General features: G+C 42.9%; 2 protein-coding genes across 4 annotated transcripts in view; both read left to right on the top strand.

Annotated features, from left to right (window-relative positions):
- Positions 1-6812, top strand: part of LOC138625019 (mothers against decapentaplegic homolog 6-like) — a 19883-nt gene extending 13071 nt beyond the window's left edge. Inside the window, exon 4 of the mRNA XM_069705668.1 lies at positions 5845-6812. Coding sequence (XP_069561769.1) covers positions 5845-6485 — 641 coding nt within the window. The 3' untranslated portion in view covers positions 6486-6812. The remainder of the gene's footprint in view (positions 1-5844) is intronic.
- A 26067-nt stretch (positions 6813-32879) lies between these two features.
- On the top strand, positions 32880-58783 carry smad3a (SMAD family member 3a). 3 transcript variants are annotated; one of them, XM_069705683.1, is made up of 8 exons: positions 32880-33181; positions 52515-52708; positions 52985-53119; positions 54017-54142; positions 55204-55416; positions 55610-55747; positions 56629-56773; positions 58660-58783. In XM_069705683.1, exons 1-8 carry the CDS (start codon positions 32979-32981, stop codon positions 58781-58783), a joined length of 1278 nt encoding a protein of 425 aa, XP_069561784.1. In that variant the 5' UTR covers positions 32880-32978. The 3 variants fall into 3 exon arrangements, with proteins under 3 accessions (XP_069561784.1, XP_069561786.1, XP_069561785.1); XM_069705685.1 differs by having other exon boundaries at positions 55610-55773; positions 56490-56773; XM_069705684.1 differs by lacking the exon at positions 32880-33181 and adding an exon at positions 33867-33991.
- Positions 58784-72089: the final 13306 nt, after the last annotated feature.

Raw genomic sequence — 72089 nt, 5'->3', positions numbered from 1 at the left:
ATTATTTTTACAGCTCACTGTTACTTAAAACGTATGAACAAACATGACCGTGACTACATGGACACCCTCTATCTACTCTTATCTATTGAGCGAACTGAAGACGTCTCAGGAACAGAGAACAACAGACTTTATTAGAAGTTTTACAGTGGAAAAAAAACCTAAAAAACCTCAATATCCTCTGACTGTGGATTTCCACTGTCTTTACGTCAACAATGACAACATGAATTCTACATCTTGGTGGATGATATTCAACGTGACATCAGAGTCGTCCAGGATGCACTGATGTATGCTAAAACCTGAGACATTCCTTGGCTCGAGTTGTCTGGCTCTTATAAGAAGTGGCAGAAAAGCAGGAAACTGGTGACTTTCTTCCTTTTGGAGGAGCTTTCTGAACTGCCTCCAAATACATCTTCCCAGGAATTTTACCAGCTCACGCAGTAACTTTCCTGCGCCTCAGTTGCCCTGCGGGTTCAAGGAACGTGTCCGGCTGGCGGTCGGGATTTGTATTTGTTGTCTTGTTGAAGGCGAAACATCTCTAGTTGCACGCTGCTCCATCACAAGACCCGCTTTACAATGGAAAAAGAAGGAGTGTTTGTGTGTGTGTGTGTGTGTGTGTGTGTGTGTGTGTGCGCGCGCGCGCACGCAAGAATGTGTGTTTGCAAGCGAGAGCCCTGTTGTGTTGGACTGTAAAGGCCATGTCTGGCGATAAGGCAGCTCACTGATGGCAGAGATAGTCGAGACGCCAGCTTAAATGTGGCTTGCTGGATTGAAGTTTCCCTGTAATGATAGTTGTCTCAAACAACATAGAATCTACCATTTGTAGCAGGGGGGGGGTGGAGGGGGAGAAGGGTGTCTTTTTTTTTCTCCTTGTTTGATTTTATTTCTGCTTTTTCAGGGTTTTTTTTGGCAGGAAATGTGAGGAAGTTGAATCAAAACAAAGCACCTTAGAGGGTGACCGACAATGGTCAGTAGCTGAATCCTATCTTCCCTTCTAGTCCCTATGCCCCCCCCCCCCCCACACACACACACACACACACACACTCCCCAACCCACCCACTTCTTTCAGCACAGTGGAAGAGTCTAATAACTGGAGGGGAATCTAATCCTTGGCACTGGATGAAAGACAAGGGTCTCCCTCCCTCCCCTCTCTTTCTCACAGTCTCTTTCTCTCTCTTCATTTTTTCCGTGGATGCTGGTTATGCTTGGCAGGTTTTCTCCCTCTCATTCTCCCACTGCCTCTTTCACCCAGTCTCTCTCTTTTTTTTTAACTCCTGTACTTCCCCTGCTTTTCCTCCCCAACTTTCCTCCTCTCCACGCAGGTTCAGGTTAACAGGAGGAAGCCTCTGCAGCTCAGGCTGAAGTGAGAGAGGAAAAGCAGGAAGTTTGAAGGAATAGTAGAAATTCAGCGAAATGTATTTATATACATTTTTAGCTCATTTAGATGAAGCTCAAGAGAAGCACCACTTTCATCTTTATCCATCACAAATAAACTTACAGCTGGTTAGCTTAGCTTAGCATCAAGCCTGGAAACTGGGGTAAACAGCGAGCCTGATTCAGTCTGAAGGTAATCTTCCACCTACTCACAACTTTAAAGCTCCCCTAATTAACATGTTGCTACACATGTGTTTAATATGTACAAAACTGACGTGTAAAACTAACCGGTTTCGATTGTGTGGAGGCGCTTGTCATCACAGTGAGGCTGTCAGACTCCAGGAAGTCTTTGCTCCCGGCCAATAAATAATCCGGCGCATAAAACGGCCGTCATAAAACCCCAAATTGTTGTTTCTACATTTTGACTTCTGTATAGATGAAACAAAAGAGATATGTCATGTTAATTAGTGAGCTTTAGAAGTGGTGGTGGACAGATGTTTTTGTGTTTGGTCTGAGCCACGGGTAACAAAATCCTCCTTTTTCCAGTCACAATGCAAAGTAAGCAGATGTAGACTCATAATATAGTCACAAAATGTCGAACTATTCCTTTAATATGTATTCGGTTGTGACAGGAGGAGAAAAAAAAGGAAGATGAGGAAATGAAAGAGGAAAGATGAGTGTTGGTGTCATTGTTTGAAGTCCAGGTTCAACAGTCTGTGGGGAGCCGGCAGGAAACTGACTGTCTGACCCATGAACTTTGATTGCCACTGGTTTAGAAAAAAAAAAATAAAAAAAGAATTCATACATTTAAGTGGTACACTATTGAGATGTAATTGCAGCAAGATATTTGGATTATATTCCAGTTATCTTCCCACCTTTGTTCAGGCCTCGGATGAAAGCAGCTGTGAAGTTTTAGCGGGGCGTCGTTCGATGAGATTGGCACTAAGAGACAGTGATTTTGAAATGAAATAACAAAGGCTACTTATCTAATTGGTAAACAGAGCTGTTAAATGGCGGTTGGCTTAAACGCTTGCAGGACGTTGTAATTGCTGCCAGCCCTCACATACAGATGCAGGCACATTCACAAAGTCGCACACACACACACAAACACACACACACACACACACACACACAGCTTTTCAGCTTCCTCCGCTTGAACATAAACATGCTGATAACCTCCTGTCTGAACCCCTTTTTAAAAATTCCATTGAAGAAGTCGGATGCCCTCCCTCCTCCTCCTCCTCACTCCTTCCTCCCTCACTGCTCTCCTTCGTTCGTTCTCACACAAGCTCGTTATACCTTTAGTTGGATGATAGCCAGGCTGAACATGATGACACTGAGGGCTGTGCCAGAAACATTAAACAAGACTTGCTGTTCCGGTGGCTGAGAATTTTAAACTTCACCGCATATCAGCCAATTTTCAGGTCTGAAAAAAAAAAATCAACTGAAAGACTTCAGTGCTGCAGCTTAACATGAACTTTAATTGTCATTCCTTTTGCCTGTTTTTAAGCTTTTTTTTAAATGACCGTTTTAGACTTTTACAGAAACAAATGCAAAGTAAGTGAACAGTGAAACTTTTAACCTAGTCACTAAAATCCCAGTCTACAAGAATACTATACATTAAATCAGAAGTAGATAAGCATCTGCATAAGCACATTTACACAAATATGAAATAATAACCTAAAAATATGATGTATGAAGTGTTTAAAAAAAAGTAAGACAAGATTAAAGAAACTCAATAAAATATAAAAAGATTTTAAAAAATTGAAATGATATGGATGATAAAAATAAGCTAAAATTCAGTAGGTCTGGTGTATAAATATAAAAATGTTTGCCTTGCTTTTAAAGGGTTGAAGAAAACTCAAGTTTTCTGGCAGTTTTTTGTTGTTATATTCTTGAGTTTCTGTAGATCCTGTCTGTTTACAATAGACCGTCTGCTATGAATGCTTAATGCATCAGAAACTTAAAAGCCAGGATTCTACACTATGTAATTTGTTGCATCATTCATTATATGATGACCGATGAAATTAAAGTGCGCTGCGTCTCAAAAACCCTAAAAAGTCCCAGTTTGTTTTATGTCTTCTTTGGGAATTAATTTGATCGCGACCTTGTAAAGTCTCCCTGTGTTTCCCCAGACTTGTTTGTGTTGCCTTATTACAGGGAAGAGCATGGCTTGTAAAAGTGTGTGTGTGTGTGTGTGTGTGTGTGTGTGTGTGTGTGTGTGTGTGTGTGTGTGTGTGTGTGTGTGTGTGTGAGAGAGAGAGAGAGAGAGAGAGAGAGAGAGAGAGAGAGAGAGAGATCCTGCTCTCTTATTGGCGAGCTGTAAAAACTCCAGACCGCAGGAGTTGCCAGCCTGGAATTCACTAATGACACACGTGGGCCTCAGATGAGAAGTGCAATTTTGTGTGCGAGTGTATGTGTGTGTATGTGTGTGTGTGTTATGGTCTTACTGTTTGGATCAGAAGCCTCAGTTTGTGTGTGTGTGTGTGTGTGTGTGTGTGTGTGTGTGTGTGTGTGTGTGTGTGTGTGTGTGTGTGTGTGTGTGTGTGTGTGTGTGTGTGTGTGTGTGTGTGTGTGTGTGTGTGCACGTGTGAGGCCCTATCTCATCATTTATTGCGTGTGTGTGTGTGTGTATGTGTGTGCTTGTAGCTGTGTACAAACACTCACAACCCCCCCCCCCCCCCCCCACCCCCGCTCTCCCTCCCTTCAAATAAAAATGGCCGCTGCACAAACGTAACACACCTAGCCCAGTCTTGGTCCTGGTTTCACCCAGAAGTGGCTTGTTAACGGGAGAAGGGCTGCCACCACTCTGGCCCCTGGTGGATGAAGAGGGGGCTTGAATATGAAAGGAATGGGGCCACAGGCACATGGGTCTTTAAATCCTCTGTGTCAATAGAGTCTCTGGAGCAAAATAATGGCATCACTCTGTGTGGGAGTTAATGTGAGCTGATAGCATGAGGGCTGGGGGGTCAAGGGTTCACGGGCTTGCGCTAGGTTGACAGAGAGCTGAATGCTTTCCACCCCCCAACTCCCCTCTCTGCCGCTCCAAACCTCCTCTTTAACTCCGGACCTGAAGGAGAGCCGCAGAGGGTGACGGTGAGGGATGTCAGAGGAGGAAGTGGGGCGATCGGCGTCGACAGTTTTAGCCCCCTTTTCAAAATATGACAGATGAGTGACAAATTAAAGAGGAAAACATGAATAAGTGGAAACAAAGTAACTGCAGATGCCTCCATGCACAATGTAACGGAGGAGTTGTCATGAAAACCATTTGAAGTGGACACACACAGGTACATTTATATATTTATTGTTATTAATTCACATATATTACATGAGGATAAGCAATGCAATTATCTTATAGCCCCTTGTATCTAATTGTACACCTGTTGAAGACTTTACAGTGTTTATTAGATAATGTCCTCCATCAACACGTTATATACATTAAAATATGGCAATATGTTTTTGTTAGAATGGTGTTTGATCCCTCCAGTAGAGTTTAGACACTCTGAGAATAGATGGTTAGGAGTTCTGAAACTGTATCAGTGACCTCAAACCTTACAAAGTCAAAATATGAAAGATTTCTGCTTTATTTTGTCACTCATTCTCTCGCCCAGAAGGAACAAACCAAACACTCTAAAGGGGGACTTTTGCTTTTTTTTCTCCACCCACCGTAGATTCTCCTACACACCGGGGAAAAGGGGAGTCTGAGGCGAGGGGTGCTCAGTTGGTGGAAATCTGACACCTCACCGCAAAATGCTACAAAATCCTACAGACTGCCCCTTTTCAAATAAAAGTAATTTATAAATAACTGAGGTGGACACAAATTTGGATGAAATAAGAGGAGCTGTAGGAAAAGAGAGACTTAAGTAAACACAGAACGGCTTTACCTGAAAAACAGGTGAACTAGATCGTCTGATGACTCTCATGTCAGCATCTTACTGGATGAATTTGGCCAGGACCGCCTCCCAAACAGTGACAGACGTATGAAGAGCGCTTCATCTCGTTCTCGGCATGTGAACACACTTCTTAGTGCCCACGCTCATTGTCCTTCTGCTGCTGTTGTGTACATGTGCGCAGCAATCTCCATGTACAGTTAATATTTGTTACGGTCTTTTAACATGCTTTTGGTGAAGTCATTTACATACAACATTCCCCGTATAAATCATAACACGTGGTTCTGTACATGATGGTACATTAGCTATTTCAATATTTTAAAAAGTGTTTGTAATGGCATGATGGTTCTTGCCGTGATACTACATGGTATTGGATCAAAACAAAATGTTGTGGTGTCGCCACCGCGAGTGAAAACAGAAAGCATCCAAACATTTGGCTCATACTTTCTTTAAGAACTTCCTCTCCCATCCTCAACATAACGTCATTGTCTATCCTTCCTTCAAGAGGAGCTACTGATGTAAAGAATGAGCGCACTTTCCAACGGCAAACATTAATTCTTCCACCTCTCTTCCTTCCCCTCAGACACTGGTACCTCCCTCGGCTCCTCGACCTCCAGCGGACATCGCTCTCACTGGTGCAGTGTTGCCTACTGGGAGCATCGTACACGCGTGGGTCGCCTTTATCCCGCCTACGAGCCCTCACTCAGCATCTTCTATGACCTACCTCAGGGCACCGGCCTCTGTCTCAGCCAGCTCCAAGCCAACGCCTACCACACCCGCCGCGACGACCCGGGCAGCCACGGCTCGTCGGGTGTCCACGGACATCACAGCCACGGAGGGGGAGGGAACAGCAGCAGCAGCAGTGTGCAACAGATACGCAGTAAAATTGGTTTCGGCATCGTGCTGAGTCGCGAGCCGGACGGAGTGTGGGTTTACAATCGCAGCCAGCACCCGGTGTTTGTCCACTCGCCCACTCTGGACCCGCCCAGTGCTCGAGGGCTGAGTGTGAAGCGGGTGATGCCGGGCTTCTCCCTCAAGGTGTTCGATTACGAGTGCTCCAGTTGGATGGCGGAGCACGGCGTGAAGCCTGAGAGCCAGGAGGGGCCCTGGGACCCCCACAGTGTTCGCATCAGTTTTGCTAAAGGATGGGGCCCCTGCTACTCCAGACAGTTCATCACCTCCTGCCCCTGCTGGCTGGAGGTGCTACTCAATAACCACAGATAGCATACAGACACTCACAGACTCACAGGCGCTGTCCTGACCCAGTATCCTAATTGTAATCTACCTAGATTTAATATAAAATTTATATATTATATAAAATATATTATACATGTAAATACTTGAGTCATTTTTACAATGCAATTATTTATGTATAGTGTAATGTGTATATGGACAAAATAAAAAGGAACAAGAATAATGCACTTTTGATTCTATATATGCATTACAGATTCTCAGTGTCATTTTAAACTGTCAAAATAAGAGACCTGGTTTATGTTCTCATGATTTAGCAATTCCATCAAAACGTATGCCACACACACATTGTCAATAAAGTATTTGTATTAAATGAAGGTTTCTGTAGTGGTCTTGAGTGCTTTTACCTGAGCTATGGCTCTGTTGACTCGTCTACGGCATCTACGGTTATAACGTGGCACCTCCCTACTAATAGCACCAATTCATTAAATTCTCAAGCAAACAGACATATTCTGTTCTTAGTTTTTATGCTAAGATATAAAGTAATCATCTCTTGGCTGTAGCTTCATATTTAATGGAAGAATTAATATTTCCAAAAACGTTGGAACTATTTCTTTTAAAATGGAGCCAAATGTGAATGTCATGAGCGGCTTTGAAGTTCTGGTCTGGAAGCAGTTTGGAAAGAAAACACTGCAAAATGACGGGTGAAGTTGTGCTGATGGTCATTAAGTTAACACCATGGGGTTTTTAAAAAAACAGGTGATTTTATATCCGATTTCCACTCCACTTCTTGTTAAGTTGTTGTTGAGCCAAGTTCTGGCTGTGGAACAATATAGATCTAAGGGCAAAGGTCAATTGTTTTGTTTTTTTGGCACTTTCATCTTCACTTACTCAGCTAATAGAGTGTTGAAATCATTGACCGAATATAAATGGTTGAACTCCAGTCATGTGATCGCAGATTGTGGTTTACTTAGAGGCGATAATAACCTGACTAATGTCTGAGTACAAGGATGATAGGTTTTTTTGGGACATTGATGGCATCTTAGATCTTTCTCCACTAACTACGCTGTAGTTGATGTGCAGCTCTTCAAAAATGTAACTTCACATTGCAAAGATACTGACTGGGACTTCTTAGCTGTGGCTGCTTGTGTTTTCTCGTAAAAATTCCTAATTCCAGTGAGGATTGTTGAAAAGTGAAGACAAGACATTTAGAGAGTTGAAGAAACGTTCAGTTCTCTGCTGCTTTTTAGGATCATACTGTGCCTCAAACAAAGACATATTTACTGCAACACCGGTCAATGAAATGACAAAACACTGACTGCATGGCATTAGTATTCTTTTGGTAATGAGACAGGGCACAATATAAGTTATCTAGTGTAACTCCAGTTTAACTGCTCCAGAGCTCACCGTCACGCAAAGTAAATGAAAGAATGTAAATACAATGCTTGATATATTTCGTGCTACAGTGGTACGAAGAAATATCAAAATATTACATACCTTCTCTCACGTACGTCTTTAGCTCACACAGTGACATTTTCCTCAGCTCTACTTGTTGAGGAAGACCGTGAGATGCAGTTGAAAGCTCTGAAAAGCTGGTAAGTGAACCTTTGAGCTTAGTTTCTATTTGCTCCGAACATTTCGCTGAGTCTCTATGCAAGCAAAAAGTTTAATTGCGCACACACTACATACTCTTTGAAAATGTGTTCAATCTTTATAAATCATAAATCAAGATTTAACTATCTTCTTGGTATCAAAAGCACCAGCGGCAATGGAAAACAGTGAAAGGCGTCACGATGGCACTGGTGAGAAAATAAAGTGCATAACTGAGAGATTACACAACAAACCACAGCAGGGTACTCAGGCCCAAACCGACTCTGGTAGGAGAAAGTTCTGTGTTTATAGGGTAACGGCATCCTGTTTGAGTCTTTTTCGACAACACGATTATTTATGGTAACTCATAATTGAGCTAGAGGTCGAAGAGCAGGAACGGTGAGATGAAAAAGAAAGCAGTCGAAGGCAGAAAAAGTTAAAAAAAAAGAACCGTTTTAGAGACGCGTGTTTAAGAAGAAGCACCAGTACCAAGGCCTCGCTCAGCTCAGGCATTTTTGTTTTGACCCTGAACCTCTGCAGGCTGCTTGCTGAAACCTGTAATTAACTGTAGCCTGAAAAGTAAAGAGAGGTTGATTACAAAGTGGCAGTACTCCTGAGGAAAAAAAAAAAAGCATTACAACATTCAGAAATCTTTCAGTGTTACAGTACGCTTACTGTCTGAGCTTAAAATAGATGTCACAGCATTACGGACACAAAAACAGAGATATTTGTGTGTTGGGAGTATGCTATTTTAGTTTATACTCTTATTTATAAAACTGAATAAAAGCTTTTGTAGAAGTTCTGGGCATTCCCATACACCCCCCAAAAATTCCAGTGTATATTTCAGTCAAGTCCCAGCTCTGCTTTTCCAGGCAAAGTGTGGGATTTGTGGGTAGGATACAATGGAAGGACTCAGAGGAGGGGTTGGGGTGGGAGAGTCGCTGCTGGGAGAGCTCGTCCAAAAACCTACCATGTTTCTCTTCCATCATCTTTTTTTGGTTTTCTCATCTGAAAACACACGGGCCGAGTCTCCTGTCTTAATTGTTTTCCTTTGTCAGGATTGAGAGTCATGAAGACGATGACATGGAGCCCAGGCAGCGAGCGGTGGAGGAGGGTTTCTGGCCCTCGTCTTCGGGGCTGCGGTGGCTGCTGACCTCACTGTGAACTGAAGGAAAAGGAGCTAATTCTGCCACTGGCTCTGCAGCTCCACCCCTTCACTGTATAATTATCCCTGTACAGATTATGATGGTATAATTATGTTAATGAATACATCAGGGATGTGTAATTAATGGAAGACATTTTCTGTTTTCGCTACAAACAAGATGAGTGATTGCTTAAAGGACTGTACCAGTGTGTTTGCAGGTTTTGGCTCCTTAACTGCAAATCATGACTACTTTGTGTTTAATTGATCATTTTCAAATGCAGGGTCTAGAGTGGTGGTTTCCATCCTGTGGGTTGAGGCTCCCATTAAGGGCTGCAAGTTAAAACTGAGAGGTCACAAGATTTATGAAGGCAGGACAGAAGGAATAAATATTTTTCAGAAATCCCTTGAAATTGTCACAACTGGCAGTCAAACAGTGAGATGTCACGTGTAGACAAACATCTTTTTTAGGAAGACACAAGCCAACAAATTTAGAAATCACTGGGCTAATCTTCTCCTTAGTCTCCTTTCATTTCCATATGCCATTTGAAACTCAATTATCAGATTCTTGTAACCTGCTAGAGGTAAAGATTCAATCTGAGATTGCATCAGTTTTTGTCAATTATTGTTTCATGGAAAGCAGTATAACAGCAGATTAATCTGTAATGTAATTTTAAAATATGAAACGCAATTTGATAATCTTTTTAAATTGGAATCTAATAAATACACAGCTTGGTGGAAAAGTGAATTTAAATTTAGGCACAATCAAGTCTATTTAACTGCAGACAACACTGTAACATCTGACCATTTTCAGATAAAACCATATAACAATCCATGTATTCTTAAATAGTAAAAGCAGTTGTTCTTGAGATTTTTACCTTCTGACTTCTTACAGAAAAGCAGATATCAGATATCTGAGTTGTTAGCTGTTCCAGCCAAGAGACTTGTCCCTTCTCAGCTCCTCATGTGTCATACAGCTAACTGTTTGAGACCCATTGAAGTATCCAATATTTCGCAGGAAAAAAAAACACTAAGATTTAAGGAAAACCCCAAATATTTAAACAAATTTGTGTTGTTATGGCAGAACTTTGTTTTTCTTCATTTCTACCACATTAATCATCTCACAACACCCTGATTTATCATGTAATTCCAAGGGTGGGAACCAGAAACTAAAAAGAAGCTGAAATTCTATCATGAAAAGTACAAAAGTAAAATGTTACACACTCAGTAATCTGTACATCTATGTGAACAGTGAGTACGAGAATAACAGTGCATATTAAATGACAATTTGTCTCTCAAAAATTAGTATATTTACTTTTGATGTGTCAAGTACATTTAGTACATTTGTGTCCTTGGGATTCAAAATGCAGAACCAGGACCTTTAAAGAAGTATTTTCTAAATCGATGATGGTACCGTTTGTCAGGTGACAGTCAACTCTAAATGATCCCAGAGTGCAGAAATCTGAGTATGAATGACAACCAGAGAAACACTTCAACCTCCAATCCACACTCTTCTCTCTTCGTCACATCATCATCATCATCATCATCATCTTGACAGTGTTTTGTCACTTTGCTGCTCAGAGTGCACTTGGATCGATACGTCCGCTGTTAGCGGGCCCCCCTTGTGTGTGAAACCGCAGACAACTCAGACATCTCCTCAGTGTTTTATTCGCTGAGTTCATGTCAGCATTTATTACTGTCCTCCTCACAACAAAAGAATGATGACAGATGAGTCCGAAGAGGTCTCTAACTTTAAACCAGGAAATATGCAACTGTTTATATCGTACACAGACATATTTCTCGTGTTTTTTAGCCACATACAGTGTAATCCAGGATCATCGGTGTGCCAACTGGAAAGAGCTCAAATTCAGACAGGTCTCAACCACAAACCTCACAGTGAAGAGTAAACATCCAAAGACACCGAGGTCAGAGCTGTTTAAAGACGACTCTGCTGCTTAAAGCACTGAGTCACTTTTAGTTATCCGATAATTTTAATAATAAGAGACAACTCAAAATAAATATGTCCTTCAGTCAGAGTGAAATGTGTACAAACTAAGCTCAGTTGCCCTCATCTTATTGTTCCCAGTTACTTCACCCATAAAATATAAGAGAAGCATTCAGTTTGCGACCAGTTTAAACGTCAAAATATTTTCCATGAAACACCGCCAAACTGCAACCAATGTGCCTGCGTGGTCTGTATGGTGGACAGAGTCAGTTGTTTAGTTTGTGTCAGGCTTTATTGCTGGGCCCCTTCAGAAGTGGCAAACTTTCCTTGATTTTGTGGCAGAAAAAGCAGACTGCGGCTCATTATATTTAATTAATTCTTATTGCACAAAAAGGCTGCAGTAATGCCACTGAGGTCAGCCAGGAGTATTGTTAGGTGCGGTCCTATGGGTGTGTTTCAGATCAATAATAATAAGGGAGATGACAAAAATGTAGATTTCATATTTTAATCCAAGTCTAATTAGATTTTTTTTTTTTTTTTTTGTCACAGCAGGCGTTTAATATATTATTGTACGAAATGCGCGTGTTGCCAACATTAACAATCACTATGTGTTTTTACCAGTCAGCCCTGACAGTGCGACACTGAGAGCCAGGAAAAATTTAATTCAGCCATCATCATTTGTGTTTGTCCTACTGTGACGTGTCAAAAAGTCTTCTGAGAAAAAGTGCAACACTTTAAAGAGATCTGGACCTACAGCTCACCAACATCTGTATGCAGCGCTGCTGTCAGGCAGTAAGTAGTGTCCACTGTGTCACCAGGTGGTGGCATGGAGGCTTTGGTTATGGAAACTAAATGTACATAGGTGATAAAGAAAACAACAAAAATATTTAAATCGCTTTGATGATTATAACAATAATAATTTATTTTTGAGCGGTAGCGGCAAGTCTCGCGAGATTGTGTCAGCGGTCAGGCGTGCTGGTTGGCTCTAATGGCCTCTGGAAGGAAGGTGAACTACGAAGAACAGGCGCACGCTCGTAGTCCTGGCGGGACAAGCTGGCTCTCCACCCCGCGCAGCAGAGGAAGTAGCTGCGTCAGTCCGCACCACGTCTGACGTCAGCCAGTGACGGACCAAGGAAAACACCTAGCCAAGAAATACGGACGGTACGAACAATATACTCAGTGGCTATGGACTTTTTTGTTGTTGGTTTTTGTTTGTTTTACAAGCTGACATTTTGGTCGCAGGAGCTCCCAGCTCATCAAGTTAACCGTGTTTACCTGCGACATGTTGAGCACCTGGGTTACTGCTATTTTCGTGTTTTATTAGTTTTGAAAATTGGCTCACAATTAATGCCATAAAGCAATTATTAAGTGGAAAAAAAAAAAAAATCCCGAGATATGTTAGATATACTGTAATCCCATATTAGGACTAACCTTGATTGCTTTCTCTAGAATGTCTTGCAGGCAAAAGTGATTAAATAACGGTATACATTTTCAAGTAAATGGCAGTGAGTCTCCTTTTAGTGTCAGGTAAATATTTTATTTCAGTGTGCAGTATGTTAGTGTTAAATTATACTCCGTCCATCGCTCTATAAATCTCATCCTTTTTTTCCTGCCCTTTTTCTCCAGCAGAAATTAACACGCCCACACAAACACAAACACACACACGCACACGCACACACACACACACACACACACACACACACACACACACACACACACACACACACACACACACACACACACATCCAGAGTTTTTGTCAGTTTTATTTCTTAAATTTAATGCATGAAATCATTGTCAACCATTAGGGGCTGAAAAGAACATGACTCACTCGTGTCATTGGAAATAAAACAATAATAACAGATGTGGCGGAGCTTCTCGTTACCTCATTAATACATGGAAATGAGTAATAACATGACTGACTGTCACCTTTATGGTTTCCAAGGACGTAGCTTTGCTTTCACTGTTAAATATTTCCCGTCTCCACTAAACTATTAGTATAAAACTCCGCAATGTACACATCGCAGGCTCGCCCTTTCAATGAATGAGTTGAGGTGCTGTTTATTTTCCAGGCTGCCTTTGTTTTGTTACTTTAAGCACCATGTCTGTCAGCCATAGTGCAATTATATGGAGACAGAGACACAGGAGGAGGGGGGGGCGTTGGAGACAGCCTTCTCTTTCAGCTGCTGTGAGCTGCGACCAATACTGCCTGAAGCTGCTCGCCTCTTGAATAGCAGCCAAGAGACTCTTCAACTCCCGTTTAACCCCTTAGATCACCCAAACATTTTTTTTTTTCCAGTTCACCTGATGGTTTCTTCAAAATAGCTCTGATCTGAGAGGCAGAAGCAAACTGGGAAAAGGTCATGGAAAGTGACTGACGTACAATTTGTGAAACGGTTTTAATGAAAGCAATCATATATTTACCGATCGTTTCTATAACTGTCATGGCTCAAAATTTCCATCCCTCAAATTTTTTTTAATTAGCCATGAAACATTTGCACACATTATTTGTAATTGTAGACCACAAATCCCACTGAAAAAAAAAAAAAAAAAAAAAAAAGATTTTTCTGAAATACTTTTCCCCCCTCTGATCCACAGTTGCTGTGTTGATCCAGTCCAGTTGTGAAACACTACTGCTTGTGGGGAAACACTCTTCAGGAACTGCAGAAAAGAGAGATGAGGTGACATTTAACATTACGCACTTATTGCTCATTACTCTTTTCAAAAGGCCGAGCTGCGAGAGTGTACAGCTTCTGGCTCCCGGCTCCTCTGCAGCTGCTCTGTTCGGCTGTGGATATATGTGGTTATTGCTGTGTTCATGGTTGAATCTATGGTGATGTGACTTCTGCTTCTGTTAACATTAGAGAGGAAAGCATTGTTACGACGCACAGGGTTTCCCAATCTGCGACTGTGAAGACAACAGAGAATGCGTGATTTATAGGTATCCCCATGTAAATGTGTCCTACCTTGTTTGTGGGTGTGGCTCCTGGTCATGTGGTTAGGTGTGGAGATCAGGTGACCATGCTCTGACCTGTATAAAGGGTGGGCAATCGGAAACTCCTGAGATTCTGATAAAGATGCCGTATCAAAACATTTGTCTTCAGGTATTCTTGCACGAGCTAGTCAGTTGCATTAAAAGTTGTTTGTATCTCATCTGCTGCCATATTACCTACTTACAGAGACTAGGCACCTGTTGCCAGTCACTAAAAAAGGACAGAATGAGTGTCGCAGTGTTTGGACATTTTGTTTACAAAATACGGGTACATGTTCATTTCCGGATCTGTCCCTGTCTCTTACAAAATATGATTTACACCTTAATGGTTAGAGATTGCACGGTGGTGCCGTCGTTGGCAAGGTTCTGGGTTTGAAGCTGCTTGTCTGCTGGGGCCTTTTCTTTTTGGGAGTTTGCATGTTGTCCCAGAGTCTGTAAGGTGTCATGTGAGCAAATGGTTGTCTGTTTTTCTTTGTTGGTCCTTTGCTAGACTGGCGAACTGTCCAGGGTGTACCTTGCCTTCGCCCACAGTCACTTGGGATCAGCTCCAGCCTCCTTGACTCTCTACAGGATAAAGCGGGTGTAGAAAATGGATGGATGGATGAGTGATTTGAATTTTTTTAGGGCTGGATACCGAGCTTTGATTGTAGCCTCTGCCACTACTGTGGATTTGAAGTTTTTAGGTGGCATCTTTAAACTGTAATTATAAAAAACAAGTTGGGTTACACTCTCCCCCTCTAAACTGCATGAAAACTCGAGGTTTGTATCGTAAGGTGTAATTTTCTTGCTATTAAAATAATTTAAAAGTATCTTTCAAGAATTGGTGTCAAAATCAGTTAATCGGTACCAGTATTGATAATCTTTGAACAATAACCAGCTCCTGTACTGACGCATACAAAGACTACGATCCTTTTCTGAACATAAGTTACTGATCTGAGTTGCCCAAAAATGAAAATGCCAGGAGTGGATATTTTAAGGAATATTTTAAGGATGAACAAATGAAATACTATGTTGATTATGTTAATGTTGACTTCCTTTGTCATTCAATCTAAATGTTTTTTCATTATTTAAAAAACAGAATAGATTTTCCTATTATCTCAAAATAGTTTTTAAGGATAAAAGTAGTATTATCTGACCATATGGTTGAAATTATTTGACTGAACTGCATATATCTTCAGGATATTTACAATTTGACTGAATATTTCAGCATGAAGAAAGGACAATTCAACTGAGCAAAATTTCAAAACAAGGGAAGAAGATTTGAAAACACAAACTCATGTTGTACAGTGAAGTGTTGTGTGCTCTTCTGTCTGCACTGATAAGGATAAGTCTAAGCACGCAACCATTTCCCCAAATTTGGCTGCTTGGTGAAAGAAGGAATTCGTGACCACTTAAAATGTGGCTTTTCAAGTATTTTTGTCATGTGATAAACCTTTGACGCAAACGGCTGACATAAGGTATGCCAGCAAAAACATGTGAAACACTTCTTTTTCAGAAAATTGTGATTTAATTGAGGGTTTCATTGGTAACAACAGCTCAAAAATAGCTGTTCAACCATTCGCTGCCTGTGTAAAAGAGCTTTATTGTCAATGAGTGCACCTCTCTGTCCATCCATCCAGTAAAAAAAACAGGACAATGAAAAAGTGACCGACCCTAATTTTAAACTCTTTTTTTTTTTTTTTTTTTTACATTTCAGTTTAAATGGTGAACTTTAAAAAGTGTGCTGTGTGCTGTGGTTGGGCTTGGTACCTTTTGATACCGATACCATGACTTTGATACGGGTTCCCGAATGATACTTTTCTGGATACCAGTTTTATAAAATGCATGTAAAAAAAAAAAAAAAAAGAAAATGACATCAAATTACACATTACTGTGCAAATGTTATGTTTTTATGCATTTTACAGGGGCACATTGAAACCCAGATGGTTTTCTGTCTACACTTTACCGATGTTCCCGAAACTCCTCACATGCTGTCAGTAGATGCTGGCTGGCTCCAGAAGCTGACAGTCACTCAGCAACTCAGACAGGTATGTGGCTAAAGAGTGTTAAAAGAGTGAAATAAGGCGTTCTACTGTAAGAATTTAACCCAGTTGGTACTGAGTAACTTTATCTTCGGGCCGCCTAAGTAGAGGCTACGTATGGTAGATGCGTGGTTTACTCCGGGTTACTGTGAAAACGTATCAAAGGTTATGTGTTTTAAAGCAAAGCTGTGCTGGTGTGAATGTAACCTGGGTATCAAAACGTGGTACCAAATAACAAGGCAATTTTTGATAGTAAATATAACTGAAGTAATTCATTCAATATCATCCAAGCATTGAAGTTCGGTGCCCCACCCATGTCAGCATGAGCAGGAATGCCTCTGATGTTGAATAACCAAACTGAAATCTCAGGACTAACATGTCATTTTTATGTTCCCTAGATATTTCTGCAATGGATGTAGTTACAGCTTTGAAAACAATGACAATGTATACAACATATGGTGGTTAAATAGTGGCTCAATAGTGGTAAGTGTAAATATCATGGCTGGTTATGCTGGCGCTGAGCCACACCACCCAGACAATAGCTCCAGCACATTTCCAGAGACACAGAGGATGTTTGACTACTTTCATAGAAATGTCAATGTAATGCAGTTTACAACTGCATAACAAAGAACCAGTGCCCCGAGACCACACAATCAACTTTTAAACCAACTCCCCTCCTGTTTTCAATTTGTTATTGTTCACAGATAAAAGGCTTCCTTTACAAAACTTGCATTTACCCAAAATGCCACCCAAAAAAAAAAAATCACAGCACAACCAATGTACGACTTGACTTTTCTTCTTTAAGAGGTTTAAATGTTTTCCATATTGTGGGACTCTAAATGGATGCAGGAAATGCTGTCACTCCGCTCTGCTTTCCAAACTTCCAGAATGAGGTTTTGGCTCTGGTAGATGCCAGTGCGGTAGATTCCTGCGCGGTACTGGCCCTGCTCAGGTTTCCTCTCACTGGGGGAGACTCCAGGAGTCTCTGCCCTCTCTCGATTCGCCAGCCTCAGACGGACACTGTATTTTCCCTTCGCTGTCCATTCAGCTCATTTCAGATCTTGTGGAAATGTGTTTGCTTGACTTAGGTACGGTTTTGTTATTTCCTTCTGGGCACTGCTTGCTACTAAACTGACCCAAAGGCATCCTTTTAACCGCAGTTGACCAATCCCATTTTTCCCTCTTAAAACAGGATCTTTTGTAAAGTTTGTGTCAATATGCACATATTATAAACAGCTGACAGTATTTTTCGCTGAAAGTTGATGGGTTGAACTGGAGCTGCAAGCAGAGCACAACAAAGAAACACAAATGTTCTTCTGACGTGGTGGAAGTCTATTGAAACAGCAAAGAGACGTGGACAAAGGGAGAGAAGAGGAAAAAAAATAATCCTGCAAATACAGTTTGTTTCAGTCAGCTTGGCAGCTTGTCGAGCACTGGGTTGGGTCTGTCAGAAGTCTCAGTGTGGGAAATTGATTATACAGCAATTAGAACTGACAGGAGTCAACTTAAAGAATGAACCTTTGGCTACACATTAATGAACCTGGTAACACGGTTAGTTGTCAGTTTCATTAGGCTGTATCATTTAGAGACGGCCTCCGTTGCATATCTGTCACAAGTGTCAGAAGTGTTTGATAATCACATTTAAAGAATCATTGCAAAAATGTGTATGTTTATTTACTGACTACTCTGTGTATATATGAAGAGACTATCAATCGATATGTCAATATCAGAATTCTTTTTACTCCCTAATGTTGATATCGGCGTCACCTCAAAGAAAAATCCGGTGTCATCCCCCGAAACCCAATGAGGGAAAATGGTTTTGAGAGTAAACATTAACTAAGAGAGAAGTCCCCTTACATGTAGCTGTGGTATATAAAGTTAGCCTGATATTACCAGATCCAAATTTTCTTTATGAATATATGGGTCTGGCCACGCTCCATTGAGGACTATCTCCATTCGTTGCACCCAAATGGGTGTAGACCTCAGGTTCGTTTAGAAACTATTGAAGCAGCCGTTGATCAATCGGCATTGATCATCATATTGCATCATATTTGAAACAAATGCTTGACTTCACCATCATTGCACTCAGCCACCCCTACTGGTCACTGATTGATCCACCCTTCAGAGTGGTTGAACAAACCTACGCTCGAACAGGGTTTACAGACTTCTAATCACAGGGAAGACCGAGGCTGTGAGCAACAGGCGGTCGGAGCAGGGCTAATTTAAGGTAACAGCGGCAGTGGTGTTTAAATAGAAAAGATATCTAATGGACAACCACGCCATGCTATTGGCTTTGTCAGGCCTTTTGCCTATTTGCTCAATTTGAGCTAAACATTGATGTTTGCATGCTAACGTTCTGATGTTTAGCCCGGAATAATGTTTAATAATACAAATTATATTACATCTTGATCAAGACATGACGGTATCTATCAAATCTAACGGTACAAATACTACATTTCACCCAAAACGACAAATATTAACTTCCTGGTGCTGCCAAATGAAAACTCATCAACGTTATCATCAGTGTAATTAGGATCCATCATCTGGGGACCATGAATTTCAATACAGTACTTTTGTAGCTGCTCATTGAGTTGTCAAAAATTGTTAGTCTGGACCAAAGCTGTGAAACCAACCAACAGACCGTCAATGCCATTTAGAGCCACAACACAAAGCACTGACATGATAAAGGCTTTTGTACTGTAAAACATGTTGTGTGCTCTTCAGCTTGCATAGAAAACCTGCATAAATATCAATAAGTTTTAAACTGTTCCACAATGTTTGCTGCATTATCTGCACTTCACTACAAGCTGACTGAATTAAATGGAGGATTTCTCATTTTTATATTTTCAATAGAATATAACTGAATTGTCATTAACTAAATGTTGTTGAACTGTTTTTATTTTTGTATTTTTAGATTGTCCACAGTTGGCTTACATTCTCATAAAAGCATTAAAAAATGATTAATTATACATAAAGTAATGGACCAGCCCTGAAGCCTTTAATCATTGTAAGTATAATTATTATGTTTAATGCTCTCAACTGGCTATTCGCATGACATTTGCAATCTGTGGTATCGGCATCATTTGTGAACAAGACCAAAAATGTACTTCAACATAAAAAGTGCCCTCCTTCATCAGACAGCCTCAAACTGTTGGAGACATTAAACGTGACTCTTTCATCTCTTTTCCTTTCTTCTTTTCTGCCTCTCTTTGACACACATGGACATTATCTCTCGTATCAAAGCGTTTTATTGAACCGTGGCGGCGAGCTAAAGCCACAAAGCCTCATTGTCTGACCTCCTCTTGAACCAGTCAGAGGTATACAGCCATTTTTCATCTCTCACCCTTTGTCTCAAGCAAGGTGTTAAAAACAAAAATAAAAGGCTGGAACTGAGAGTTCTGGTCTCCCCGGCACAAAAGCAACATTTTGTAGACTGCTGCTATGAGGGCGACATGTTTGAAATTGAAGAACTCATTTTCAGCTCGTCATATTGACAAAAGGAGAAACAAATCCCTTGTTTTCCTGCAGCAGTAACCAGATAGCCTTTCAAAAGCAGAGTTTGGGTGTTGAACAAGAGATGCAGCGAGAGAGCCATTGGCTTAAATCAAAGTCGCTGCGCCTGTGTTCAGGTCTGCGCTGCTGAAGTGTATTAATGGGGATTCTCTCGCTTTTTAAATGAAGCTGTCATTCAAACTGAGGTTTAGGTGAGAAAACTATGTCGGCCTGTCAGTGAGCTAGTGTTGCAGGTACTAGCCTGAGCCCTGAAGGCAACATTACCACGACTACTGATGTTCTTAAGATAACTGAAGGAGTTGTCAACACATGCCCTGCAGTGCTGCTGGCCTTGGCTGCTGCATTAAATTCAGATTTCTTTCTCCCTCTCTGTGTCTCTTCGCTCTGTGTTTTGTTCTTACATTGTCATTTTTGGTATGCTGGAAAGTCCTGAAAATCAAGACATCCTCAAAACCTGGGTCACATTTTACAGAAATAAAGAGCAAAACCACAGAAATGTTTGGCGTAACGCTGCACTGGGGGTTTGCATTGCACCTTACGAATAATGAGATACTGTCCACATGACAGATATTACATGCCAGTTATTCTTTATCTACGCACTGCATGCGTTCTGTCTGTACGAAAAGAATCTGACGAATCTTATTGGTTTTTCTCAGGAATTTTCCACAGACTTCCATTACTTCTGCTGTTTGCATGTTCAGACTGAAAAATTCAAGCGCAAGAATAATTAGAAGTTTTAATTTCTTACATTTTTTTTGTTAACATACCCAGACACGCATGCTCTGATAAATTTAGTGCAACAGCTTTGATTTATTGACTGTCTTTTTTCCGATCTTTAAGGCAGCTATGGACTGAAAGAAACAGTGAGGAAATCCATTTGTTGAGATGTGAATTACAATAATCAGCGTGTGCTGGAAAACTGATGGCAGGCATTTAAAATAGCGTGTCTCCTAAGTCGTAACTGTGATTGTATGTCACTCACACTACACAAGCACAGATCCAGTTGTGTTGTATCAAATGACTAGTTATCTGCTTGTATGTCAGTATCACAGACAGAATGAGGGTCTTAATCCAGGGAAATAAAAATGTGATGGAAAACGGGTAAATAAACGTCCCTCGAAAAAGAATACAACGCGGCCCATGAAGACAGTAACATGTTCACAAAGACCATACAGCATATACTGAAGTTAGCTAAATAACAATACAGCTGTAAAATAGGCTTTTGCATACATTAATACAGTGGAAACGCTTTGTGCAAACATCTATCTCAAGAAAATTGACTGATTCCTCCGGTTGTCTGGTTTGTGATTGATTTTCAGATAGATTAAAGATTGGGTCCGGTGGTCACTCATTGCTATTGAACGTTTAGGTTTATTCTGTCATACATATTTTATATGAACATAAAAGTGAAATTCACTGCCCGATATTATGAATAAATTTCCAGCTTGTAGCTTTCAGGTGAGATCACCGTGTGAGTGCTGAATTACAACCCTATTCTTCTATTTAAAAGTTACATAAATAAGCTTTTGTTGTGCAAGTGTATGTGGCATCTCCTCAAATAATTTCTGGCTGCAGAAGTTGTTTTATCTGATGCAGCTATCTGGCAGAGACATATGGCCTAAAACTGTTCGAGTTAGTCCGTTACCACCACACCTTCTCAAGTCGGAGCCAGAGACAAAAAAAACTGACATGATCATGTCATGTTTTTATAAATCTTGGCTTCCTTGTAAATAGCTTCTAAAACGGGATTTTTTTTATTTTTTATGAGGGACCAGTTGCAACACGGTGAAGACATGACTGACAATACATTTGAAATATGACAACGCCATCCTCTTACATAACTTAAGATAAAATAATACAATTATTCTTCTAATAGATCTGATTATGTTTTAACATTATTCAAACAACACGGCCTGACACTGAAAATGATATTATGGCAGAAACAAAGCATCTGATTCTTCCTGCTGCTCCACATATAGGAGATAAAACACATTGAGTGGCAGGCGGAGACTGTCTGGCTCCAACGGACGACTTGGAAACGCAATAATCCACCAAGAGTGCTATCACAAGCATGCAAACACACACGCACACACACACGCACACACACACACACACACACACACACACACACACACACACACACACACACACACACACACACACACACACACACACACATACACGCACTGCTAGTTGGGTTTTAACACTTGATGTCGATTTCTGAGGCAAATCAGCATCAATACTAATCATGAGTGTTTATAAAATTGATATAAATGACATCAGAATTTAAGCTTTGGGTGAAATGATTGTCTTCGTTTCTTGTGTGGTGGTTTCACTCACAAATGGACTTAGTTCAGTGGAGTTTCAGAGTTTTACTGTCGGCTCAGTAGGTTTTTGCTGCCATCATGTGGCACAAGTGTAACAAGTTATGAGACTTTCTTCTTTTTTTTCCCAGTCACGGAGGAGTAATGAGCAGGAAAAAGTTAAACCTCCAGTGCATTTAAAATAGACTTTACAGTGAAATATGGGACATGTTGTGTCCTGCTGTTAAACTTTATAAATCGTAGATTCTGGATGTTTTATTGAGTAAGATATAAGATAATTGGAATTTATTCTGCAGAAAAAACATATCAGACACAAAGTATTATTCAAAGTATGTTTTTTTTTTTAAATTCTAATTTATAAACCTTAAAATATGTCTTGAGGGGATCTTTAATCTTAACCACCGTCAGTCCACTAGAAGGCAGCTTGCCAGTGGGATAGTTATCTTAGCCTCTGCGTGAAAAGTAGACACGTCACACGACACAGGTCATGCTCTTCAGTATGCCATTTACACTATGTGAAATGCAGGATGTCCATATGTCTTACTAAATCTGATCGTATTTTGCAGTATTCAAGCCAGCATGCTTTTCTGGCTGTTTTGACCCACAATCCTCTGCGCAGTGAAAGACGCGTCACTTGGACTGTGCTGCCGAGAGAGTTGTTGGTACGAATCCTCCGCTGGGTTGCAATTCGCAAAAAAGGAAGAAGAGGCATTAAAAAAAGAAGTGTAACGCGTTGCACTCGGTCCAAATTACGTCCCTTTTCTCTTTACCTGAAATGTTGTGCTACGGATCGCAATTGATACGACCAAGGGGGGTCAAAGTTCAAGGCACATTTTTGTGATGAAGTAGTATGTCCCAATTGTATGCACAGTACATGCAACAGTACACACTTTGTAAGGGCGGCTGCAGTACGTGTCGAAAGTTAAAAATGAAAAATTAGGGGTTTCGTGAACGCAGCTGTTTCTAAGCGTCGAGGCGAAGTCATGACCCCGGCAGGCTGCCCTCTAGTGGACTGGCTGGAGTATTACATGCTTTGGCACTAAACAAGTTGCTCTAAGAATTACGAAAGAGGCAGTAGTTTTGGATGAGGTAGACTATTCTTCATTTTAAGAGGTCGCAAGCCAATAAGGATTGCGAGAACAGTTTTACAGCTCCCCAAACCAATGAACTCAGGTGTTGTAATTAAAGAAGATGAATGTTTACATAGTGAGAATACGTTATATGATCTTTGCTGGTGTGAAATATTCTTCAGATGGTCTGTCTTTATTCTGCCGTCTATGGAAAGATGATTTGATTCAGTTAATACTCGTGTTCTGTCTCTCTATCTGAAAATGACCAAATGTCACTGCAGAATAGAAAAGAGATGGAATAAATTGAGGTGAGCTGTACAAATGTGAATATCTCATTTCCATGTTGTTCATAATACCCGACCCTCATTAGGCAGTCTTTGTTTGTGCCCCCATATTATGATCAAATGCAGCCATTTTTAAAAGCTCATGGAATCTGATAACAACTGCAACAACAAAAGTGTTCCTCTCACTCACATTGTTCAAGTGCAGCGATACAATGGTAGCCCAGGGACATTATTTGCATATCGTCGAGGGGTGTGTGAATGGGGCTTAGGAGAATGAGAAATTATATCAGCCACAAAGAAAAGCAATGGTCTGTGACCAAATGCTCGATCTTCTATGCATATGTTATCTGAGATTGAGGGGTTTTTGTTGTCATATAAATGCAAATGGAAGACTAGTATACGAGATATAATGTGCAATTATCGTCCAAATAGGAATTTTACTCGATCTAATCCACTTTTGTGTTCTGTAAAGTATGATGTGCAGCGGACAGGATCGTAGAAATCCCACAGAGTGGTTTGATTTTAGGCATAATTCACTGAACATGGTTTGTTATGGGTAACAGTTCATCATGGTGGTTCTTCTTCGTCAGAAAAAACATGATAAATATTTTGATAAGTAGATTTGATAAAGTTTAATTATTTGTAAGATAGTGTTGATGGTAGATTTAATTTTGTTTGGTAAAACTGCTCCTCTGTTTTAGCTACAGGGAAACGAATAGTTTTAGAACTGGGAATGCTTGTAATAAAGCAAAGCTACCCCTGGGTGGCGCAATTTAACAGTTTTTTTTTCCCCCCTTTCTTTTTAGGGGATGAAAGACATTACAATATTCCACATGTTCACAGCCAGTTGAACACTGGAAACCAGTGATTTATTTTTTTTTTACTGCTGGAATAATCAGATTTTTCCTTTATCAAACACTTTTATGTGGCGATAAATCATTGCATTTAAAATTTTTCACAACCCAAATCGATGCACTGTAGATGTTTTCATACTTTTTTTTGTCTTTTTGCTTTTATTGGCTTTTAGATGTCAAAAAAACAACAAACTTGAGTATAAAAAAGAGTTTAAGTCTGACTGAAGTATGCATGGTTACGTGTTTATATCCTTGGAGTAGCTGAAATCCTGAATGTGAAAAAAAAGATGATGATGCAAAAAGACATGCATGATCAGGAAAAACTAATTACCGCAATAAAAGGAAGCAATAATTTGAAATAACTTGAAGTATTCCAGAAATTCAGAAGTTGTCTTTGAATGACTTGTTTATTTGAGTGTAGTTCATGATTAACAGGATATGGGGGATGTTACATCATTTTTTTATCCTGATTTTGATGTAAAAATGACATTATTGTAGGATTCATTCAAGCACCAACCGTTTTAACAACCATCAAACTAATGTCTATAAGTTTGCTTATTAAATTAAAAGATAATGCTTCTTTAGTGTGTTTGTTTGCTTATTTGAATGTTTATGAAATTAAATGGTACTTACCCATTGCTGGGCTACAAGTCTCGCTTTCCACATACGTTATTTCTGCTTCTTTAGGTTTTTATTTGTAACTGTTCATATAAACCTAGTTGGGGGGGGGGGAACTGAAGAATTAAGAAAAGCAAAAGTAATGCCGTACTTCAAAATAAAGGCTTCACCTCCTGTCATCTAAGTCCGTGACACCTGTTTAAGTGATAATTATTATGAGAGCAGTGTGAAGGTCTCAACAGTATCCTTACGCTGGAATAAATTTAGAATCATTAGTGAAAGGAACTGGTGATGGATGGATGTATTCATGCTGTTATGCAGCAGTTGTTATAAACTGCTCCACTGTAAATCATTTTAGCCTCCTTCAGTAATCTGAGTGAAACAAATAATTAGTTCAAAGTCACCGTATGAGGAATGAAAATGTTAAACCAACTGAGGGAAGTTAACTGAATTTGAGAAAATACTGAAGGTTGAATAAAAAACTGTTTACTCTGATTGATCAACTTTAAATCACATCCATATTCAGTTTCTAGTAAGTATAAGGAACCGTTTCTACAACTTTCTGTTGTAGCATTGCTTGTTCGATCGACTCATTACCAGAGTCAGTATAAAAGGCTGAATGAAAAGTTGAATTTTTAGTAAATGATGGATTTAATTTTTTTAGGAGAGACAACAGTGACTTAAATTTAGCTGCAGCAAATTCCATCGTGTATTCTTCCCTTCATGTTTTCTGAGGGTTGTTTGGAGAGTTTGAACCGTTAAACGGTACATGAAGGGGAGTCCGCTTATATGATCATAATGTTTCTTTAGAAACTTAATTTAATAAGCTTTACATATTTCCAGTCAAAATACTTAGTTAGAAAAAAAAGTCATTCATGATTTGTGGTCTGAAAATAATTAGACATTTTCAGTTGAGTTAACTCATGTATGTGTTTACTGTATGCTAAATTAATGTAAATGATTATTTGATTCCACTAATATCCAGACTGTTTTACAGTGTGTGCAGGGGGCCTATGTGTCTCTTGTCAGACTTGTCAATATGATGACATGTTACAAGGGGGAAGCGTTAGTTAACTGCCTTTCCATAATTAAATCTATGTACATGAAGCAGGCTCATTTTCCAGACAAGATGACCCACTTTTTACAGCTGATTCTTAAAAAGTATCTGGCCGTTTATGCTCACGTTTATCAGGTTTAGAATTATCCCCAAAGGAATCCAATGACAGTCCTCTGAAAGGGCATGTGTTGTTAAATGATACCAAATGACAGCCATGTGGCACAACGCTCTGCGCTTCTTTCCTTTGCACACGGTCTCAAACTGAATGACCTCAACTCAATATCCTGTCTGCTATCAATGAGATTATGCAGGCATGCTAACAACAGGAAATTTGCTCTCACAGGGATTGACCAACAGCCATTTATAGTGACTCATGACTCAGAAGTAAGTCATGGCAGCGCTGCCTCAGACCGCACTGCAGCACAAGCTTGTATTTTTATAATCAGTCATAGTGGGAACAACAGGTTATCACTACAGGATTGTCACTTCATGTGGTGAGTCACAGCTCAAGTGGAGGCAAACCGGAAGTCAAATTTTCACTGCGGCTGCAAAGATTAAGATCACGACGACTATATAAGGGAAGAGAAAAGACCTACCTGAAGTGTGACTCACGTGTTGGATCCAATCATGTGGGTCCATACGGTATCAGGGAGAAGTCGCATCAGCAGATTCACACACTGTTGATGAGCAACAAGCATATGACTGTTGTACTGGTCTGTTACAACAGGACACCGACCCATTTCCGTTTGTGGGCTGCAGCACTCACAGAAGGTCACCATCTCAACCCTTACTTCAGAAACAAGGACATTTACTCTGGTCACGATGACTCTGAAGTTCCTGCTCCTTTTCCTGGGAATAACACCACATATATTGAGACCGTATTTGGATCTTCACGTTGAAAAATGAAACTGAACAGTTATCAACAGACTGAAGAAAAAAGCATGGAAAATAATTTTACGTAACACTGGCAGGATTTCTCAATTTCTAGAATCTTGCCCATGAAGCTTTCTGTTTTGTTTGAGGTCCTTGAGATGGCGTACAAGCAGGAGTGTGAAATGAACTTGCCTGTCCCCTCCTGTAAATGCAGACACACAGTTGGACATTACAATGATTTATATAATACCTGGAGACATAATCCTATCCTTCATGACTGAACTAACCCGAAACCAAGATAGAGCTGGGTCTCACAATGTGACTGTTTAAATAGATGTATGTCTCCACAACATGAGTAATACATTATTCACACATAAACATGAACACAGTTTATATCACTAAAAATGATGGCAAAGCACAAGTCCTCTTTTAACTTTACATTTTAGTTTTAATTCTGTCCTGTTGTTCAAAAATAAATTCACCGTATACACATTTGCTATCTCTTTATTTGCATTTATCGGTCCTGAAAGCATCCTTTGAGTCCACTGCGACGATCACACACTCAAACAGATGAACGCGTGAGTGGGAAACACAGTCGGGCTCCTGATTTTAGCGCCATTGTCCAAACATATCGGAGGATTTGTTCCTCCCACGAAGCTGTTGTCTTGTTAAAAGTAATTGCATCGTAAATTAAACAGTTGCTCGCACTCAAAATTCAAAACATAACTTTGGAACAAGCCGGGATGTAAAACAAAGACGACACAACTCGTTATTAATGTGATCCGATTAGGTTCAAGATTTGTCAGTATTGTTGGTGCACATCAAGTAAAACATCTTTGTATTTTCTGATATGATCAGTTGACAAACCAAACGCTAATTCTTCCATTTTTAAGTAAGAAAAGTAGTTTTTTTATGGTCTGCTTTTTGGTTTGTTATATAAGATGAAAGGTTGTGTGGTTATTCTGTGTTCCCCAGCTCATTGTAATAAAACTGCCTCTATAACAATGAAGAAAAAGAAGAAAAAAAAAGACAAACTCAATTTAGAAGTTTGTATGTCCACAGATTCCGGTGTGTGATGTTCACAAAAAGCTGAGCTTTGTTGGTGGTTTGCACTTCTGCAGGCTGCCTGCGAGGATTTTGCTGAGTGACAAGCAATTATACTGAGAGGAAAAACAGCTCTTCTTCCTGTTGTTCATAGCACAGAGTTGTGCAACGGCCTGAGGTTTCAAAAGATTTGTCACCGAGGCCTTGAACTGAGAATTGCTTCCTCTACTTAAGTGGATTATGTGATATAAACAAAGGTAACATACAAAGTCATTTACAGAAATACAGCTCTGGTTTGATGTGAAAAAAAAAGTCGTGTTTGTGAGGGGAGTGCAAACAAAAGTGAAAGAGCGAGGAGGGAAGACAAACTGTCATCTGTAGAGTGAGGAAGGAGGAGCCGGCTGCATGTTTAGGGTGCGTTTTATGTGTGTGAGTGTGTAGGACGGTTATGATGTTGAGCCTCTGGTACGCCATGTGCTCCGCCGTCGTCGCTGGAGGAACTGTCAGGAGCTGTTGAGCGATTGATGGCTTTCTCCGAGAAAACAAGGTGTTCTGTTTTTGCCAAGGAGATCAGCGAGAAACACTTTTATATGGTCGTGAGCAGTTTGCCCCCGAGCTCTGTTCACTTCTAAACAAGTGTAGGTCAAACCCACACAAAGAAAAGCGTGCAGGCAATCACACCCATGCTGTATACACCAAACAAGGTTTTCACAAACAAAGGTCTTGGCTTTGTTACTTGATCGATTTTCAAATCTGACAGGAAAGACATTTGTGACATTTTGAATCTTATACTTAGCATAGTTTAAATAGATGGTGAGATAAGAAGAACTGGTCTTAAGTACAGTTTTGTTGTACCTGTTACATTTCCAGGTGAAATATTTAACTCCATTAAGTTGATTTGTTTGCTATTTTTTTATGGTTATTTTAAGGATTGCCTTTTTATAGACTAAACGTGTAATATTTTATACGTTAAACAGCTTTAACCCTAAAATACTGCTAATGTAACACTGGCAGAAGTCACTCAGCTGCATCATGGGTACTTTCACTTTTGATACGTTAAGAACATTTTTCCAGTGATACTTCTGTGCTTTTACAAAAAAAATATTTGAATCGGCATTTACTTCTAAGTTATAATTATGTATTTTTTTGTGATGGCATGACTTCTTTTCCCTGTGGATCTTTGTATATCTTCATATCAATCATTGTCAAATACAAAACTCTGTATCATACTCCAAAATCCTGAACTTTTCACACACACCAAATAATGTATGTCACGATTAAATGTGTAGAAAATAATGCCCATAAATTCTACAGTTTCTGTTTTGCATTTATTGGTATTCAATATAACATTAAATTCAATTTTTCAATTGAATTTCACAAAATATAAGTGTGACGTAAGGGTTAAATGCGATGTAAACAATAGAAATATTTTCCAATCTAATTTTGAAGCTACTTAATGGAAACCTTCGGGGTGAAAAGGGGATCAATTTGAGTGTTTTTTTTTACACACTTACAATACAGTAAACTATTTGTTCATGATGAAGAGAAGTCTAAAACTGTTATGTTCAGCAATCTAATTTCTTCTATAAGATGGCCAGACATTGGTCATCTGTTTCCTTATCACATCCATCCAGAGACCCCCAGTTTCTATTCTTTGTGACCATTGGGACACCAGCTGACATCACACACAACCCACACACACACACACACACACACACACACACACACACACACACACACACACACACACACACACACACACACACACACACACACACACACACACACACTCTGCACTAACTCCCCTGAGGTTGCAGCCAGCACAATGTCATTATCATCCATCGGATCGTACGTGGTCACTGCCCATTCAGTGCTGCTGACGTGCCTTTTGTGCTCAGTAATTCTTCTCACAGAAGCCTCCCCCCCCCCACACACACACACCCACACACACACCCGAACACCATGTCCTATGCCCTCCCGTCTACTGTGGCCCATCTGTAATCCCATCCCCCACCCTGCACCCCCATATCCGCCCGGTCTCGCTCTACACTTCTCCAAAACAAACCAGCTGTCTTGGCCGGTCCTGTCCCCGGGGGCGTAAACAGGTGTCGAGAGGGCCTCGGGGCCTCAGCATGTGACACATGGCAGCACACTCCTCCAGCCCTCTTGTCCGGCCTGCCAACACACCAGAGAGGGAGAGAGTGGTGTGTTTTACAGCTGTAGTCTTGATTGTTACTACAGACAAGGAGTTGTTGATAGCTGGTGCAAAAAAAAAAACCTGCACATAAAACGTCCTCTGAGTCAAACCATCATTTCACAGTTACTGTTTGATGGAACTGGTTAAAAAAAAAAAGCATGTTTTTTTCTTTTATTCATTTTGTGACGTAAGTGATAAAAAAAAAAAAGAAGCTGTAAATCTGTTTTCCTGAAGATCTTTCAACTCTGCCTACAGCTATGACATGCCTTTAGCAGATGTAAGAAAAATATATACACTGCTGCGTGACCAAAATAGATAAAAGGAGAGGGGTCTGTCCTGCTGAGCCTAAAGCCAGCTGTATTTTTAGCACAAACCACACACTGTGCTCGGAGAGGGGGACGGCTGGACGCAGGTCAATGTGCCTGCACACACATACCGAAATGGCAACCACAAGTCAATGCTACTATTCTTGTATAACTGTGAATTGTCAGTGGAGGCACTGACTAAAAGGTTTGCACTTAACCACCATTACCATCCCAATATGTGTTCATTTGCACACCAAAAGTTATTCTTCTTCAGTGGTCACTCTACTTCAAAAACCAATTCATGAATTGAAACCCGCTCAAGGGCCCGAGCTTCTTCGTGCAGAGCAGTCACAACTTTCACAGCTCTTTCCAGCGCTTGCAAGTTTGGAAAAGCGCCCTTGAACACAGTAAAGTTCTTCTTTTGAAGAGAACAAAGGCAGCGTCACACCCTCGACTGTCCCACTATCACTCTCTCTCTCTCCGCGAGCTCGGCACCACTTCACAGCCTATTGTGCATCTGCCACTTGACTCTTTGACACCGTGTGTGTGTGTGTGTGTGTGTGTGTGTATGTGAACTAATGAGTGTCTGAGGGGGGGGGGGGGTGTAAATGTGTGCGCACATGCATATCCCGAAGCTAAAGTTGTGATTCGGGGGGGGGGTTAGCCAAGCTGCCACCTTGTTGAGTGGCCGTCCCGAGTTTGTACCTCTTCACAAGCCGAGGCAAGTTGGTGGATCATCTTCTGAGTGCGTGCGTGACTTGTATCGCCATCCATCTTACAGCAGCTCCTCCGTTATGGAGACAAACAACCCACTGAGCAATTACCGCAAAGTCTTGTGCGGGAGATGCTGAATGTCAAACCTCAAGTCTTTATTCAACAAACACACACAGGAATGCATTATTATGTAAGAGCAGTCAGGCGACTGCCAGTGGGGATGAGCGATTAAGAATATGTGTCTTTTCACACATGTTGAAAACCTAAACTTTATTACCATGTGGAGGGAAAGAAGATCATCACAACCCTCTCTGGACTATAATTATGTTACATAGATAAACTGAAACTGACTCATTCGGGAGGTTTTCAAGACGACTCGCAAAGAATAAATAAAGCATGTTTGTATGTGGAACTGTAGGTTTTTTTTCTCAGTATAAACAAATCCAGACCATAACACTATATCTTATATAGTCTGCAAAAATATAAACACCATTGACCTTTCTGAGCGCATATCAGTGGTGGGAAGTAACGACGTACATCTAAAGTACACTTTGAGGTACATGTACTTTACTTTATTCCATTTTATGATACTCCCCCCCCCCATTGCACTTCACAGGGACATATTGTACTTTCTACTCGACCACATCTATTTGACAGCTTTAGTGACTTATAAGATGAAGATTTGACACAATGGATAATGTAACACACTATTAAAATACAACTGTTTAAGATTAAATCTGGTTTCCAACCTTTTTGGCACCTGACGTCTTCCAAACAGCAGTCACATTTCTGATGTCTGAGATGTTAACAGCACCATCAGATAGTGATTTCTTTCCCTCTGAACTATTCACGTGGTTTTATTTAAAAAGAAAAAGAAAAAAGTAAAACAATTGAAAACAGATTTGTATATCAGAACTTTATTTTTACTCCTTTCCTCTGCTAGTAACCCTTCAGATGTATCTGCTGCATATAAAGTAGTTCAAATTAATTCCACCAGCAGCGACAGCGTTAAAATGCCGCTTACACAATGATGATATATAATAATAATATAAATAATACATCATGCTGTGGGACCAAACTGCACTTTTACTTGAATACATTACTTACATTTGGTTTTAATCCTTATGTAAATTCACTTATGTGGGATTTTTTTTTTCATCCAGGACTTTAACTATGGAGTATTTTCAGATTGCTGCATTGGTGCTTTTACTTAAGTAAAGTTCCCGAATACTTCCTCCACCACTAACTCAAATGCAATAAACTGTCCCAGGTGTTACATCACTAAATCAAGCGATATGTGTGATTGTGACAGCTTATTTAGTCACAGCCGCATGCAGGTTTATCAGCAGGAATTGCGCAATAATTTAAAGCAGCACATTTGGCCAGCTGCTCGTTCCGGCCTCCGTCAGGTCTGCTGTGCAGTCTGAGGCCTGAATGGAGACTCTCAGCAGCAGCTCCTGCATTTGCATTTGATGCAGACTTCTAGCAGACTTCGGTCGGCGGAGCCAGCACCGCGGATGACTCTGAACTTAACAAAACTTTGCTGATCGAGGGTTAAAGCATTGAGAGAAACACAACAACACCGAAGCACTCTGGCGACAGTGTTAGAGCTGAAGACGTGGTTTGGGGTCCGAGCCAAGGCGGATGTGTTTTAAAAAGCTCTGTTTTTGAAGAAGTTCAGGCGGAACTAGGTTTTGTGGCGGAGGAGCACTAAACCCTCGGCGCAACAAACTGCCGGTGCACAGTTCGCCGCTGAGCTCGGAGCAGGCACACCGAGTGCGCTAAAACTGCGGGGTTTGACTCCGAGATGAGTCCCTGTGGCGTTTAACAAACAACACCAGTTCTTTTTTTTTATATATATATATATATATATATATTTAAACTAAACACCGCTCTCGTATCCGCCGTTTACAGGAGCAGCTGCTGCCGTGTTTTGTCCAAAGCGACGGACTTCTCGACACTGGACGGACTTAAACTGAACTCAAGATGTCAATTTTGCCTTTCACTCCCCCGATTGTCAAAAGACTTTTGGGCTGGAAGAAGGGAGAGCAGAACGGCCAGGAGGAGAAATGGTGTGAAAAAGCCGTGAAAAGTCTGGTGAAGAAGCTGAAGAAGACGGGACAGCTGGACGAACTGGAGAAAGCCATCACCACCCAGAATATCAACACAAAATGCATCACCATACCGAGGTAAGGGGAGGAGGAGGGGTGGGGGGGGTGTTGACCGTGAAATCTGCATCCTGGCCAGCTGAAGTGGCCTCAGGATGGAGGATTTGTTTGGACGTTTAATTATCACAGCTTTGGCACGTATATATATATATATAAAAAAAACAACCAACAACAACAACCGAGCGTCTCCTCCCGTGTCGTCGTTATTCTGTTGCACATCGTTACTTAACGGAGTTGTCATTTCCACTTCCTTTCTCGCGCCACTATTTCAAACTCTCGTGTCCTTTTTTTCGTTTCTTTTCACAACAGCGTGGAGGTTTCAGGTAAACGCGTGAAGAGCTAGGCTAGCAAATCACTGCTCCCGACATCTCGTCGGTGGGCTGCCGTGCCATCGCGCTGTCCTCTTACGCACACTTTACCTCGAGTGGACTGAAACGAAGTCTCTTTGCAGCTCCTCCGTGATATCGATTTGACAGTTTAAACTGAGGTGATTTTGTTGTTGTTGTTGTTGTTGAAAAGAGGATGTAGTGTGTGCATTAACTAGCCTGCATAGCACATGCAATGCAAAAGGCACTAATGGAGTCCCAAGTTATATAACTTGGCCTTAATCTGGGACGCTTTCTAGCGTTGTTAGTGCGTAGGCGAGTCGGTGGAGCCAGCCTCGGTGCTCTGCTTTCAGTGCCTCTCCGCAGCGTTCAAGACATTTTGTCTATCAGCACATTATTTTAGGAGCAAATAATCAGCACTGGCGTTTGACATCAAGATTACTGCTTGGTAGCTTCAGCGATTCACCGCCGTTGCTCTCCTCACCTCGATGAAAGGCTGTGACAGGTAGGAGCTCGGGAGGTACGGTTGACAAGTACTCAAGTCCTGAAATGGGTTTCACGTGAGATCACATTTGAATAACCCGGGTCAGTAACCCGGGTCAGTAACCCAAAACGCGCATCGGTTGCAGCTCCGTATGAATGTAGGGTCGATAACAGAAAGACCGCTCACTGTTGTGCAAAAGGAGCACAACGACCTCCAAAACCTTCAAAATTGTTATGAAGTTAAATCAACAACTCTTTCAACAAAAAACAAACAAACCGTAATATTATCTCTAGTATTTGCTGTCATTTTATGGTCTGAGATTGCATTAGTTTATAGCGTGCAGTCGCAGGTATTTTGAATTATTTTACTATTTTTGCGACTTGTACTTATAAGACCCAAAAACTTCAGCGTGTAAAATCTCACATGCAGGCGTGGGCCATTCAGATTTAATAGCATACTATGTCAGATGGAAATTGAGCCCCACGCAGGGCACGCCCACATTCTTGATTGCCACAAGTGTGCGTATGGCAGCTTGCACAGGCCTGGGCCAGCGTTCATAGTTAAGCCTACCCGGAAAGTTAAATAATGTTTGGCATGATCCGGGTTTCATATTTCCCCACCACTAATGCAGAGGGGAAGAGGCTCAGTGCATTAAGATGACCCCAGATCAGAGCTGGCTGTCAGTGTGGGCTAACAGTGTCCCTGGAGAGCTGCTGTTTCTATTAATTCCCCTACGTTCTGGCTTGCCGGCAGCAGCTGCCTGCATGTTCAGGCCTGTCCATGGGGACGTCAGCGCCTATCTCTCTGACACACGAACTCCCCCGAGGACGCTCACCGCTACCCGTCTCGATGGCGGTTTGCAGTGATGCTGAGTGCAGGAGGAAGCGGGCACTGTGCATCGATCGAGTCGATAGTTGCATCTGGCGGTGGAACAGCGTTATTATCGTATCGCGTATCGGCCGGTGGTAATTTAAGGGAGAGTCCTTGGAAAAAGGGAAAACAAGTTATATACTCATCCTAGCTCAGAGGGCCAAATACCGGAAGATGATATTGAAATGTCCAGACTAATGTTTCCCTGTTGTGTCAAACAAAGTTAACACTGTTGATATGTTTTGTCCAAAGTCAATTCTTCTTGTGAGTTTTGTTTGTCAATGAACTTTCCAGGAAGTAAAAAAAAAAAAAAAAAAAAAAAAATTGGATGCTTAACAGTTTTAGGAAAGTCACATTTTTAAAGGGCTGTGACCTGCATGAGAACACCTAAAATAACACGACAATCATTGGCTGGAAAACCATGGAATCACAACTTGGTGAGTTTGGTCAAGATGCAGTTATTTTTGGGTGCGTGTGGTGTGTGGGTGGTTGACGTGGGCAGCGGGGCAGCGTGCGTGCGTGTGTTTAAACTGGAGATAAAGCCTGCATCCCATGGACAAACATTAGTCACAGTCACTTTGACTTACATCCCCGTTTGAAGCCGAAAACAAAGTGTACCGGGCTTTGACTATCACTCGGGCAGGGCTGTTGCTTTACTAGCCTTTCAGGTCATTGTGGTTTTGACAATGAGCTTCTTTTTTTTTTTTTTTTCTTTTTTTTTTTTTAACTTTTTTGGAGACACAATAAGCAAAGTGAAAGCTGAAGCTCATGTCCAAGTTCAACTGTTAGTCACTCAACAACAAGCAATTGTGGTATTGTGGTATTGACCTACCCTCCCTCCCACTGTTCTCCGTTTCTCCTTTTAAAACCCTCTCTTCCTGTGAGCTGTAAACTTGGGTTACTTACAAACATCGGTGCGAAAAGCGCGTCAAGCCATGAAACTCTACCACTTTCCGACGGTTTGAGGGGTGGATGTGAAGTTTGGTAGTCTGCAACGCACGAACGAGACTAAATGACTAATGCATGTTTTTCCTTCTGTTGTTTGAGGTCTTTTATGAACAGAAGCTAAGTGTGTCTCGGTTCTACCCGAGGAAATCAGGAGCGAAACAGAAAATAGTCAAAAGCTTCCGAGAGGATTGGGTTAAATAGGTTAACAAAACATCAAACTGATATTCACTTCCTGTTTCCTGTTTCGATCTGAGTTTCTTCAGATATGGCCATGATTGTTCCCTGACGTTAACCAAGATGAAGGACCTCTAACCTTAAGGAAGTGGTAATTTAAGCCCAAACCACAATGTTGATCTCACATGACCAAACAGGGTTTGTTTTAACCCAAACTCATGACCTTCCCCTCATTCTAACCAAGTCATTTTTGTGCCTTAACCTGCCCGAACTTTAACCGCGACGGTGTCCGACGAGGACACATTGTTATAACTACGGATTGGTTTGTAACCGTTTTGGAAAACATTCACACTTAGTGTCATTTGCAGATAAATAAGCGCTTAATTCCAAACTGCAAATTTGTCGTCATCCGAGTTAGGACAAGAACTAAATAACTTCCCACTGTGAGATTTATATTTGTCGAACTCTCAGTGTAGTTATGTAATGGAAAAAAAAAACGATGTACGCATTACTTCAAGTTTCTGGTCTTGGTGTCATTGACTGACTACCAGAGGAGCAGAGAGGTGTGTGAGCGGAATATGGACCACGTTGGTTTTCTATGCTTTTGGTGAGCTGACCTCGGTTGTTAGTGCTGAAGCTCGGTGCTCTGATTCATCCAACATGAGTCTGTATGTGATCAGCGCTTCTGCAAATACTCCACCTCTTTCTTGCAAAATTTATTTTGATTTACCTTGATTACATCCAGAATGCAGCAAAAAAAAACAAAAAAAAAAACCTCAACTCTTTTGAAGGTGAAGATGAACTACAAGACAACCATCGTATGTGCACTCTGTTCTGTTTTGTTTTGTTTGTTCCGTCAACATAATGTAAAAACAACATTTGTGAATGGATTTATAACCATGACGGGAGTAAGTGAATGACACAGCCACAACCAAAATATAATCCCCCCCCCCTTTTTTCTACTGAATCAAATTCTTGACACCAACAGTAGGAATTGAATCGAATCTCCAGAGTCTCACCCCGATCACGTACCCTACACTGGCTGGCATAGTGCCCGTCTCTAAATTGGCCTTTTCCTCAACTTACGAGGTCAGTTCTTTTATTTTGATTGCATACACTAAACTGCAAAAAGGCCTCTTTCTCATAAACAGTCGAACATAACTGTTTATGCAAAGGAGATTGATCATATCCACCCTGTCAAAGACCCGGCTAACTCATCATCACAGAACGACTTGGCTGCTACTTTATTTAACTGGGCAGGCAACCAATTCTTAGTTCATATCTGACACTAGAGCTGTGTGTTATTGCTGACCTGAAAAAAAATTATCTCCAGTGTAAAACTGTTGGTTATTAATTTACTGATGCAGTATTACCACATGACTCTCACCTAACGTTATCTTAAATGTAGTTGGCTGGTGGACCTCTGAAGTAGAGTTTTGTAAAACTGTTTTCTGCAAACTCTAACTTTACAAAGTCAGTGACAATTGTTATAATATTTCAGTCCTTCATTTCCGTCAGACTATTAGCAGTTATTGTCATGATGACTCGGCTCATTATTTTGATTTCTCAGTTTACCATTAAGCCGAAATTGGGTAAACGCAAATCCCACAGTCCAAGTAGACACCTTTAGATAGTTTGTTCTGGTCAACCAAGAGTCTAAAAACATATAAAAGCACAACATTTTCATGATTTTAAAGCTTGTGTTCAGAATTTTTGCTTAGTAAATGATGGAATAATTGATTAAATCCTTGGCAGTGGACGAATCTGTCGTTTCCGTACTTAGAATATATTTTGGAAACTAATCACGAGCAACTAGAAAGCAGGAAGTGCTGTCAAGTGGAAGACTTGGAAGAAGACAAATTACAGTAGCGTTGCCGCGATGGATAGATTTTTTTTTTTTAGAGACAACGGGTAGACATCACAAGCCTCACTTTAGCTTCACGCGTCGTCTCGTCTTGCGTGTCAAATGGTAATTACGCAACCAGCTAGCTGTAACGCTGCTGTCATGTTGGAACAGAGGACGTTTTAATGGAAAACTATGTACGGAAGCCAAACAATCCTTGACAGAAATATGGGAGCTGACTTGAAGACAATATGGAAGTTCTAATCAGTCTAGTTCTGGGAACACTGGTGTGTCGTACAAAGATCTTATCCCGGGTTCGTGTTGGTGGTATGTGGTATGTGGCGTTGTGTCTTTTCAAGGAGCCCTGGGGGAGTGGATTCCTCACTCCTGCCTACCATAACTTACTCTGGGTTTGGGCCAGTAGTAGATAGCGCATTTTGTCGTGTGCACACACATCCCTCCTGACAGCAAGACTGCAGTCTGATTCACACTGCTGCATGTCGGGGCATGACGGAGCGAAGGAGTCCCAAGCAGAAATAAAAGAAGAGATAACACGAGAAAGACGGAACAAAAAAAAAGTGAGAGGGACTGCGGGGCATGAGAAAGAGGGCGACAGAAAGGAAGCAGAGGAGGACAGAAAGACTAGTATGCTTTTCACAAACAATGTCAATGTTTCTTTACCCTCTTTTTCCACTGCCATGCCTGGTTCAAGTCTGTTCATTTCTTTTTTTTGGTCTTCCAAGTTGAGGATCGTACTAGTTCTTTTTTTTTTTTTTTTGTATCACCTGCATCGAGGTTCCTCAGGAGCTGATGCAAAAGTAAAAAGGTGACGTGAAAACATTGCAGATTGGCCAGAAACGGGCGTAACAATAACTGTCTGTGCAAGAGGACGCCCGGCACCAACGAGCCAAGCTACCTCAACCACCATCTCTTTTTAATTCACAAGACTACTTGATTAACGACAACACGCAAAACCACCCTGTGGTCACTTGAGGTGAGGCCTTCCTCTGTTTGTGTCCCGTTGAAGATGATATCACGGCAGTTTCATGGGGCGTTGCCGTGGTAACAGCGCCACGTTGAGGCGATGCTATCTGCAGTGGGAAACGAAATCCAGAAAAAGTACCTGGTACCCAAAGTGAAGTAGAGTTGAGCAGAGTAGAGCCGGTGCAGTGATTTAGTCAGCCTGTTATTAGTTTTCATGCCGAAACTATGATGTGCTGTAAAATCATTTCTGGATGGTTTTGTGCTCCAGAACAGTTTATGACTGAAAGCTACAAGTCCAAACCAATATATTTAGTGAAGCAGTTTTAGACCTCCTTTTGAATTTAGGGCTTTCGTTCAGCACTTAGAAACCCTGGTGGAATTTTATAGAAAACATATTTTTATTTCTAGTAGAATTGTTCTCGTCTCAGACAGAAACTCGTTGAAATTATTTATCAGCCAGGTTCACGCTGTCGTGTTTTGAGCTCGGAGAGTGGAGTCAGACGGAGGTGAAATGAGAGAAAGTGTGGAGGAGATGAATGGGGAATGCAGAGCGCTGAAGAGGAGTCGGGGATTACCAGTGTTGTGTCTGGTGCTGGAAGGGACGGCCTGTCATCATGACATGAGAATGTGCTTTGATGAGGCAGGACGGGACATTAATGATCAACAGAAGACACAATAAAAAAAAAACAATTAAAAAAAAATATATAATAAAAGGGGGAGGGGCAGCACAGGTGAGATAGGATTGAAATTTGAACGCGAAAGAGAAAGGTAAACCAGAAAGCCCAGGGGTTTAGGTGAGGAAAGAGAGGAAGGCAGACGGTTTGGCAAGAAGCACTATCTTGGATTCTTCAGCTTATCAGAGGGAGACTGTGGTTAGTGTGGTTTGCATGCAAAAGAAAATACACCTGCTAATAGCTGAGATAGAACTGGTTTGTTTTCCAGCTGGACCGCAATAATTCAACATCAAAAGAAGCGTGTCTGCATGTCTGGGTGAAAGACTACATTAAGTACACACACACCCACACACACACACACACACACACACACACACACACACACACACACACACACACACACACACACACACACACACACACACACACACACACACACACACACACACACACACACACACTCTGCAGCTACTGAAGATATCACATATACCTGCACTGCTTTATTAATCATCTGCTTGAATGCCACACGTACACACTGTACAAACCGTGTACGTCCTGTCATTTTGCTGAGGGCTGAACATCCCACCTCTATCAAGCCACATTATTGGCCATACTTGTGTGAATGTGTGCTGTTGCTAATGTTCGTGCTTCATTGGCATATTTATATTTCCATTGTGCCTCTTGAAGCAGGTGAGAGTCCTCGTATTTGAGTCAAGATTTTTTTTTTTTTTTCTGCGTGTTAAATGCAAAGCCAAAGCCGAAGGGTGATTATGATTCACTTGCAGAGATTTAACTTCCAGCAGCAGGTTAGATCCAGATGAGGCACTTTCGAAGCAGTTGTTTATAGTTGCGTGACTAGATGCCACTTAATAGAGGTAACATACTGTCAAAATATTTTGATATTTTCATTGCTGCAGCTACCAATTATTATAATGAATCTGCTGGCTATCTTCTTAATTAATCAATCGACTGTTTGGTCCGTACAATTTCTATGAAAAGTGAAAAGTGCCTTATTTTGTCTGACCAAAAGTCCCAACCCTTCAGACATTCAGTTTGATATAAAGGTTAATGAATGAAAGTTCTCACATTTGACAAGCTGTCACCATAAAATATGACATTTTTGCTTCGAAAAAGACGATAAACCAATAGATAAATATTGCAGACTCATTGCTGTAAATGTTGAAGACTCTTTTCCAACATCTTGCTTCAAATCATTAAATATCTCTGACAGTATCAGATGCACTACAGTGGACAATATTTATTAAGTTTGGAAATCATAAAACAATGACGATATAACATACCAAAAATACATAAACTGCTAGAGTAAGTCCAGTTTTGTATTGGGAGATTGCCGATTCCCCGCTCGTTTTCTCTCAGCCTTACCCGAGTTGTGCTTAGGTGTGGTCAAAGTTTGCTGTCTCCTCTTTACACAAGCTCTAAAACACGCTCTCAATGAGGCGGCTTCCATGTCAAGTATCACACCAGAGTCACCCGAGACAGCGTTGTTCGACAGGAACCCGGTACAACAACGGGTCACGCAGAGTTTACGTGTATTGTGCGTCTGTGTGGCGGGCTGATCTAAGTTGCCCTCTTCGGTTGGGTTCAGGATTCCTGCCACCGTTTGATTTGCTCGACAGAAAAGGGATACTGCTGCGAGTCGAGACGGATGAAAGCGTCTGTGTGCGGGTGTCTGTTATCGTGTTTACTTCGCCGCAAACAAAGAGTTTTGAACTCAAAGAGCTGAATGAGTCAAACTTCACCTGTCTGCCACCGCTGGGCACAGATTTTTTTTAGTTCTTTGAATAAGTTTAATAATGCCACAATACTGTGCCATTTTTTTTGTTGCTGATGTTATTGATGTGAAAATGAATAAGTGTCCTTCAAAAAAAGATTCTGATGATGTATAAAGGTTTATGGACAGCACACTGAAAAGTTTTAATTGCACGGACTGAAATCTCATGTGGTTTAATGTGATGAAGTTTTTACATTTTTATTTTCTATATGCGCAGCATATCTTTTCATATAGTATCTTCATGCTAAAAAAACAACAACATTTGATCGCGGCATTCAGGCTGCTTAATTAAAGGGAAGTTCATATACATTTTTTTTTTGTTTATGTCATTGTACATGTTCCTGTGTGTCTGTCTGTGTGCGTGTGCGTGTGTGTGTGTGTGTGTGTGTGTGTGTGTGTGTGTGTGTGTGTGTGTGTGTGTGTGTGTGTGTGTGTGTGTGTGTGTGTGTGTGTGTGTGTGTGTGTGTGTGTGTGTGTGCATACGTGTGGTTAGTCAGCTCAGAGGAATGCTCTTTCTGCCTGCCGGGGCCTTGAGGAGGGCGTGGGCTGCTGTTTGGTTTGTGGCTCGCACCACGGGTGGAGGGGTTACAGACAGCTCTGCCTCAACTTGGCCCTTGCTGGCTCACTATCTGCGGGGGAGTGCACATGCACAAGGCACACAGACACGTTCAGCAGACAACAAATGTGCCTTTGTGCTCCACTGGCCACCTCTGCTGCTGCTGATGCCGCTGCCTCTGCTTACACAGTGACATGAGAGACTGTGGACAGCAATCTGATAAGATTTTGACCCGAATATCCTCATCTGAGAGCAGTTTGTTGTTATATGGTTTGTGGAGCAGTGGATGCGGTGAAAATGAAACATGGGACTGCTGGTTTCATCACACAGAAAGAAGCAGGTTACGTGAACAGGGAACTCAGATTAGTTTGTAAGGTGTGAAGATGAATGTGTTTGTCTATACTGTGTGTGTGTGTGTGTGTGTGTGTGTGTGTGTGTGTGTGTGTGTGTGTGTGTGTGTGTGTGTGTGTGTGTGTGTGTGTGTGTGTGTGTGTGTGTGTGTGTGTGTGTTATCCACACCATAACACACTGCTGATCTGTCTGGTGTTGGTCTGGACATCATAACCTTGTTTACTTATTCAACGATCAGATAGTTTATGATTTAGATTTAGGCTTTTTAAGTTCTTCTTTGGCTGCTTCTGTTTAGACATGTGACAAGAATTTCGATTATGTTTATTAAATGCAGAAGAAGAAAAAAAAAGCTTTAGTGGAAAACCTTATTTCTATTTCTCAACTCGGTAACTTGACAATAAACGAATAAAGGCCCAGATCGGGTTTAGGCTGCCTCACTCCCACTGCATGTTGGAATAAGCTTGAAATAGATAAACAATTTAGAAAATAGAGGGATGGATGACGACTATTCTCCGATGGCTTGCGTCACAACTGAGAGAAACTGCCGGTCCGTGGAATAATTTGTCACCGATGGGAAAAACTGCAGCTGTATATCCATTTTTTTGCGATCTGTTAACAATTGTGTATTTTCTCTAAGTACTAAGTATTCTCACTGATATTATTTACATTTTTGTTTCATGTTTTTGTGTATTGAACTTCAAACACTCGCCACAGATTTTTTTTTTTTGGGGGGGGGGGGAGGGGGGGCTCATGTCTCGGCTCACATCGCCATTATTCTGCCCTTTATTTCAGATGTCTGACCATAAACTCTTGAAATAATCAACCACTGATGTGACCATGTGGTCAACAGTGTTTCCCACAGCTTGAGAATTTACTAGCGGTGGCTGGTACGTCATGTGACCGATGTGCATGCAGAGACTTCTGCAGTTTGGAGGGGGAGTGTGTTACCGAGGTTATTTTCTGTAGCTACATTTACAGATGTCCCATAAGCTTTTCATTTGAAACAGATACAAGAAGTTGTGCCGTTCGGCCGACCAATTGTGACTTCATGAGTGAGTTATGTGGTATTTGGCTGACCAATGGTGTAATTTTAATCCCTCCCTCACTCAGTGGCAGACCTTCTCGTTTGCAGGCCTGTCCGGGCTGTTATGGTCCCACCAAAAACATTTGATGTTATTTATTTCATTTATGTGCAACTGGTTTTTTTTTTGTTTTGTCTTTTTTTTTTGGGGGGGGGGGGGGGTCATGCCCTTGCTCCACCCTCGCTCCACCCACATGGAGTGGAGCTTAGGAGAGACAGGTGAAGTGGAGATAACTTTATTTGAATTGACAACAACTGCACCCTTTGTACTACTGTAACCGCTCAAACAGCCAAAGAGATCGATATGTTAAGGGACATACATGAAACCCCAATCAGCCAACTCCGTTTGATGCTAGAACTAACAAGTACGGGACGGTTCGAGGGAGGTGAGATGGTTAATAGTTAATCGATCACAGATGGCGTCATTCTTTCGGAGTTGCCAAAATATATTTGGGTGAACGTTGACGTACGTACGGGGGCGGCTCGCCCAAGCCTGTATGTGGGAAACACCTGGGTTAACATCTGTGGCTGAAGTCTCCGAAAAAATGCTATAAAATAGGGCTCTAAAGCGTACAGAAATGGTTTGTTATTAAGCATGGAAAAGTAATGTCAAATAACCAATATTTGTGCTTCAGTAGTAATGAATGAAGCTCCGTTGATTTTAAGCCACCGAGTGAATAATCAACAATTGATATTTGTTATTTTCTTCATACCAAGTTAATATCAGTTCTAAGTAACACTGAAATTTCACTTGATTGATATGTTATCCAGATGGAGGACGATACAATGGGGGGGGGGATGTCTGTTTAAGAGAATGAGCATTCGTTTCGCTGGACTAGTAGACCTGCATACACTCTGTAGGAAAAACTGGACTGTGGGGAGAAATTTATTGATGACTTGCATCTGGAATCTTCTCGGTCGTTCATCATTTCGGTTCAGAGACATGCTGCTCAGCTCATTGACTATTAGCAGTAAAACTAATGGTTCCCAGTCCTCCATCGTTCCCCTGTTTTTTGGACTCCAGACTCTGTTATTTGTCGTCTAGTCTTGCCAGTCCTCTGTCTGCCGGTTTCGTATTTCACATTAGGCCCTCCTTCACTGTTACCAGCGCTCTTCAGCCCCATGATATCACCTATGGGCCATAGTCAGACCTGCTTTTCTCTCACACTCTATTCTTGGTCCCCTTTTACCCCCCCCCCCCCCCCACACACTTCCCCTCCCTCCCTCCCCCGCCACCCCACCCACCCACCACTCTCTTCAACCTTTGTTTGAAAAAGAGAAGTCTGATGGCTTTTCCAGAGAGTGGTGTGTGTGTGTGTGTGTGTGTGTGTGTGTGTGTGTGTGTGTGTGTGTGTGTGTGTGTGTGTGTGTGTGTGTGTGTGTGTAACAGCTGCTGCAATGCATTCACAAGCCAACATTTGTGCATTTTTTCTGTGTGATCAAGTTGATCACAGAAAAGTTGACAGATTTGTGTAAACCAAAAACCAAAAGAAAGATGTTTTGAAAACGAGTTTTATTTTTGTGAAAAAGTCTGCGTCATTGTGAAACCGAGAACTTTTATGCAAGTCTTAAGATTTAACCATCTGTCCCTCACTACCAAAGCACAAGGACTTCTTGCTGTCACTGTAACACAAATGTTACGGAGCAGTTTCTTTGTTTTCACCATTTGATATATATAATGCAATGCGGCCACAATCAAATATTGTGTAATGAGTAGAGTTGGATGATATGAGTATATATAAAGAAAGATCATAAATATTTTGTCTTCTGTACTGTTTCTACTCCGAGAATCACCCCTCTAATGTTTCTGGCTGTAGTATTAACTGCTATAAACAGTATGTGCAAAGGCATTAGGTACTTGATTTTTTTTTTTTTTTTTTTACCAAAACATACGCATGCGGTGGCTATCTGGAATATTAAAACCATATCTACTCGAGGCAGATTACGATTTAATCATCCCTGACCAAAAGTGGAAAATCTTCCGTCTAAATGAAACGGAAACCATGGCAACGTTCATGGACGTTACAATGCTGTCGACGTTAAGATCACGTCTGAAAGTACAGGTGTGTCTGACCTGCACGAGTTTTGTCTTTAAAACTCTGCAGCACTGCAGTCGTGAAACTAAAACTGCCGCTGACCTTTCTCTCTGGTTATATTCAGAGTTACATCTTGCAGAAACTTTGCATTCATTTCTGGAGGATACGTGAGGGAGCCATGATGCTCACGCAAACATGTATTTAAAAGCAGGTATACGAGTGACCTTAAAACTCACGAGTTGTTACGCTACACTATCATACCTTGAATTACTTATTTGTCTCGCTGGCATCCAACCCCCCCCCCCTGTATTGTTTTGGAGAGAGCAAAACAAAGAGAGCCTAGCTGCAGAGAAAACTCTGACTGTAACTATCTTTATTTTTATAATTATGTAATGGAGTTAATTCTGCGGATGCAAATTCTCTGAAAGGTGGCAAAATAAAGGATTAACCGGTGAAAACAGCCGTACAAGAACAGATCCTACGCTGTGATGTGTCCTTCATGCAAAGAGGGAAGCAGCACCAGCAGCAGCAGCAGCAGCTAAAAACAGTTTGAAAGAAAAATCACCAACAATGTTAAACTGTTGCAGAATACTTCATTTCAAAACTAACTCCTGAAATGAGTTGGACTTCACACATCAGTGAGGTGTGTTGAACCCAGAAGGTCACAGCAGCACCTTCTCCAGAACCAGTGAGTGATTTGTCTCTTCGCATGTTGTTATTGGAGGGCAGCGGCCCTCTGCTAAATGTCATTGGATTGCAGCCCTGTTGGCTGTGGCTCTGCAGACCTGCCGCAGACTTTATGAAAGGCACAAAGGCTGTTTCAGCCCTATAGCCCCACCGCCCCCACCCCTCGCTCCGCACTGGGGCAGAGGCAGGGCGGTCGGGTAGTGGGACGGTGGGACAGACGGAGGACAGTGGTGGGGGTGGGGAGGGGTGGGCTCAGTCACAGACACTCTGAGCTGCCCTGAGCTGTTGAGACAGTCTGCCTGCTCTATTGTCCAGCAGCACCCTCCTTTATTTATCCTTCACCCACTCCGTCCTCCGCCCTCTGTGCTCTTAAAGGACGGATTGTGACTGGAGCTTAGGATGTTTTATGTGTCCTTGCTGAACAACAAACAAACTAACGATTAACAAAAAAAGTTGTTTTTGAAAGGCGTTTAGTTTCTCACAGTGTTTACCGGCATCTTTTTAGACTCAGACTTTCATTTGAGCTCGAGGCTTGTTGGCAGAGGGTTGTAAAAAGTCCATGTCAATAGGTCTGAGCCCACTAGAAGGGTGTGTGTGTGTGTGTGTGTGTGTGTGTGTGTGTGTGTGTGTGTGTGTGTGTGTGTGTGTGTGTGTGTGTGTGTGTGTGTGTGTGTGTGTGTGTGTGTGTGTGTGTTTTCAGCACTCCTCAGACCATTGCCAGGCTGAACACACACACACACACACACACACACACACACACACACACACACACACACACACACACACACACACACACACACACACACACACACACACACACACACACACACACACAGTGTATATGTTGGTGTCTCTGAGTGTAACTGGGCATGCCTCAGAGTGTTTGTTTTGCCCCCCTCCTCCTCAGCTTAGTGAAGCTCAATCTGCTCTGTCTGAGTCTGTTTAGTGAGTCAGTCAAAAACACACACACACGTATAAAATGTATGTTTCTACACTTGTAGATTTCTTTCGAACAAACCCCTTAAACAAATGAACACTAAATTTCTGAATATCTTGGAAGTATAGTTATTTGATCTCAGTGTGTGTGTGTGTGTGTGTGTGTGTGTGTGTGTGTGTGTGTGTGTGTGTGTGTGTGTGTGTGTGTGTGTGTGTGTGTGTGTGTGTGTGTGTGTGTGTGTGTGTGTGAGAGACACTCCCTCCCATCCACACAAACAGACGTGCTGGCTGGGTGTAAAGGTCAGGTTCAGCCTCTGCTTCGGGTCATGAAACACAATGATGTTGACAGAATATCCCCTGTAGCAAAAAAAAAAAAAAAAAAAAATCCATACCAATTCGTCCCTTTCATTTTTGGACAGCATCCGACTGCCTCTTCACAGAGAAACAACAGCACTTTGTCTCCTGCTCTCAATCAGAGAGAGAATCAAGATGAACTAAAGATGAACAGACACTCAAATGTTTGAAGTAGCTTTTATCTCTGCAGATTGATGTAAAAAATCAATGCAGGACAGAAAAGTGGACATTTGAACATTTCAGATCATTTATTTCACGTTGCGGCGTATGACTCATGGTGAAATCAGTCCTTTGTTCTTTGGAGGTGTTCTTCGCCTTGATTTCTTTCTTTCTTTCTTCTTTTTTTTTCCTCCCATTGAGTTAACTTTGAAATGGAAATATTTTGTAACCATTTATTTCATTTTATTATGGCCTTCCTGATGTGAGCATTTAATGTTTTTATTTATCTTAAAATGATGGAAATTACAAAGCTTTGGATTTTGGTCTGCCAAAACAAGCGATTTGTTAAAATGTCAGACTTTTTAGAGTTATATTTCAAACTGGATAAATAGTTGATGTGTTGCTTTTTATATTTACTGTAAATATTTTTGAGGTCTGAACTGTTGGTCAAACCAAATAAGACATTTCAAGATGTCGCATTGTATTCTCAGAAACAGTTTTCTGACATTATACAAACAGAACGAACAATTGGTTAATCGAGTAATGTCATCTGTCATTTGCTGAAGCTCTCATACAGTTTACATTACTGAATATACTCTAAAACCCCATTCATCTTGTAAAACATAATCAGACTCTGTATCGAATTATATGCCGTTAAAAAAAAAACAACAACAACGATTCCTTCATTGTTGGTATTCCTCTCATTATTCAGAGCAAGTTGGGACTTCGTAAATACAGCCGGTCTGTGGCGGTTTGTGTTGGCGGTCACCGGTGCCGTCGCGAGCAGCCGAGGATGAAAAATGCTCGTCCGAAGGCCTCGGGTCCCACCGATGTCCTTTCAATCTTCAGTCTGCAACAAGCACACAGCAGCCCAGCAGGGAGTTTGGGGGTCATAGTAATCCCCCCCCCCCCCCCGCTACATATCTGGAGCCCTCTTGAGCTCCAAATCATTTTTGAAATGTTTTGCAGGATCTGTGGTTGGACGTTTCGAACGTGCTACCGGCTCGTCCTCTAAACAACAGGCTGAGGCTTGATGGTGGCGCAGGAGTGATTGTTACTGTCAGGGTGGTGGTTCTCATCAAAGTCTCATTCAACGTGCCGTGATGAATCTCTTCCATAAAGTGAGTCATTCACAATCCCAGAGATACAGTGTGTGTCTGGACCTGTTTCGTGTGCCTCGTATTGTGTCTGTGGCTGTTGGTTTTTGGTCCTTTTTAAATCAAACTAACCACCATAGAAGGGGTCGGGGGGGGGGGGGGGGATACAGCATTTAGAGACGCACCGATCCCATTTATTTCAGTTCCAGTCTGATTTCTTTACATACCAACTAGTTCGATACTCATTCCAAACTTGAGACGTGTTCAACTTCCTGTGCACAAATCAAATAGTTGAGGGACGTTGGGAGATTTTTTATCTGACACCTCCACATGCTGGATAATATGAGCTGATTTACCAAGACGGTTCGATGTGTGTTTCACCGAGCGGTGGAGCGTTCAAACTGCTTCTCAAGTTTCTGCCATTTTTTTCAGTACTTTTTCTTCCTGGAGAATTTGGGCTTGTTTGGGAACTGTTGCTTTCGTGTCCTCATAAATCTCCCCGAGACATTGTACCACGTGTGTAAAAGAGCATGATTTGAAATTACCCTGTTACCTTGAAATACATATTAATATACACAGGTTTTAAGTCTTGTAAAGTAAAGTTTTTATAATATAGCACCTCTCACGGAACAAAGTCATAAAGTGCTTCGCAAAAAAGAAGAAGTGACAACAGGCCTCCAAAAAACAAACAAAAAAACACATTCAAATACAAGCAATGCTCTGCAGTCTCAGGTAATGTCCACCACAGGATTGGTGATTGTTATTTGACTTCGTGTAGCAGTGACGACATCTTGATTCTAGTTGTGCCTAGATCCTCTTTTCATAGATCGCACATGTGCAGTCCAGCTATTAAACATATTAGGGTGAGTCATACCTTTACTGTAACCCTGTTCCTTAAAAACACTGACTGGAAAAGGGGACATTTACTGTAGCAGGACACCAATTTGCCAGTAAAGCCAGTCTAGTTTGTGTGTGTGTGTGTGTGTGTGTGCGTGTGCACACGCGTGTGCGTGTGTCCCTCACAGCCCCACCAAACACCCGTTCACCAGCCGAAACCAAACACACATACCAGTGACATCACATCAGCCCTCTCTGACCATTAAACACATCTGTGGTGAAAAATGGGCTTTTTGTACTTTTTCATGTCCAAAAACAAGTAAGGGAACACGTGACATATTACGTCTCTTCTTTCAGTGCACTATTTTTGGAGAGGGATCGTTCCAACTTTTGATTGAACACCTTGTGGTGTCATTAAATAAATGTCTTTGGTTGCTTTTAGTGAGTCGACATGTGATTACTGTTCCTCTGCAAATGCACTTTCCATGTGTTTCCCTCGTGTCATCGCGGCTGTTGGATAATTTACAGTGATTCACTTTTTCAGCTTCTTGTGTTCCTTTTTTTTTTAATTTTAATTTTTATTAAAACTACTAACTTTGTGTTTTCTTTAATTACATCAAAATAAAGTGTTTCAGTAATTTAGATTCCAAGTAGTTTTAAAAGAAATCTTTCAAGTGACTTTTTGAGGCGGCGTGCAGCTGTACAAGGATGTGTTGCAATCGGTCATAAGGAGTGTAAAATTCTGTAACGCTGAAAAGAAACAGCCACAGTAAATCATGATAATATCTACAGAACAGGAAAGCTGAAATAGAAAAGAGGAACAGAAGTCACAAGTGGACCTTCGCAAACACTTAACGGATCACATTTAATACCATGTTTGCTCAGCATCGCCTCAAGCTCCAGTACGGCTATAAAAACGTTGGGGGGAAGAAAAGAAAGAAAAAATCAACATGATCAGCTTCAGAAAGAGTGTTCATCGAACGGTTTTGTATTTGACTGGATAATAAACTGAGGTGTTTGTGTTTATTTGTCTTCTCTGTGTAAATCCCTAGATTGTACTTGTGGGAGCAGCCAGATCTCTCAGTGGTGTTTAATGTTAAATCTCAACGCTAAAATCAAAAGCTGAGTACTGAGTGAGCGTTGTTTTCTGCTGCTGTTGTTGTTGTTGTTGTTGTTGTTATTTTAAAGGCTTAAAAGTCTGAAGCTCTCTCGGATCGGGCGTGAGCTCCGACTCTCATCGACAGCGAGGGAGACAGCTGAAGCTCCTGGTGTTGTTATTGATGCGACTCATCTGACTCGCTGATCGCACTGCTGTTGTTTAACAGAGCAGCAGAGGAGGCACATTTCACCATTTAGCACAGGAACTCCCAATTGAGAAGATGCTACAGATCTCCCAGCTCTGGTTTTATTGTGACATTTTACGAGGGTGAACTTGCTGTTTTTTGTTGTTGTTGTTGTTGTTTTTTGCGTGATGGATTGGCGATAACAGCTCGTCGTGTTTGAAAAGAACTCTTGCTTTAATTTGTAAATTGAAAGAATTTCTTTTTACAAATTGAGGAAAAACTCCCCCGTGGCTGCGGATGCCTTTCGAAGCGACTTCCCTTCCGCCCCGCGGCGTGCTGCCCGACTTTCATCACGTGAAGAATTTGATTACGTAAGGTTTATAGGGTGCCGGACGGTTTTGACGTATTTGCTCCCTCATTAAGCTTTTATTTGCAGATTTCTATCTGGTGGTGGGGGGGGGGGGGGGGGGAACACATCAGCTCTGACCTGCAGGCTTTTGCGATGTGTTTTTTTTTTTTTTCCACCCGCTTTTCTATACGGATTTCTTGCTTCTTCAACTACACGCTTTAGTGAGCTTGAATGCACATAATGCACACGGGCACCATTTGCAAATTCAGCTCGTCCCCCCCCCCCCCCCCCCCCCCCCCCCCCCCCCGCCACCGTACACACTGCTCAGCTGCTTTTAAAGTGGACAGATGGTAAAAGAAAAATTACAACCCCACTAACTGGTTGTACAATGGTTGACCCAGATGGAGCACTGCTGAGCTTTGACTGGTTTGACAGTCGGTGGCCTTGTTTTTATTTGTAGGCTGATATTTGTCCTCCTATAGGGCTTCAGGTTCACCCTTTGAAACTTACTCCGCGAGCGAGAGTGGGCGAGGCAGAGAGATAGCGGGGGACATATGTGGTCGATGTCTCTTGCATAAGATGATGAGTGTGTGTGTGTGTGTGTGTGTGTTTTTCTCTCTCTCTCTCTCTTCGTGGGTGATCGTGTGCCGAGATTACAGGGAACAACCCCATTATGTCAATCTGCAACGTCAAACGAGCGCTCGTTACTGTCCGCCGGCCTAAATCGTCGTCCTGCCAGCAACGTCGTACACCAGATGAGCACAGATGTTACACAACACAACGCAATTCCGGTTACACGTACCGTAATCTCGTTGCCGGTTGTTTATTATTAGACATCAGCTCGTAACCGGTGTGCTCACAGCTGGGACCCTCGTCAGCCTGGACTTCACAACAATAGTAAATATCAAATCTAGCGTTTGATATATTTCGGAGGACGGAGCTGCGTGTGTCGTATTACAATGTACAGAATGATTTAAGATCCCTTATTTTGTTTTTAACGTTTTTATTACTCTACACCGTGAAAGGAAAGGTTGTAAACCCGCAGAGCCCGTGGTCATAACGCACGTTTACGGTAAAACCCCCAAACCTGCAACAACCGATCAAATAGAGCAAAAATCAATCCCATGAATTACGGGTTAAAACACCCCTAAAATGAGGCAAACAACACATGAACACAGAAAAATACAGAAAAAGAGATTTTTGTTTTTTTGTTTGTTTTCTTTTTCTTTTTATGAATAATTTGACGGGCAATGAAAACACAATAGTTGACACACCAAATGGGGATAGAGCTGGCTGATCGGACACTATTCAATCGTATCGGATAAGAAAAAAAATGAAGACGGGCGCGGTGGAACGAAATGCTGTTCAGGAACAACGAACTACGAACAATGTTATTTTCCAAATAATAAAAAAAAAAAAAAAACAACAACAACAAGTAAATCATCTGATATTACAGAACACATCCGAGGCCAAGAAATGATCCAAAAATGATTTGACAAACCTCTGATGCTTCCTGTCCTTCCCCGTCTGCAGGTCTCTGGATGGCCGTCTGCAGGTTTCCCACAGAAAAGGTCTCCCCCACGTCATCTACTGCCGCCTGTGGCGCTGGCCCGACCTGCAGTCCCACCATGAGCTCCGGGCGGTGGAGCTGTGCGAGTACGCCTTCCACACCAAGAAGGACGAGGTGTGCGTCAACCCGTACCACTACCAGAGAGTCGAGACGCCAGGTAGGACACTTTTTTTTTTCTTCTGACATCATCTTGGTTTTACAGTGAACTATTAAGAGTGTTGTTTTAATACTTTAAGGGTTTATTCAATATTTTCCCTGTTATTTTGCCAATTTTGTTACAACGCACGAGTATGTTATCCAAGCATGAGGCCGATCGCCGCTGCTTCACTCTGAGGTACTACTTGTCATCTCTGTGTGTGTGTGTGTGTGTGTGTGTGTGTGTGTGTGTGTGCGCGCGTGTTTGTGTGTGTGTGTCTTCATGTCCGTTACACAGTGCTTCCGCCGGTGCTGGTGCCCAGACACACAGAAATCCCCAGCGAGTTCCCACCTCTGGATGACTACAGCCATTCAATCCCCGAAAACACCAACTTCCCCGCTGGCATCGAGCCCCAGAGCAACTACATACCAGGTAGCGGCACGCCTCCGGACACGGCTCGCGCGGAGGACCGGTTCACGGTCCCGTCAGAACTCGTCCGTCGGACATCGGAAGCGTTCGCGGCCGACCGACGGCCAACGGTTCGGCGGAACGCCGTCTGCTGCGGAGGGCGGAGTGGCGATGCGGCCAACATCTCCCGACGGCCTCTCCTCGTAGATATTCATCGTGTCTGCAGTGTTTTACACGAGAGGTGACGGTTTTAGCGTCAGACCGCCCCCCCCCCCCCTTTTTTTACGCCGAGACCTGCGCGAGAAGCTTTTAGGACGACGTCCCGGCGTCGGCTGTGAACAGAAGGTTGGATATTGTGCGTCGGCGTTCACGTGGAAGGGCTCCTCTTTATTAAATGTGCTCTTCTGTTCATACGTTCAGCACCAACTCCCTGAAACTCTTGATGGATTCTTATTGACTTCAGATAATTGAACTGTCGCCGCTGCGGTTAGGACATTTTCTTGCCGGATATCATTTCGGGACTCTCGGCCTGCGTGTTTCTCCCGTTCATATCTCGACAGCCGTTCGTCCCGTCTGCTTCAAACGTGGTGGGTGTTATTGCTGGAGACCGGAGGGTTTGCGTTGTCAAATTTGGTGCAATTTAGACACCCGACACAATGCTTGTCAGTTTAACTTTGAGAGACAAAGAGAACAACCGAGTCAGAACAACCAAACGGGCATTTTTTTTCCGTGTTTAATTTTAATTTCGGACGTCGTTGTTATTTGTCGACCGGCGGTGTTATGTTTCAAACTGTACTGCAGGGATTTCCGCCACATCTATCTTGGGGAAGTTTGCCAAACATATGATGAGTTGTTGTTTTTTTTGTCTCTGTGTGTGTGTGTTTGTTTTGTTTTGTTCTGATATGTATTTTCACGTTTCAGAAACGCCACCGCCCGGCTACCTCAGCGAGGATGGAGAGACCAGCGATCACCAGATGACCCACAGCATGGACACCAGCTCCCCAAACCTGTCACCTAACCCCGTTTCACCCACACACAGCAGCCTAGGTAAGACCTCTGTGTGTGTGTGTGTGTGTGTGTGTGTGTGTGTGTGTGTGTGTGTGTGTGTGTGAGAGAGAGAGAGAGAGAGAGAGAGAGCGCTCTTCTGACTGTCTGCCTTCACTTACAGACAAATATTTCAATAGTGTTTCTCCCCACCGGGGGACCTCTCTGTTTGATTTCAACCCCGTTTTTGTAAGCGGAAACCAGGTGATGAAAGAAGCCTTTGTCCTCCCGCTCGCCATGTGAGCTGTTGAACAGACCAAGACACCATTCAGCCCCGCAGTAACATCAATAACAATATCCTATGTTTATTCTATCAGGACGGAAAAAAAACGGCAGGGGGGGTGGGGGGCGCCTCGGGCCGCGGCGCTGCTGGCGAAACAACAAAATTACGCCAGTTTCGTTTGGCGGTGCCGTCCAGTTGTGTCCTTGGACATCAAAGCCCAAAAGACGAACGTCGAAGTTGTGCGAGAGCGGCCGAGTCGAGGGGGGAAAAAAAAAAAAAGAAGAGCAAATTACCAGAACCGGTAGAAGTTAGTGAAAACGAGCGAGGATGAGTCTTAATTTGAGCATTCTGGCTGCAGCGTCCCACACCGTGAGGCTCGAGTTTCCACATTTCGTCTGGTGGAAGCTTCTGGGAAACGGCGTATGGGTTTGATATTTTGTGACGCAAGCTCTCCCTTGTGTTTTTTTTTTTTTGTGTGTGTGGTTTTTTTTTTTTTGGTAGTGTCCCCCCGCCTCCCCCCCCTACAGCCGCCTCGGCCCCCTTTTTCTCCCCACGTTTCATCCATTTTGCCTCCTCTTCGCAATGGCCGCTCCTCATTTCGGTTTTTCCTCTCCCGTCCGCTTGGTTTCCCCCCCCCCCGACGTTATTTCCCGGGATTCGCACCCGCTCGTTCCTCTCCCCGAGGCCTCGACTCCGGTCTCCCGTTTCCCCTCCTCCTGAATTATTCACGTCAAATTTCCGATTGGCCGGCGCGTCTCCGGTGTCCTCCGGTTTGTCCACGCCCTCCCGTCTGATGAAAAAACCCCAACACGGTCTCTCTCTCTCTGTCTCTCGTCCTCAGACCTCCAGCCCGTGACGTACTGCGAGCCGGCCTTCTGGTGCTCCATCTCGTACTACGAGCTGAACCAGCGAGTGGGCGAGACCTTCCACGCCTCGCAGCCCTCGCTGACGGTGGACGGCTTCACCGACCCCTCCAACTCGGAGCGTTTCTGCCTCGGCCTGCTGTCCAACGTCAACCGCAACGCGGCCGTGGAGTTAACGCGCAGGCACATCGGTAGGGCTCGCGGCACCGCCCCCCCGACGGTGGTGCTCCTTGTGAGGCTAAATTACCGAACAAGAGAAGAAGACTCCAAAAATGAGACTTTTTATAAAAAAATAAATAAAAAAAATTCAATTTCCCGATGTCGCCTCCTTCGCCTTCGCGGCTTTTGAGTTTCATCTGTTGTTCTGTCGTCGTCTTCTTCCAGGCCGCGGCGTGCGGCTGTATTACATCGGAGGAGAAGTGTTTGCCGAGTGTCTCAGCGACAGTGCCATCTTTGTCCAGAGCCCCAACTGCAACCAGCGGTACGGTTGGCACCCTGCCACGGTCTGCAAGATCCCTCCAGGTATGTGTCCAGCTGACGCGGAGACAGTTGAGAGGACAGGGAGACATTATCAACGAAACTGAAGCTGCGTCGTCGGGACCGCGAACCCGGATCACGTCGTTTATTTCCGCCGTCGGCGCCGGGACGACTTCCCCGGCCGAAGCGCGGTCCGGTTAAAAATACAACTCTTTCCCTTCCGCTCTGATTTTGTTTACTTTTACCACATGTTTTCTGTTTGATTGTTTTTGAAGTCTTACAGATTTTTATTTTTATTTTTTTTCCCTCCACACTTTAAAAAAAAAAAAAAAGTATGAACAATGCAGTTGTCTGAGTGCGTAGCCGCGTTTCAGACACGTGGTTTTGAATGTCGGTTTCACCTCCGAACAAGAGAACAAAGTCGCTTTTACGTAAACTTCGATCTGAGGGGAACACCTTCGACCCCAATCTGAATTCGACGCCGTCGGACAAACGAAGGTGGGACGAGGTCAAATACGCAAAGGAATAAATGCGTCCGTGTGTCACGTAAAACTTTACACTGAATATGAAACGATGAATCCCCTGATTTTATAATGACGCCGTGATTCCTCTCGTGTGAAATCAGACAAAACCGGTTTAAAAAAAAAAAGAAAAGAAAAGAAAAGAAAGCCATCAGAGATATCGACCTTACATTTACGCATACCTGGTTGCCTCCCGTTACCCACAATGCAACTCGACTACCGCAAAATGCCTTTAATGCCTAAAACAACGCTGGGGGTTCCCCGAGCCGCCCTCCTCCTCCCTCCTCCTCATGTACGCCTCTAAACCCAGTAAAAAAAAAAAAAAAAACGAGCCGACCCGACTTCGGCGGCGTCGCCTCGGCTCTCTTTTTCTGACCCCCCCCCGCTCTGCTCTGTTCCCTCCAGGGTGCAACCTGAAGATCTTCAACAACCAGGAGTTCGCCGCGCTGCTGGCGCAGTCGGTCAACCAGGGCTTCGAGGCCGTGTACCAGCTCACCAGGATGTGCACCATCCGCATGAGCTTCGTCAAGGGCTGGGGAGCCGAGTACAGGTAAGATCGGCACCGCCTCGGCAGACTGCCGCCTCGGCAGACTGGCGCGCGCCCGTCACCGTCGACGGCAGACGCCGCAGAGAAGCGCGCCGTGAATCGCGTTGCGGGATCTCGCCGCCGCCGCCGCCGCCCGCAGGCATCCGCTCGCGCCCCCGGCGAATCGGGCGCGGGACGTCGCCCGAGACCTCGTCGATAGAAACGGTCCTCCACCCCCCTCCCCCCTCTTGGCACGGCCAGACTGTTTTTTTTTTTTTTTTTTAAACAAACACACATGTGCCGTGTCAAAGGGAGATGTCAGACTTTCCCCTCTTCCATCCCCGCCCCCGTTTTCCGCACCGTCTGACTCGCTTGATAGCGAGAACGGACGAGACGGAATAAAAGCGGAGGAGCCGGTTTGGCTGGAAGTCGGCTCTGCTCGGGAGGTTTCCACCGGGGAGAGGAGGGAGACCTTTCGTCCTGCGAGTGACGGCTCGCCGGTCCCGTTCGGGCCAAACGCCGACACATGTGGAGACACTTAGCAAACAGGATTCAGGTTTCTGGACCAGCCAGGCCCTCTTCCTCTTCCTCCTCCTCCTCCTCTTCCTCCGTCCACCACCTTCACCTCGCTCTCGCTTGTCGTTTTTTTTTTTTCCATTGCTGGTTGTTTTTCAAAACTCTTTATTCCTTTTTTTTTTTTTTTTACCCGCGTTTTTTTTTTTTTTAATTCACAAAAAAAAAATACACAACCAGATATAAACAGACAAATTTATAGATAAATTAAAAAAAAACAAATGCGGTTCCTGATTTATTCGGATAAAAAGTTTATTTCCAGCTTTCATTTAACAAACCATATAAACCAGAAGGAGATCACGCGGCTGGAAAGCGTTTCTGTTCATCCGGCCGGCCAATTCGGAAACTAAATGTACGACAACACATCCAATTCACCCGCTGCTGCTGTTGTCGTTGTCGTTGACGACGTCGACGACTGACAGTCGCCGGTTTATTTACTTCCCCCCATTTGAGCTGCCTCAAAACAGGAGGTCCGAATTCTCACTTTTTACACCAATCCAAAAAAAAAAAAGCCTTTGTGTTTTTTTTTAAACTCGGCACGTCTCTGGTGACAAACGTGATTTATCAAAAGAAAAACAAAACATCGCTGGCAGAGCAGAGAGGAATCAATAACGGGAGTCGGCAAACGAATCTTTTTTTGGAAACACGAAAGCTTTTTTTGTTGTTGTTTGTTTTTGTTTGTTTTTCCAGCACACGCAACCTGCGTTGCGTGATTCGTCGGCTGCAGCGTTTTTGCAGCCGATGTCGGCCTTTCAGCGGCGAGTCAACGCGGAAGAGCCGTCGCTGAACTCCGCTTCTGCGCTCGCCCGCTGAGAGGGCGTCCGTTTGAAAACTTCTCCTCTCTCCTCTGGGGGACAAAAAAAAACAAGAAATAACAATAATTTGGGAAGAACCAACAGATACGACGACCGAGATGCCGAACGACCTCGATAAAACCGCCTCTTCTTTTTCTAATCGAGACTTAAATAAACGAAAACCTTTTCATTCCGCGACGTGTAACTGGAGAAGCCTCAGCGTCGCGTTTTACTTCCTCCTCAGGTTTTTTTTTTGTTGTTGTTGTTGTTTGTTTTTCAAAGTTAGAACAAAGAGAGAAAATGTTTACGAAACAAAGCCTCCTATTTTCGGTTGCGGAACGATCCCGACAAAATGACATTTTGTTTTAGGCCGCGTTTGACCGTCAGGTAACTTCGAGGTTGTCGCGTTCAAGCGGCGATGCCGTCGCCCAAGTTCAAGTTTGTTCTCCGAGCAAACGGGCTGGCGGGAGGACCTAACGTCTGGTTGTGCTTCTCCTCCTCCTCCTCCTCCTCCTCCTCCTCCTCCTCGTGTGTCTCCGCCAGGCGACAGACGGTGACCAGCACCCCCTGCTGGATCGAGCTGCACCTCAACGGCCCCCTGCAGTGGCTCGACAAGGTGCTCACGCAAATGGGCTCCCCGAGCATCCGCTGCTCCAGCGTCTCTTAGGTGGGGGGTCGGAGGGGGGGGGGGGGGGGGGGACCCTTCATCGTCCCGACCGCGTCTGCTGTTCAGCGACTGAAGCACACACCACACGGACTTTGCGTGCAGACACGAACGGCTACACGAGTACTGAAAGGTGGCGCTTCCTCCTCCTCCTCCCCGTCCCCCCGTCCCCCCGTCCCCTTTTCATTCTGTCGGTTTGTCCTTCCTCCCCACCAGCTGCCGGTAGCACTTTTTTTTTATATACATGTTGTTTGTGGCGAAAGGGGACGAGTGCATTAATGCAGTACCATGTTAGCAGGATCTCCACGTTATGTCCAGGAAGTATTTTTTGATGGTCATTTGTATCTAAGGGACAGAGAGGCCGTAGCAACGGGAGGATGTTTTCTTTTCTTTCTTTTTTTTTTTTTCCTCCTTCCTGTTAAGAGATTCTTGTTTTCTTTCCTCTTTTAGTTAAAAACTTCATTTTTCATGATTTTCTTTTACATTTTACACGTACAGATGTTGAAGTGAACAGTGGATTTCAAAAAAAAAAAAAAAGTATTAATTTTTTTTTTTTTAAGCATTAATCTCAAACTTGTAAAGCAGATGTTAAAATGCATTTCACTTGACTTTGTTTCTGTATTTTGGGCATTTGATAGGTTATGAAGACATTTTACAAATGTGACCCAGTGAGACGCATTGAAAATGAGTTACGTCAAGGAAGTCCCTGCAGGACTTTGTTTGTTTGGGGGGGGAGGGAAGTTTCATCCTGTCGTTTTGTTTTTTTGTTGTTTTTTTCATGCAGCCAGTCTGACGACATGTTTAACTGTCGTTCAACGTGTTGGAGCTTCAAACAGAAACGAACAGACCCGAGATGAACCCGTTCCCCCTTCCGGAGCCGCGAACCACCTGTCGGATCGCTCCTGTCAAAGCCTTCTGACGCTCGAGGATGACAGCGGGGCGCACGGGGAAGTCTTTACTCAAAGTAACTCCGTCACCGAGACGGTAGAAATGTCCAAACGTCGTCGGGACGACGACGCTTTTCTGTAAAAAAAAAAAAAAACAACACAAAAAACCACAAAAAAAAAAAGGTCGGTATACCGACGAAGCTGACATTGGACGGCGGTAGCGCTCGTCTTAGAGGGTTACGCGAAATGCGTCCCGCGTTAAACTTCAGGAAAGCTCTGCCAATTTGCAAAACGCTTTTGCAGCATTTCTATTGTGTGGCTTGGTATAATATGTGCAGGAACAGACATTCACGCAGGACTTGGAGAACGTCTCACGGACTTGTTCGGTTCCAAATCAAACGCGCTCGTGCGACTTCTCTGCGGGAGGCTCTGAAGCGCGGAGCGAGCAGGAAGATGCCTTTTGCTTTTATTGCCGTTGTCTCTCAGCAGTCCACGATATCGGTCTTATTCTTTAGCCATACTGACTTTTTTTTTTTTTTTTTTTTTTGCACACTCAGGACTGTAACAACAACAAAAAAAGAAACGTTGGAAAAAAAAAAAAAAAGGAATAAATTCTATACCGAAACGAGCGTAAAGGACGGACGCGCGACTCTCGAGACTTAAAAGTCTATTTTGCTACCAATTATTTTTGTAGGACTATGAGGTTATAGCTTTGTCCGCTCCGAGTGTTGTTGCGCGACGTGACGGAAAAATACTGCCGGCAGGTGTGTGTGGTGGTGGGGGTGGGGGGGAGGGGGCACTAACCACGTCTACCTGTGAAAATGAGGCAGTTTCAGAACAAAACACAGCTTTTTACAAAGGGAAATGTTTAGATAAATAGAGGCATGTAAATAATAATAGTGTCTCAAAAGCCCTATTTTTGTTTTTCTAGTTCTATATGTACATATAGTACATACAGTATATGTGTTGTAACGTGGCCGTTAACCTTTATAATGTTGATGGTTTTGGAAACGAGAGAACAACAAAAACAAAAAAAAAGAAGTTAAATAAATGTTGGTAAAAGCTATCGCTGAAGTAGAATAGTCGCAGCTTTGGTCCCGCTTCCTTTTCAGCCCCCACCTCCCCCCCCGCCGCGGTGGAAGTGGATCGATTTCCTTCTGCAACACTAGACAAAGACTCAGCGGGCGAGCATGAACAATAACGTCGACGTCTTTTTTTTTTTTTTTTTTGCAGTTCTTACCCAGCTCTTGATGTTAACGCCGGCCCGGCCCGGCCCGGCGGTGCTCAATGTTTTTAACGTCGTAGGGACTCCGGGGTAAAACGCGAAGCCCGGAGAGTTTTGATCGTCGACGCCGGTGGAGTCCGATCCTTCTCTGGATGACGGTGACGTTTAAACCCGCCAACCGCGGCGTGGGGGGGGGGTCGTCTCCCGAAACGGTAGCATCTACCGATCCGAGACGAGCCGGCCCTGCGTCGGGAGCTTTTAGTGTCCTCGAACGCAGCGGTCCTGATTCCCGACGGGCTCTTTTAACCGCACGTCCGTGTCATCGCCCGGTTAGGGAATATTTTTAAAAACAAATTTGTCTTTTTTTTTTTTATATATATATATATATATACATTCTGCAGGTAATAGCGCTCGTGTTTCTTTGCCCATGTTTAAAATTGTTCTCTGTAATCCTTGTCATTCGTTGTGGTTTCTGCTTCTGTGCTCTGATTTGGTCCTTTTAGATGTCTTGTATAAAATTATACCCTTTTTTTTTTTTTCTCTCTCTCTCTCTCTCTCTCTCTCTGCCGATAAAAAAAAAAAAAAAAAAAAAAAGTTGATGTGATGCTTTATATTTTTTGTGTATTATTGTTGGTCTATGAATAAAAAATATATATCATGTGGTGATACAATGGCTGACGAGTAACTAAAGCGGAGGTAGAACAAATGGTGCGTCGAGGGCCTTTCTGCGTCCAGTCGCATTTTCTTTGCTGAACATTATTGATTACAAATGTAATTATTCCGCACGAGCTGCTGATTTTGTTTAGCGCGGGATGCACTCGGAGACGGTCATTTCCAGGTGTCTCTGGAGGACGGATCGGGGGTCTGGAGGCCCGTGTGCGCGTTTCCTTTCTGTAGTTCGGGGACTTCCCGGTCTGCGCTGGATAATTTGGCCGCCGACTTTGAAGCAGACACACACTGTAATTACAGACCCGCAGCAGACACTCTCTCGTTTCTTTGCTTATTGCTACGTTACGAGCTTAACTCGAACCGTGAGCGCTTCTGCTGTCGCGGCGGCGGCGGCTCTGAATATGAAAGCAGGCTTTGTTGCGATGCCCTCAAGGTAAAGAGGGCGAGACACGACAGAAACCACTTTGCTGTGGTGACAAATAGGTTTCGTGAGAGGATCAGTTGTTTGTGTGAGAGAGGCGGGGGTGGTGGTGGGGGGGGGGATCTCGATGCATTAAATAGCAGTCCGTCTTCATCATAACTTATTTATGCACTTCCATACTGTGTGACATCGTGTGACATCATCAAGCAGCGACGTCTCCTTGCCGAGTTGTGCCTGAGCTTCGTTCCAGACAAGCATTTAATAATTAACGTGTGTGTGTGTGTGTGTGTGTGTGTGTGTGTGTCCATGTCCTAATATAAACAGATGGGAGACACATTTGTTCCTCAAAGCTTGAGGACGGTACTGAAGTCATCTTACGGCGTGTTTTGTACGATCTAATACTTATTACACTTATTAACCGGTTCAAAATGAACGGGTTCCTTTTCCGATATCGCTCTATTGAGTTGCTCGGTACGGAAACGGTAACGCGTATTTTGTAGCTAAAACTTTGCACCAGAAATAGTGTTTCGTGTTCCATTGCGTTCACTTTCATCTGAAGGACACCAGAAGATTGTGAATATGAAACAGTCGCAGGTGAATTTCTGGAAGTAGCTGAAGAAGTGGGCGATGGATCACAATCGTCGTGGGTGATATCAGATTTAGAAGCTGTAGTGAGCTGCTCCTCCTCCTCTGAACGCTGAAAAGCATTCATAAATCAGGACCCGTTACGATTTAGTCCTCCAGAAATACAGAGATAAGCCTTTTTTTTTTTAACTCAAATTTTGGTCTCTAAAAACCCTGATAACGGCCCGTACTACCCCGCGTGATCCTGTTTATATAACCGCACTACAGTTAATATGTTAACAGCAGTTTAATAATGATTCATTTAATTGTCGGTGTAATTGACACCATTTCATATGAAGATCTCTCATTTCCGCTGCTGGTTCCTGGAGTGATATTTGCCCTCCTGTCACTGTGACAACAGGCCAACAGACCTGAGAAGGACTCGTTTTAGCTCAACACTGCCATCTGTTGGCTGCCGATATATTCAACAAAGAAGTCCCAGCGTGGGGGGGGTGGGTGGGAGGGGGGGCTGTGTAACAGCACGCTCACCATCTCAAACCTTTTAGACCCTCCAGTGTGACACAGTGGTGGAATTCAGATTCTTTACTTCAGTAAACGTACCAATACAGCAAAGTAAAAAAATAAAAATAAAAAATACTGCATTACAAGTAAAAGTCATGCATGAGCAAAAATAATAAAAAAAATTTTTTAAAAGTATGACAGTAAAAGTACCTCTGACTGATGTATTATTACATATGACATCATCGGAATAGTAATGGTGAAGCATCAGTGTGTGAGCAGCATGTTACTGGTGGAGCTGCTGCAGGTGGAGCTAATGGGACTTTACGTCCGGCGACGGCTGGTAAATCTGAAGGGTTGTCGGATGATTACTGGGAGAGGAAAGAAGACCAAATCTGATTCGCTAATCTGTTTTCAGTTTCAGGACTTTGTGTCTAATCTTTGATTTTTTTTTTTTTTTTGATGAGAGTGGATTATTAAACCATGTGGAAGGTTTAGAGGGGAAAAAAAATAAAAAAAAAATCACTGTTTGGTGAAGCTGTTAACAACTCGGACTTCTGAAATGTGCCTCTGACTACACACTGATTTTTTTTTGTAAATAAAAAGGTTGGAAATAAACTGGTGTCATTTTTTTTAAGACTTTGTTGTATTCTTAAAACTGATGATGTCATTTTTTGTGTGTGTGTGTTGGATCTTTATCTTAAAAGTATCTAAAACGTGGAAGTATAAAGCAGCGTCAAATGGAAATAATCAAGCAAAGCACAAGTAACTTTTCCGCCGCTGGTGACGCACGGTTGTTAGTTTGAACTGTCGCTTCTATCACTTTAACGTCTTTGTCCCTGCGGTCTGCTCAACAAATGTCCAGGCCGAGGCGCCTGGATAAAACCCCGAAATAAAACTCGTCAAACGCTTTTACAGTTCACTGTTAAATCTCCAGATGGCCTTTTAAGGCGGGACGAAAAGCGAGGCAGGCTTATCTCGTTTCAAAAGGGGCTTTTAAAACGAAGACGACAACACGTTCGGGTGCGACGCGGACCGCGCTCGTTTCACAGCACCGATAATAATCCGGTCGGAATACGTTTCTGCGTTCGTATCTTCGCGCCGACCTCTAAATCGTTGGAAGACTCGTCGCCGCGGCCCCCGCGTGCTTTGGGCTCGTGGTGGTTAACTGGACGAGGCTGTGCCGTGTCGGAACGAGGCGTCCGTCGCTCAGAAACGCGCCTCGCGCTGTTCCGCCGAGGCGACGCGACTCGGTGGCGACGAGAGATGAACAGATGAGAGCCGTCAGCTCTGTCTCCGTGTGAAGGTCACTCCGGAGCAGGTGGTTGACAGCGAGGACATTTGTTGGTAAACAAATCCATCTCTGCAAAGGTCACCATTTGTTTAGCGGCATTCTCCCTCCCTCTGTCTCTCCTTACCCTCTCCTCCTCCTCCCCCTCCCCCTCTCCCATCTCCACTCTCTGTTTACTTCTTTGGTTCCAGCCGGACTTTATTTTCAGGAGAAATGCCTCACGCGGGTTTGCCCTCAGCGCCGTCTGCCAGGCAGAGAAAAAGCCTTGACTGCAGCGTTATCAGCATTCAGTAGCCACCAACCTGCTTGCTCGGCCACGGGTGGCTACGTTACAGCTGTCTCTGGACAGCAGCAGGTACCCGGCCCGGCATGCCAACTGAGATGGGCACCCACTCCTCCAACTGGCTGCCGTTGGCCCTCTGCCTGCGTGTCACCCTCACACACACACACACACACACACACACACACACGCACACACACAGCAGCAGCCACGATGCTGGCCAGCTCTCATCCCCCCGTCAGCTGTGCCACCCGTGCAGCCGAGGAAACTGTCACACTCTCTCAACTGAGTAGACGTTTTGTTCCGACAACATTCATAAGCACCTGGCCGACGCTTATGTTCAGTGCAAGAAAAAAAAAAAAAAAAAAAACACGCATCTAAAATGTTCAAACGCAAGCTGGTTGTAAGGGAATGTTTTGGTGCAGCGGGGAACGGGAGTTTCATTTTGGCCTCTCGAAGCGATTGGTGCAGTTTGACGTTCTCAGTTTGCCCCGCCGCCCAAACAAAAGCGCTGCACCTGAAAGTTCCTCTACGTCCGTCTCCCCGCCCCGCACGCTTCCTCTGGTGGATCCCGATATTAATGACGAAGATCAAAGCGAGAACGGGTCAACATTTGAAAACCCCGGCGAGAACGGGCGAAAAGAACGAACGCGGTCACCGGCGGAGAGAGTGAGAAAGAAAAGTGGTGGGGAAAAGAGGCAGTGAGGGAAACATATTTACTGACATCCACGGGCTGTCACCGCTCTGATTAATGGTGGCTGGAATCTCTGCCTGGTGAAAAGGTGTTGTCGGGGTGTGGAGAAAGCCCAGGCGCTGACCCAGAACTAATAGCATTGGACTTGAACAAGCTGTCCAACCTGAGAGAGTGAGTGTGCCGCACCGGGCTGGAAAGAAAAGGAAATAAGAAAAGTTAAGAGAAGGGAAACAAAGGGGGGTGGGGGGGGGTCACGTAAGTTCACGTCACGACCTTTGAACTTTGACCACCTGGCCACGGCACGTGTCAAAGCCCACTGTGTACGCAAGTTTAAGGCAGTAAATGAAGTTTCAGACACTTTGTGTGTGTGGCCATCATTGTGTTCAGTCATTTATATAAACTAAACCATTTTACAGACTTTGAAAGGAAGGAAGAATGAATGAATGAATGAATGAATGAATGAATGAATGAACGGATGAATCCAAAGACAGATTGATCTCGGGTGAGTCTGCGTTCAGCCACATGTCGGTGTTACCTCCGAAACAGGCTTTCAGCCACTCGGTTCGACTCGCACAGAAAGAAAAAAAAAACAAAAAAAAACCACGACTCAATCATCACCAGCTCGTGAGCTCGCGATTCCCCACAAAACACACACAAAAAACAACAACAACAACAACAAAAAAAAGCGTCTCGCTTCAAATAATCGGCAGCGTACTTGCCAGCAACATCATCCTGCCGAGGTTGTTTTTGCTGAGGGCAACAGAAAGCCCAACAGCTGGGACATAATGAAGCTTTCAGGCACTTGTTCTCCCATCGTGTAGCGCCAGCCCCTGTCTGCTTCTACCAGATGTTCCCTGTTTCCCTCCAAAAGGCTGCGCTGCCAAGACGCAGACAATCACCAGCGAAGTGGGAACCAGCTAACTCCACAGTCGAGTCGTGATTATAGGGTGATAGCTGGGTTAATTGCTTGTTTATTGGGCGAGGCCCTGTCACTTGGGTTGTCATCTTTCGTGTAGCTGAGAAAAATCAAGTTTGACGGTAACTGGAGCTGCTGTTAATCCGCCGGTCCGGAGTCAGCTGGGAGTCGGCAGACGTGGCGTTATTGATTTATTGTCGGGGAGAACGGGGAAGCTGCCGTTGCGATGCTGTTGATAGCGGGTGAAATGCGTGCGTCGCGTGCCGGGACGTCAGCTCAGGTCGCGTTCGAACCAAACGAAATACACGCCGTCGGGGCGACGGGAGTGCGGCGCCGGTCGCGAGCTCGCCGGTCCGGCTCGCCTCGCAGAGCCGGAAGGTTCAGCAACGTGCCTTCGACTGTCGTTTCGAAATCGCTGCTGCTGAATTAGAGCGCCACTTTAAAACAGACCACAGCAGGGGTTGTTTCCACTCTGCTCGCGGTGCACGAAGTACTGTATTCGATCTGGGGGGCCTGCGGTGGGAAAGAGACCCCTGAAAAACTTTTTTAGCCGCGGTTGAGAACTAATTCAGTTCATGGCGAAAGTGCATTTGAATTCAACTTTACAAAAAGAATGTAAAAAGAACAGATTTATTTTTATTTCGCGCCAGCTGCTTCCTACAAACCACATTTCATTTTCAGCACAGAAGTTAAATCCACGATTCCTTCGTGCGTCACTTTTCAAGGGCAAACATGCTGAACAACTGCCGAAGATACAGGACCGAGCCTCAATTTGGTTGTTGTTTTTTTCGGCACTATCGTGGCCGATAACAAAAAAAGACGGATCGATGGGCGACGTTCCGCTCGGGGTAATAAATAAGCACACGTGCTGCCGCACTGCTGCGTTCAGCCGACGTCAGCAGAACGGGAACAGCATGAATTCGAGTAGGTTTTCAGAATTGCCTTCGTCAGTCGGCCGACGCCGACCAAGTGTAGCTCCCGTACGACGAGCTGGTCTCGCAACCGGCGGTGCGTTTGTAGCCGGTCTGCGAAAACAGGCTCGTTGATGTCCGTGCTTCATTTCACCTCCTCGTAGGAGATACCGCGAACGGATTTTACCGTCCGGCTGTCGGCGTTTTCGCTCCGGTTTAACCTGCGAACGACGGCGTCGGCCGCAGGTGTCCGCGGCAACGGTCGGCCGCTGTCGCCGCGCCTTCGGCCGCTGACTTGCCGTCGAGCTGAGCTTAATTTACACCATTTCGGTGTAACAGATTGGTACGCAAGCGCCTCTGTCTTTCTGCGCTGAGTGGAAAACATCGGTTGTTTTTGTCGGAGCCCCTCTTTTAGTTGTTATTTGGGCGATTAGCTGCGTTAGCGCCAAACTACATAAACATAATGGGCGATACATTTTGAGTCAAATAATAAAAAAAAATTTAAAAACGTGTTCTTCAAGGTCCAAGCTTTTTTTTAATTTTTTTTTATTGATAGTGTTGTAAAATTCCACATAAAAAGACCACAAATTGTGAAAAACACACGCTACAGTTTACTGAGGTCGTGTCTTCAGATCCCAAACTCAAATGTATTCGATTCATGACGACTTCCGCACGCGTGTTTATTATTTACCTATATTATCGTGGGGATTTAAATCTGTTTAGACAGTCACATTTTGGGGCCTAACCTTCCTTTGGAGAGAAAAGAAAAAAGAAGTCCCCATAATGCAAACCATTAAATTCTAGACTGAAGAATTGAAGTCGGTTTGGTTTGGTGAAGGTTAAAAGTTCGGGTCCTGTCATGGTCTCCCTGAAATGAATGTTAATGTCCTCTGAAGTGATGGAAATATTGTGTGCGTGTTGTGTGGTGTTGCATTGTCTGTTAATTACACCCTCTAATCTCCCCCTTGCCGGTGGAATCATGTTGCAGGCTAACTGAATTAATTGAGACTTGATGTTTTTACATGTGTAATTAATCGAAAGCATATCATTTATGCTTCGCTCAGTTCCTGTTTAACTGGTGGTAGTCAAACCTTGTTTTCTTTTGGGCGAATCACGAAATCTCTATGGGCCATCCTGTCACTTCGATGCACATTTAGATGTTTAACATCTGGCAAGCCACTGGAAATTGGCTTCTATGGCAACACTGCGTTACCATCATCCTCCCATCATTAGCTTTCACCATTGCCCCGGGGTTCATGGTGTCGTTAGCTTACATAGAGAAGCAGTAAAGTGGTGTTACATGACGTTTCTTTACTCCTTTTATTGAAGTAGCCCGCTATGCCGCCTGCTTGTCCTATCCCACGGACACCACAGGGAAATAAGACATGATGAGAGCAGAGGCTTGATGACATGAGGTTTGAAATTTCTTGCGTCGAACATCATTTAATTTGGGGAATTTGGCAAACACGAACCGTCACAGAGACTAGCAGGGAAAGCTTTCTAGCAGCGGCGGAGTTTTACGCGTTTATGGAAAATGGGCTATAAAGGATTTGATATTGAGCCAGTTGGCCTACAAGAGCGTTTTGTACATTTGAAGTCTTTCCGTTTCAGCGAGACCGTAATCCTCGACATATCCTGCAAACATCTGTAATGTGGTTTAACGCAGAAACTGAAACTTGTGCCATTCTTGGACTAGTTCTAATTGAATGTGCAGTCAAAATAATTAGGCACAATGACTGAAATTATGTAGTTGTAATTACAAACAGATGGGAGGCTTTATTTGCACTTACGGCGACTGTGTGTTTGGGAAATGCAGTGTGAACGAGAATAATTAAGAAGTTAAGGTCCTGTTTTTTCCAAGTTGTGTTTAAATAATCGACGTGTACATTTGTTTTAAATTAACTATATAGTTATATGAATGCTTTGCTAGGAGCAGCAATCACCTTCAAGTCTTGAGGTTGTGAAGATAGAGGTGTTTTTTTTTAATTTATTTTTTTATTTACTGCACTTTTAGTTGGTTTGTTTTCCGGAGGGAAGCTGTTTGTAAAGGCGGCGGTGCCTCATGCGGAGATGTTTCGGGACACCTGAGGGCTCATTTGGGAGACAGTAACTTATCAACCGAGTCGGACACCACTTTTGTGTTTTAGTCTTGTGTCCCTTTTGTAAACGTAAAGACAAAACATTCAATGGACACTACTGATACCATTTCATTTGTAAATAAAGAAGCTGGACACATTTATGCTTATTTTGGTCATGACATGACCTCCACCACTCACTGCCCTGCTCCCCAGCTGCAAGAGTCTAACAAATAATTAGTTTATTATTTATTATGTCTAAGAACTTGATATGGTGTAAATACAATTGCAACCTCTAGGGGCCGCTAGTGGCCTTCAGACATTAGTATTCAACCTGTCAATGACAACAGTTATCAAACCCTTTTCATTAACTTAAAACAGGCCAATTGTTCAACTTGAATTTGGATTACGGATGTGTACATATGTGAACGTGTGATCAGAAGCTGGTATGAAATATTTGGAGTACTGCATGTCTTCTAAGTATTTAAGTATGGTAGTTTTGCAGCTTTGCCTTCAGGGCCTTCAAACCAGCTGTTTCACAGCTCAGGACCCCGTCAGTCCAGAACAGGTTGAGTTGTTTGCAGTTCACTCAGTTTACAACAGAGGTCACTAGAGGCCGCTCTTGCATGAAGTTGGCACATCGGACCTGGCGTGTCACACTGAGGTGCTGTGAACTAAAGTTCCCAAAATATGCTGTAGTTGTGAAAGTCTTTTTTTAAACTACTATTACCAAACAGCTTGTTTCTTATTTCCACCCGATCTGATTCAGCAAACCTGCAAGCACAGGCGTGTTTTATTTATGCTACTGGATTTTGTGCGTGACAGTTTTGCTGAGGGGAAAAAAAAAAAAAAAAAAGTTCCTCCTCCCCGTCATCCCCATGTTTCCCCTATTGATTTTGGTGCTGCTTTGATGTGAATCTGTGCCAGAAGTGTCACTTAGATAAATCACTGTTAGTCCAAGCTGGCATAGCTCGACACTGGTGACAGAAGGGAGAATTCCACGTGGATCAAATAAATACAGATGTGAAGTAATTAGTTGTATTCCCATGAAGCCTATTGTGGGCATGTTAAAGATGCCAGGGATCAGCTGGCTTTCCCACTAGCAGCTTTTATCAATTTAACCAGGAGCAGAAACTAGGTGGGTCACAACCCATGTGGCTTTTGATGAGTCACATGTCCAACGTGCGGGCCTGGAAATTAAGCAAAGGTGAAACGTCTGCAGTGCTTTAAACATTTAAATAGGAGCTGACATGAAAATGGCTTCTTCTTTTAAAGACATTTATCAGTGTCTGAAATTAAGCAAATGTTTTCAGAAAAATATATTTGTTGCTAAATTTGTGGTTGAAATGATCAGAAAAATTAAAACTGTCTTTACATTGTTCGTGGCCATGACCGGGAGACAGCTTGTATTCGTTTTTGTAGGTGACGGCTGGCACGTAATTATCTTCTTCTAAAATGACTTTTCCTCTCCCTTTTTCTTTAACCTTGAGTCAACCAATGGGAGAGCAGAGTCCTTTTTTTAGTGTAATTTTGCATGGTGCAAGAAGTAAAAAAAAAAAAAAAAAAACTAGAGTTATACTGATATTAGGGAGTAATAAAATAAATCCCATGTCCATAAAATTAACAATATTCTTTATATACACACCGATAAGCCAAAACATTGAAACCACTGACAGGTGGAGCATTGAGTGTTATACAACAGGCCGGCAAAGAAGTCCTCCCTTTATAAGGATTATATCGTTCAGTTTTTATTCAATCTGATTGAGAGTGGTGTCGATTTATTTGAATGGTCATTTGGGAGACTGTAATTTGTGGTGTTATTGAACTGCACTGAGTTATACTAATGTTGTCCCTATCGAAAGAAATTGAGTTGTCAAAATATCAGGAACACTTCTCAATCTAACCCAGGACAGTTCAACACAAATTACAGTCTTCATAATTGAATTTTTCAATCAGCTCGAATAAAAACTGAACACTATAATCTTTATGAAGGGAGGATATTGCTGGGCTGTTGTACATTGTATTTTACTTAACGCTTCACCTGTCATGGGTTTTGATGTCATGGCTGATCACTGTATATATATATATATTCTGTATACTATATATGAACAAGCATTTCTTTCATTGATCCTCTAATTGTGGTTATCAAACACTTGTGACAAAGATATGTAGTGAAGGCAGGATATTTTACAGAGAAAAACTCATCATATCAGTCAACACACTGATACCAATATATCTGTGATGCCAATATCGTTCGATAAAATCATCTTGCCCATATATTGGGCCGGCTCCAAAAAAAAACAAAAAATGAAAATGAAAATTTAAGGTAGCAAATCACAGGAAAAGATAACACACACCGAAAAATATGGAATTGTACATTTTACTTAAATTTCATACCAAAGACCTGATCAATGTGCCGTATATTTCAACAGCCAGCGCCCTTCAGCAAAGTACAGTGAGCTGATTCAAAAAATAAAATGCTGCTTTGGTGCATTGCAACATTGTGAGAAGTGCATTAGATTTTGAGTCCTCCAACAATGGATGTAAAACAAGCTTTGATCTTCACTCCGAAAACGCATTTGAGAAAAAAGGCTGCTTTAAGTGCATCATCTTGTAACAAAAGGAGTGTACGTTTGCCACATAATACTGCCATTACAATTAATGTCACATCCCTGTGAAATTGAAACCCACTTTTTTGCTCTTGCAATTATAGGCCCCTTCAGGAGGGGATGTATTTATGTCCAGCAGTTAGCAATGCATTGATTTAATACGTTTCTAATCAGGACATACAGCTTCAGGGCCTAAAATGTTAATTTTTCCTGCTGCTTACAAAGTAGCCTTTGATTTTCTGTCACGG

The sequence above is a fragment of the Brachyistius frenatus genome, unplaced genomic scaffold (assembly GCF_029030835.1).
Source record: "Brachyistius frenatus isolate BFR_SWC_R1_liver_20210118 unplaced genomic scaffold, ASM2903083v1 Contig_58, whole genome shotgun sequence".
Lineage (NCBI taxonomy): Eukaryota > Metazoa > Chordata > Actinopteri > Embiotocidae > Brachyistius > Brachyistius frenatus.
This window is presented reverse-complemented; position numbering and strand designations above follow the sequence as displayed.

Bases quoted from the DNA above. Each gene is read 5' to 3' on its own strand.
- smad3a (XM_069705685.1), top strand. From the start codon at position 32,979: ATGTCAATTTTGCCTTTCACTCCCCCGATTGTCAAAAGACTTTTGGGC. The intron at 53,120-54,016 runs GTAGCGGCACGC...TTCACGTTTCAG, and splicing joins CCAGAGCAACTACATACCAG to AAACGCCACCGCCCGGCTAC. The intron at 56,774-58,659 runs GTAAGATCGGCA...TGTCTCCGCCAG, and splicing joins GGCTGGGGAGCCGAGTACAG to GCGACAGACGGTGACCAGCA.